The 71,937-nt window shown below is 43.6% G+C and overlaps 14 non-coding genes across 14 annotated transcripts; 1 reads left to right on the top strand and 13 right to left on the bottom strand.

Moving 5' to 3' along the window:
* Window positions 1–35,291: 35,291 nt before the first annotated feature.
* On the top strand, window positions 35,292–35,364 carry TRNAN-AUU (transfer RNA asparagine (anticodon AUU)). Its single transcript has one exon. It is a non-coding gene; the product is annotated as a tRNA-Asn (tRNA).
* A 3,606-nt stretch (window positions 35,365–38,970) lies between these two features.
* On the bottom strand, window positions 38,971–39,043 carry TRNAN-AUU (transfer RNA asparagine (anticodon AUU)). The gene has a single exon. It is a non-coding gene; the product is annotated as a tRNA-Asn (tRNA).
* Window positions 39,044–40,122: 1,079 nt separating this feature from the next.
* Window positions 40,123–40,195, bottom strand: TRNAN-AUU (transfer RNA asparagine (anticodon AUU)). The gene has a single exon. It is a non-coding gene; the product is annotated as a tRNA-Asn (tRNA).
* A 513-nt stretch (window positions 40,196–40,708) lies between these two features.
* On the bottom strand, window positions 40,709–40,781 carry TRNAN-AUU (transfer RNA asparagine (anticodon AUU)). Its single transcript has one exon. It is a non-coding gene; the product is annotated as a tRNA-Asn (tRNA).
* A 1,079-nt stretch (window positions 40,782–41,860) lies between these two features.
* Window positions 41,861–41,933, bottom strand: TRNAN-AUU (transfer RNA asparagine (anticodon AUU)). The gene has a single exon. It is a non-coding gene; the product is annotated as a tRNA-Asn (tRNA).
* Window positions 41,934–43,402: 1,469 nt separating this feature from the next.
* On the bottom strand, window positions 43,403–43,475 carry TRNAD-AUC (transfer RNA aspartic acid (anticodon AUC)). The gene has a single exon. It is a non-coding gene; the product is annotated as a tRNA-Asp (tRNA).
* Window positions 43,476–44,849: 1,374 nt separating this feature from the next.
* On the bottom strand, window positions 44,850–44,922 carry TRNAN-AUU (transfer RNA asparagine (anticodon AUU)). The gene has a single exon. It is a non-coding gene; the product is annotated as a tRNA-Asn (tRNA).
* Window positions 44,923–46,295: 1,373 nt separating this feature from the next.
* On the bottom strand, window positions 46,296–46,368 carry TRNAN-AUU (transfer RNA asparagine (anticodon AUU)). Its single transcript has one exon. It is a non-coding gene; the product is annotated as a tRNA-Asn (tRNA).
* A 4,303-nt stretch (window positions 46,369–50,671) lies between these two features.
* TRNAN-AUU (transfer RNA asparagine (anticodon AUU)) lies at window positions 50,672–50,744 on the bottom strand. The gene has a single exon. It is a non-coding gene; the product is annotated as a tRNA-Asn (tRNA).
* A 218-nt stretch (window positions 50,745–50,962) lies between these two features.
* On the bottom strand, window positions 50,963–51,035 carry TRNAN-AUU (transfer RNA asparagine (anticodon AUU)). The gene has a single exon. It is a non-coding gene; the product is annotated as a tRNA-Asn (tRNA).
* A 365-nt stretch (window positions 51,036–51,400) lies between these two features.
* TRNAN-AUU (transfer RNA asparagine (anticodon AUU)) lies at window positions 51,401–51,473 on the bottom strand. The gene has a single exon. It is a non-coding gene; the product is annotated as a tRNA-Asn (tRNA).
* A 365-nt stretch (window positions 51,474–51,838) lies between these two features.
* Window positions 51,839–51,911, bottom strand: TRNAN-AUU (transfer RNA asparagine (anticodon AUU)). Its single transcript has one exon. It is a non-coding gene; the product is annotated as a tRNA-Asn (tRNA).
* A 1,653-nt stretch (window positions 51,912–53,564) lies between these two features.
* On the bottom strand, window positions 53,565–53,637 carry TRNAN-AUU (transfer RNA asparagine (anticodon AUU)). Its single transcript has one exon. It is a non-coding gene; the product is annotated as a tRNA-Asn (tRNA).
* A 1,653-nt stretch (window positions 53,638–55,290) lies between these two features.
* Window positions 55,291–55,363, bottom strand: TRNAN-AUU (transfer RNA asparagine (anticodon AUU)). Its single transcript has one exon. It is a non-coding gene; the product is annotated as a tRNA-Asn (tRNA).
* Between the last annotated feature and the right edge of the window lie 16,574 nt (window positions 55,364–71,937).

Raw genomic sequence — 71,937 nt, 5'->3', positions numbered from 1 at the left:
TAGACCTCACAACACCGCTCCCGGATGGGCTCGAACCACCAACCTTTCGATTAACAGCCGAACAAGCTAACCATTGCGCCACGGAAGCCCAAAAATTTAATGGTCGTCAGGTATTGTGGAAAAACTCTGACTTTTTACGTTACATCTGAGACCTCAGAACACCGCTCCCGGGTGTGCTTGAACCACCAACCGTTCGGTTAACAGATGAACGGGCTAACCATTGCGCCACGGAAGCCCAAAAATTAAATGGTTGTTAGGTATTGTGGAAAAACTTACGACTTTTTACGTTTCTTATAAAACTTAACACCAACGTTCCCGGTTGGGCTTGAGCCGCCAACCTATCGGATAACAGCCGAACAAGCTAACCTTTGCGCCACGGAAGCCCAAAAATTAAATGGTCGTCAGGTATTGTGGAAAAACTTTGACTTTTTACGTCGCATCTTAGACCTCACCACACCGCTCCCGGATGGGCCCGAACCATCAACCTTTCGGTTAACAGCTGAACGCGCTAACCATTGCGCCACGGAAGCCCAAAAATTAAATGTTCGTCAGGTATTGTGGAAAAACTCTGACTTTTTACGTTACATCTGAGACCTCAGAACACCCCTCCCGGGTGGGCTTGAACCACCAACCGTTCGGTTAACAGATGATCGGGCTAACCATTGCGCCACGGAAGCCCAAAAATTAAATGGTTGTTAGGTATTGTGGAAAAACTTACGACTTTTTACGTTTCTCATAAAACTTAACACCAACGTTCCCGGTTGGGCTTGAGCCGCCAACCTATTGGATAACAGCCGAACAATCTAACCATTGCGGCACGGAAGCCCAAAAATTAAATGGTCGTCAGGTATTGTGGAAAAACTCTGACTTTTTACGTTACATCTGAGACTTCACAACACCGCTCCCGGGTGGGCTTGAACCACCAACCTTTCGGTTAACAGCTGAAGCGGTGTTGTGAGGTCTCAGATATAAGGTAAAAAGCCAAAGTTTTTACACAATACCAGACGACCATTAAATTTTCGGGCTTCTGTGGCGCATTTTTAGCAAGTTCGGCTGTTATCCGAAAGGTTGGTGGTTCGAGCCCACCCGGGAGCAGTGTTGTGAGGTGTTGGATGTAAGCCAAAATGTAAAAGTTTATCCACAATACCTGACGACCATTTAATTTTTAGGGTTCCTGGCACGATGGTTAGCGCGTTCGGCTGTTAACTGAAAGGTTGGTGGTTAGAGCCCACGCTGGAGCGTTAGTGTGAAGTGTTATAAGTAACAAAGAGCTTGGAACATATAAGCCCCTAGAATTACACATCAAATCTACGCTTCGCGCGCCCGGTTTTTTCAACAAGTATACTTTATCATTCGTCGGTAGCGCCATCTATGTGTGTGGCGCATAACTAGAATTTTCTATATTTGATTTTTTGCGCGAAAATGAAACATTTTCAAAGTGCTTTTAGTTTAATACACTACATGTTTAAATATAGTTTATAAACGTTTAATAACATAATAAAAACGATTTATTATTGAGGAAAACATCTGAAACCTCACAGCACCGCTCCTGGGTGGGCTAGAACCACTAACCTTTCGGTTAACAGCTGAACGAGCTAACCATTGCGCCACGGAAGCCCGAAAATTAGGTGATCGTCAGGCATTGTGGAAAAACACCGACTTTTTACGTTACATCTGAGACCTCACAACACCGCTCCCGGATGGGCTCGAACCACCAACCTTTCGGTTAACAGCCGAACGCGCTAACCATTGCGCCACAGAAGCCCAAAAATTAAATGGTCGTCATGTATTGTTGAAAAACTTTAGCTTTTTACGTTACATTTGAGATCTCGCAACACCGCTCCCGGGTGGGCTCGAACCACCAACCTTTCGGTTAACAGCCGAACGCGCTAACCATTGAGCCACGGAAGCTCAGAAATTAAATGGTTGTCAGGTATTGTGGAAAAACTCTGACTTTTTACGTTACATCTGAGACCTCACAACACCGCTCCCGGGTGGGCTTGAACCACCAACCTTTCGGTTAACAGCTGAACGCGCTAACCATTGCGCCATGGAAGCCCAAAAATTAAATGGTCGTCAGGTATTGTGGAAAACTTATGACTTTTTACGCTACATCTGAGACCCCACCCCACAACACCTCTCCCGGGTGGGCTGGAACCACCAACCTAGCTAACCCACTCTGTCGCACTCGTTTAGCTAACCCACCCTGTCGCACTCGTTTAGCTAACCCACCCTGTCGCACTCGTTTAGCTAACCCACCCTGTCGCACTCGTTTAGCTAACCCACCCTGTCGAACTCGTTTAGCTAACCCACCCTGTCGTACTCGTTTAGCTAACCCACCCTGTCGCACTCGTTTAGCTAACCCACTCTGTCGCACTCGTTTAGCTAACCCACCCTGTCGCACTCGTTTAGCTAACCCACCCTGTCGCACTCGTTTAGCTAACCCACTCTGTCGCACTCGTTTAGCTAACCCACCCTGTCGCACTCGTTTAGCTAACCCACCCTATCGCACTCGTTTAGCTAACCCACTCTGTCGCACTCGTTTAGCTAACCCACCCTGTCGCACTCGTTTAGCTAACCCACCCTGTTGCACTCGTTTAGCTAACCCACCCTGTCGCACTCGTTTAGCTAACCCACCCTGTCGCACTCGTTTAGCTAACCCACCCTGTCGCACTCGTTTAACTAACCCACCCTGTCGCACTCGTTTAGCTAACCCACCCTGTGGCACTCGTTTAGCTAACCAACCCTGTGGCACTCGTTTAGTTAACCCACCCTGTCGCACTCGTTTAGCTAACCCACCCTGTCGCACTCGTTTAGCTAACCCACCCTGTGGCACTCGTTTAGCTAACCAACCCTGTCGAACTCGTTTAGCTAACCCACCCTGTCGCACTCGTTTAGCTAACCCACCCTGTCGCACTCGTTTAGCTAACCCACCCTGTGGCACTCGTTTAGCTAACCAACCCTGTCGCACTCGTTTAGCTAACCCACCCTGTCGCACTCTTTTACCCTCTGGTTCTATAAGAGATACAGGGATGTCCTTTGAGTGTGTTATAATCCAATTTGTCCGCCCATCCAACCATACTATAAACTTAGTGCTACGACAAGCATGGGCCGAGTAATTAAGCGAAATGTTCAAAAAAATGCCATAACTCAGGTTCTTCTAGAGATACAGGGATGTCCTTTGAGTATGTTATAGTCCAATATGTTCCCCATCCAATGATTCTAAAAACTTAGGGAGACGAAAAACTGGACCCAAGTAATTAAGGAAAACGTTCAACTTATGGTATCGTCTCACTTATTGTTATTATTTTACTTATGATTTTTAACACTGCCCTTTGAAGGCCCATAACTCTTGTTCTATTAGAGATACGGGGATCTCCTTTGAATATGTTATAGCCCTTTTCGCTCCCCATACAATGGTACTTTAAACTTGAGGCTACGTCAATGTCTTCGTCAACTTATGTTAGTGTCTCACTTATTGTTATTAGGTTACTTTTCATTTTTAACAATAAATTTGGAGGCTCGTAACTCTAGTTATATTAGAGTTACGGGGATGTCCTTTGAGTATGTTATAGTTCAACTTGTCCCCCATCCAACCATACTAAAAACTTAGGGCTACGACAAACAGGGGCGGAGTAATTTAGCAAAACATAAACAAGCAACTCCCTTCATAGGAATAGCGTTACCCTAAACTCTAAAGGCTCGTAACTCTGGAAAATTCAGGGAAGTATGTGGGGAGAAACCTGGAAATGTCAGGGAAATATGTTTTCCAAAAGTTGTATGAACCCTGTCGAATGTTTTAATTTTAACAAAAACACTAGTGGTTATCTTTAAGGTTTTCGTGCAAAAAAAGAATGATGTCCACTTTATTTGGCTTCAACTGCGTTCTTCTTTTGCTCTAAAATCCTACCCTGTTTGCTGAAACAACGTTCACTGGTTCAACTTGAAGCGGGAATTAACATAATTCGCTTAAACAAGGACTTGAGATTTGGCAAACTTTGGTCTTTCCACCAATCTTCAAGTGAAGTTGACGTTGTAGGTAATGGCACAAGTGACTGATAAGTCGACACTTCATCCTCGTTTACGTTACAACTAGGTTCGTCCAGTAGGTCTGAAAATATGTCATCCTTTTCCTAAATGAATTTAGAGTTGCTTTTGCAATAAATTATTTTTTAAATAAATTTACACATTAAAAAATCAGCTAACCACGTTAGCTATTTTTGAAAGTGGCTGCGAGTCAGAGCAATCATCATCATCATCTTCATTGAGTGCAGTATCCTGCTCCAGTTCACCACGAATATAACTGATCACACTAGGTCGCTGCTCTTCAGGAATTGATTTCATTAGTTTCATTTTAGGGTTTAAGAAAACTGCCATTTTATGGTACTTGTTTATCGTGAACTTTTGAAGCTCTGCAAGGAGTAGCTCTTTGCACTACGAAATACAATAATAACAAGTGTTTCGTTTTACTGTACGTGAAGTTCTTAAAACACCAATTTTTGGAAAAGAACTATACATTTTTAATTTCTGGATGATCATCTTCACAGAAATAACATTGTTTTTTGAGTCTGTCCAGCCATGGAATAACAAGGTGCAAAGTAGGTTTTTTTCCTGACAAAGATCATTACTGCAAGATCTGTAACATTCCAGTATCTTGATGGTGGATTTTAACAGTTCCATGTCTATTTGGAAAAAAAGTCTCTCCTCTCCTCGTTCTGGCAATAGTTTTCTAATTTGGTCTTTCGCCTCGTACACGGACTCAATCATTTCCAACCGCGAATTCCATCGAGTACACAATTCTTGTTTCAGAGTTTTCACCAACTTTCTTTGCAATGCAGACTTTTTGAAGTAGGTTACGTGGTCCAAAATCAGGTTTAATTGGTGTGCGGCGCACCTAAACCATGGATACTTTCTCAAATCTGACACCATATTGGCAGCACTGTCGGTAACAAAATAAATATCCTTGTTCTCTAATTCAAATTCTTTAAATACCTCTAAAACAAGCTCACGGATATTATCGCCTGATTTTTTTTATCAATTTCTCTTGTACCTAAAACTTTGCACTGAAGTCTAAAGCCTTCCTGGTAAAAATGAACCGTTACAGAATTGTACTACACTATTCTGAAGCTGTCTGTCCAGCCGTCTGTTGTGACTGCTATAGATTTATCTGAATCCAAATCCATAATTAGTTTCTTCTTCACTTCACGGTAGAGATCCTCGCAGTTTCTGCTAACTGTAGTTGGCTTTGGAAGTACTAACGACGCGTCGATATTTCTATGCTGAGCACCAACAGATATAAGTGAATTTGCTAATATGCGAAAACCTTCACCTTGGATTGATCTGAAGGGTCGAATGTCCATTGTAACCATTTTGGAGCAATCTGATAGTACTCGTTTTTTGGTTCTTGAGCTTATTGACGATTGTCCATGACTCAGAAAATTTGTAATCTTAAAGCATTTCACATGGTTATTATTATGAAGTAGTCATTATTTTATCACTTAAACATAATTAGAAAGAATTTCTTTCTTACCTTAGATTGTGCTTCTATATTTTGCGAGTTGCACTTATGGTTTTTCAGGCCACTCGTCCCATCTTTGGATTTGAAATTGACAATCGCGTTGTATTTTGTGTCCAAACGCACAACATACTGGGTCAGCACATTATTAACCTTAATTTGATTAAACCGCTTCCAAACATCTGAAGGCGCATTTGGCGGACATAAAAAACTAACCGTTTCATCCCTGTTTTGAAGTAAATGTTTCAATTTTTCTTTTGTAATAATTGGAGAACTTTCTTCGTTTGAGCTCATTGTAATTTTGGTATCCAAATTCCAAAGCACCGCACTAAGCGCACACGCCTTAAACGCCGGTAGCCGGACTCGAGACCGTAAAATAAAGAAAAATCTAGAAAGGGGTCGGGAATCTGTCAGTTTCTGGAAACTGGAGGGCAATAAAGTCGAGGAGTAGTGTTCGAAAGAATATAACCCTTGAGCGTCTTGGTTTGGCCTAGAGGGCTGCAAACTGAAAAAAGTCATTCGCAAAGCCTGCCAACTCCAATGGTAAAATTTTCACAAACGCCACTGCCATCCTAACGCCATTGTTATATTTTCAACTCCTCCCAAACGCCACACTAAAATTCATTTCATTATTGAATCCCTGCCAAAGCCAATTTTGAAGTTTCACACGAATTCCAATCCCTGCCAAAGCCGATTGACAGATTTAAACATCTTTCCAATCCCTACCAAAGCCAATTGATAAATGCAATAATATTTCCAATCCCTGCCGAAGCCAAAGTGAAATTTGACAATTTTTCCAATCCCTGCCAAGCCAATGAGAAATCCGACAAGTTTTCTAATAATCCCTGCCAAAGCCAATGAGATATGCGACAAGTTTTCTAATCCTTGACAAAACTAATGAGATATCCGACAAGTTTTCCCATCTCTGCCAAAGCCAATGAGAGCTTCAACAAACTTTCTTACTCCAAACACAAAAGCATTTAACCTAACCAATTTTCATTTATATTTACCCCAACGTTTCCCAGCCGGCCGTGTGGTATATTATGAACTTATATTTTATGAAGGTTTTCCAACGTTATCCCACTGCATTTTTTAAATTATTTTTCTATAAACTCGAACATTGTTTAGAATTGTAGTTTTCCTTTTTACGTTTAATCTAAGTCGACCGAAAAATTTATGACTCTCTAACTTAAAAAGAACAAATAGTTTCAGTTTCGTTTTCTCTCGCACAGCAATGAATTTGATTTTTATTGCGGAGGGACGGCTGTACCAGCCCCGACCGTCATGTGCCGTCTGTGTGGGGTTGAACTTCATGCATCTCGCTTGCGACAACACAATCGCGTGGGAAATTCAAAGAGGAAAAATTGACTAATATCACTAATGCCACCCAACTCCGGTTGAATAAAATAAGGCTGGCTCTCAATGCCACCAACTCCATTTGGATACTATAAATGCCAACGCCAGCCAAAGCCACCTAAATCCAACAATAATCCAGTCCCGACCGACTCCCGTATAAGTTTTCGAAATATTTCCACTCCCTTCCGACTCCGTTCTATTTCAGGGATAATATTCCCAAAGCCACCCAAAGCCAAATTATTTATTTTACCCAATTCCAACTCCGACCAAAAATGAGGGAGTCCCGTGGCTTTCTATGGAGTTGGAGTTTTCCCAAAGCCTTTGCAGTCCTCTATTTGACTTTTTACGTTACATCTGAGACTTCACAACACCGCTCCCGGGTGGGCTTGAACCACCAACCTTTCGGTTAACAGCTGAACGCGCTAACCATTGCGCCACGGAAGCCCAAAAATTAAATGTTCGTCAGGAATTGTGGAAAAACACTGACTTTCTACGTTACATCTGAGACCTCACAACACCGCTCACGGGTAAGCTTGAACCACCAACCTTTCGGTTAACAGATGAACGCGCTAACCATTGCGCCACGCAAGCCCAAAAATTAAATGGTCGTCAGGTATTGTGGAAAAACTTTGACTTTTTACGTCACATCTTAGACCTCACAACACCGCTCCCGGATGGGCTCGAACCACCAACCTTTCGATTAACAGCCGAACAAGCTAACCATTGCGCCACGGAAGCCCAAAAATTTAATGGTCGTCAGGTATTGTGGAAAAACTCTGACTTTTTACGTTACATCTGAGACCTCAGAACACCGCTCCCGGGTGTGCTTGAACCACCAACCGTTCGGTTAACAGATGAACGGGCTAACCATTGCGCCACGGAAGCCCAAAAATTAAATGGTTGTTAGGTATTGTGGAAAAACTTACGACTTTTTACGTTTCTTATAAAACTTAACACCAACGTTCCCGGTTGGGCTTGAGCCGCCAACCTATCGGATAACAGCCGAACAAGCTAACCTTTGCGCCACGGAAGCCCAAAAATTAAATGGTCGTCAGGTATTGTGGAAAAACTTTGACTTTTTACGTCACATCTTAGACCTCACCACACCGCTCCCGGATGGGCCCGAACCATCAACCTTTCGGTTAACAGCTGAACGCGCTAACCATTGCGCCACGGAAGCCCAAAAATTAAATGTTCGTCAGGTATTGTGGAAAAACTCTGACTTTTTACGTTACATCTGAGACCTCAGAACACCGCTCCCGGGTGGGCTTGAACCACCAACCGTTCGGTTAACAGATGAACGCGCTAACCATTGCGCCACGGAAGCCCAAAAATTAAATGTTCGTCAGGAATTGTGGAAAAACACTGACTTTCTACGTTACATCTGAGACCTCACAACACCGCTCACGGGTAAGCTTGAACCACCAACCTTTCGGTTAACAGATGAACGCGCTAACCATTGCGCCACGCAAGCCCAAAAATTAAATGGTCGTCAGGTATTGTGGAAAAACTTTGACTTTTTACGTCACATCTTAGACCTCACAACACCGCTCCCGGATGGGCTCGAACCACCAACCTTTCGATTAACAGCCGAACAAGCTAACCATTGCGCCACGGAAGCCCAAAAATTAAATGTTCGTCAGGTATTGTGGAAAAACTCTGACTTTTTACGTTACATCTGAGACCTCAGAACACCGCTCCCGGGTGGGCTTGAACCACCAACCGTTCGGTTAACAGATGATCGGGCTAACCATTGCGCCACGGAAGCCCAAAAATTAAATGGTTGTTAGGTATTGTGGAAAAACTTACGACTTTTTACGTTTCTCATAAAACTTAACACCAACGTTCCCGGTTGGGCTTGAGCCGCCAACCTATCGGATAACAGCCGAACAATCTAACCATTGCGGCACGGAAGCCCAAAAATTAAATGGTCGTCAGGTATTGTGGAAAAACTCTGACTTTATACGTTACATCTGAGACTTCACAACACCGCTCCCGGGTGGGCTTGAACCACCAACCTTTCGGTTAACAGCTGAAGCGGTGTTGTGAGGTCTCAGATATAAGGTAAAAAGCCAAAGTTTTTACACAATACCAGACGACCATTAAATTTTCGGGCTTCTGTGGCGCATTTTTAGCAAGTTCGGCTGTTATCCGAAAGGTTGGTGGTTCGAGCCCACCCGGGAGCAGTGTTGTGAGGTGTTGGATGTAACCCAAAATGTAAAAGTTTATCCACAATACCTGACGACCATTTAATTTTTAGGGTTCCTGGCACGATGGTTAGCGCGTTCGGCTGTTAACTGAAAGGTTGGTGGTTAGAGCCCACGCTGGAGCGTTAGTGTGAAGTGTTATAAGTAACAAAGAGCTTGGAACATATAAGCCCCTAGAATTACACATCAAATCTACGCTTCGCGCGCCCGGTTTTTTCAACAAGTATACTTTATCATTCGTCGGTAGCGCCATCTATGTGTGTGGCGCATAACTAGAATTTTCTATATTTGATTTTTTGCGCGAAAATGAAACATTTTCAAAGTGCTTTTAGTTTAATACACTACATGTTTAAATATAGTTTTTAAACGTTTAATAACATAATAAAAACGATTTATTATTGAGGAAAACATCTGAAACCTCACAGCACCGCTCCTGGGTGGGCTAGAACCACTAACCTTTCGGTTAACAGCTGAACGAGCTAACCATTGCGCCACGGAAGCCCGAAAATTAGGTGATCGTCAGGCATTGTGGAAAAACACCGACTTTTTACGTTACATCTGAGACCTCACAACACCGCTCCCGGATGGGCTCGAACCACCAACCTTTCGGTTAACAGCCGAACGCGCTAACCATTGCGCCACGGAAGCCCAAAAATTAAATGGTCGTCATGTATTGTTGAAAAACTTTAGCTTTTTACGTCACATCTTAGACCTCACAACACCGCTCCCGGATGGGCTCGAACCACCAACCTTTCGATTAACAGCCGAACAAGCTAACCATTGCGCCACGGAAGCCCAAAAATTTAATGGTCGTCAGGTATTGTGGAAAAACTCTGACTTTTTACGTTACATCTGAGACCTCAGAACACCGCTCCCGGGTGTGCTTGAACCACCAACCGTTCGGTTAACAGATGAACGGGCTAACCATTGCGCCACGGAAGCCCAAAAATTAAATGGTTGTTAGGTATTGTGGAAAAACTTACGACTTTTTACGTTTCTTATAAAACTTAACACCAACGTTCCCGGTTGGGCTTGAGCCGCCAACCTATCGGATAACAGCCGAACAAGCTAACCTTTGCGCCACGGAAGCCCAAAAATTAAATGGTCGTCAGGTATTGTGGAAAAACTTTGACTTTTTACGTCACATCTTAGACCTCACCACACCGCTCCCGGATGGGCCCGAACCATCAACCTTTCGGTTAACAGCTGAACGCGCTAACCATTGCGCCACGGAAGCCCAAAAATTAAATGTTCGTCAGGTATTGTGGAAAAACTCTGACTTTTTACGTTACATCTGAGACCTCAGAACACCGCTCCCGGGTGGGCTTGAACCACCAACCGTTCGGTTAACAGATGATCGGGCTAACCATTGCGCCACGGAAGCCCAAAAATTAAATGGTTGTTAGGTATTGTGGAAAAACTTACGACTTTTTACGTTTCTCATAAAACTTAACACCAACGTTCCCGGTTGGGCTTGAGCCGCCAACCTATCGGATAACAGCCGAACAATCTAACCATTGCGGCACGGAAGCCCAAAAATTAAATGGTCGTCAGGTATTGTGGAAAAACTCTGACTTTTTACGTTACATCTGAGACTTCACAACACCGCTCCCGGGTGGGCTTGAACCACCAACCTTTCGGTTAACAGCTGAAGCGGTGTTGTGAGGTCTCAGATATAAGGTAAAAAGCCAAAGTTTTTACACAATACCAGACGACCATTAAATTTTCGGGCTTCTGTGGCGCATTTTTAGCAAGTTCGGCTGTTATCCGAAAGGTTGGTGGTTCGAGCCCACCCGGGAGCAGTGTTGTGAGGTGTTGGATGTAACCCAAAATGTAAAAGTTTATCCACAATACCTGACGACCATTTAATTTTTAGGGTTCCTGGCACGATGGTTAGCGCGTTCGGCTGTTAACTGAAAGGTTGGTGGTTAGAGCCCACGCTGGAGCGTTAGTGTGAAGTGTTATAAGTAACAAAGAGCTTGGAACATATAAGCCCCTAGAATTACACATCAAATCTACGCTTCGCGCGCCCGGTTTTTTCAACAAGTATACTTTATCATTCGTCGGTAGCGCCATCTATGTGTGTGGCGCATAACTAGAATTTTCTATATTTGATTTTTTGCGCGAAAATGAAACATTTTCAAAGTGCTTTTAGTTTAATACACTACATGTTTAAATATAGTTTTTAAACGTTTAATAACATAATAAAAACGATTTATTATTGAGGAAAACATCTGAAACCTCACAGCACCGCTCCTGGGTGGGCTAGAACCACTAACCTTTCGGTTAACAGCTGAACGAGCTAACCATTGCGCCACGGAAGCCCGAAAATTAGGTGATCGTCAGGCATTGTGGAAAAACACCGACTTTTTACGTTACATCTGAGACCTCACAACACCGCTCCCGGATGGGCTCGAACCACCAACCTTTCGGTTAACAGCCGAACGCGCTAACCATTGCGCCACGGAAGCCCAAAAATTAAATGGTCGTCATGTATTGTTGAAAAACTTTAGCATTTTACGTTACATTTGAGATCTCGCAACACCGCTCCCGGGTGGGCTCGAACCACCAACCTTTCGGTTAACAGCCGAACGCGCTAACCATTGAGCCACGGAAGCTCAGAAATTAAATGGTTGTCAGGTATTGTGGAAAAACTCTGACTTTTTACGTTACATCTGAGACCTCACAACACCGCTCCCGGGTGGGCTTGAACCACCAACCTTTCGGTTAACAGCTGAACGCGCTAACCATTGCGCCATGGAAGCCCAAAAATTAAATGGTCGTCAGGTATTGTGGAAAACTTATGACTTTTTACGCTACATCTGAGACCCCACCCCACAACACCTCTCCCGGGTGGGCTGGAACCACCAACCTAGCTAACCCACTCTGTCGCACTCGTTTAGCTAACCCACCCTGTCGCACTCGTTTAGCTAACCTACCCTGTCGAACTCGTTTAGCTAACCCACCCTGTCGTACTCGTTTAGCTAACCCACCCTGTCGCACTCGTTTAGCTAACCCACTCTGTCGCACTCGTTTAGCTAACCCACCCTGTCGCACTCGTTTAGCTAACCCACCCTGTCGCACTCGTTTAGCTAACCCACCCTGTGGCACTCGTTTAGCTAACCAACCCTGTCGCACTCGTTTAGCTAACCCAACCTGTCGCACTCTTTTACCCTCTGGTTCTATAAGAGATACAGGGATGTCCTTTGAGTGTGTTATAATCCAATTTGTCCGCCCATCCAACCATACTATAAACTTAGTGCTACGACAAGCATGGGCCGAGTAATTAAGCGAAATGTTCAAAAAAATGCCATAACTCAGGTTCTTCTAGAGATACAGGGATGTCCTTTGAGTATGTTATAGTCCAATATGTTCCCCATCCAATGATTCTAAAAACTTAGGGAGACGAAAAACTGGACCCAAGTAATTAAGGAAAACGTTCAACTTATGGTATCGTCTCACTTATTGTTATTATTTTACTTATGATTTTTAACACTCCCCTTTGAAGGCCCATAACTCTTGTTCTATTAGAGATACGGGGATCTCCTTTGAATATGTTATAGCCCTTTTCGCTCCCCATACAATGGTACTTTAAACTTGAGGCTACGTCAATGTCTTCGTCAACTTATGTTAGTGTCTCACTTATTGTTATTAGGTTACTTTTCATTTTTAACAATAAATTTGGAGGCTCGTAACTCTAGTTATATTAGAGTTACGGGGATGTCCTTTGAGTATGTTATAGTTCAACTTGTCCCCCATCCAACCATACTAAAAACTTAGGGCTACGACAAACAGGGGCGGAGTAATTTAGCAAAACATAAACAAGCAACTCCCTTCATAGGAATAGCGTTACCCTAAACTCTAAAGGCTCGTAACTCTGGAAAATTCAGGGAAGTATGTGGGGAGAAACCTGGAAATGTCAGGGAAATATGTTTTCCAAAAGTTGTATGAACCCTGTCGAATGTTTTAATTTTAACAAAAACACTAGTGGTTATCTTTAAGGTTTTCGTGCAAAAAAAGAATGATGTCCACTTTATTTGGCTTCAACTGCGTTCTTCTTTTGCTCTAAAATCCTACCCTGTTTGCTGAAACAACGTTCACTGGTTCAACTTGAAGCGGGAATTAACATAATTCGCTTAAACAAGGACTTGAGATTTGGCAAACTTTGGTCTTTCCACCAATCTTCAAGTGAAGTTGACGTTGTAGGTAATAGCACAAGTGACTGATAAGTCGACACTTCATCCTCGTTTACGTTACAACTAGGTTCGTCCAGTAGGTCTGAAAATATGTCATCCTTTTCCTAAATGAATTTAGAGTTGCTTTTGCAATAAATTATTTTTTAAATAAATTTACACATTAAAAAATCAGCTAACCACGTTAGCTATTTTTGAAAGTGGCTGCGAGTCAGAGCAATCATCATCATCATCTTCATTGAGTGCAGTATCCTGCTCCAGTTCACCACGAATATAACTGATCACACTAGGTCGCTGCTCTTCAGGAATTGATTTCATTAGTTTCATTTTAGGGTTTAAGAAAACTGCCATTTTATGGTACTTGTTTATCGTGAACTTTTGAAGCTCTGCAAGGAGTAGCTCTTTGCACTACGAAATACAATAATAACAAGTGTTTCGTTTTACTGTACGTGAAGTTCTTAAAACACCAATTTTTGGAAAAGAACTATACATTTTTAATTTCTGGATGATCATCTTCACAGAAATAACATTGTTTTTTGAGTCTGTCCAGCCATGGAATAACAAGGTGCAAAGTAGGTTTTTTTCCTGACAAAGATCATTACTGCAAGATCTGTAACATTCCAGTATCTTGATGGTGGATTTTAACAGTTCCATGTCTATTTGGAAAAAAAGTCTCTCCTCTCCTCGTTCTGGCAATAGTTTTCTAATTTGGTCTTTCGCCTCGTACACGGACTCAATCATTTCCAACCGCGAATTCCATCGAGTACACAATTCTTGTTTCAGAGTTTTCACCAACTTTCTTTGCAATGCAGACTTTTTGAAGTAGGTTACGTGGTCCAAAATCAGGTTTAATTGGTGTGCGGCGCACCTAAACCATGGATACTTTCTCAAATCTGACACCATATTGGCAGCACTGTCGGTAACAAAATAAATATCCTTGTTCTCTAATTCAAATTCTTTAAATACCTCTAAAACAAGCTCACGGATATTATCGCCTGATTTTTTTTATCAATTTCTCTTGTACCTAAAACTTTGCACTGAAGTCTAAAGCCTTCCTGGTAAAAATGAACCGTTACAGAATTGTACTACACTATTCTGAAGCTGTCTGTCCAGCCGTCTGTTGTGACTGCTATAGATTTATCTGAATCCAAATCCATAATTAGTTTCTTCTTCACTTCACGGTAGAGATCCTCGCAGTTTCTGCTAACTGTAGTTGGCTTTGGAAGTACTAACGACGCGTCGATATTTCTATGCTGAGCACCAACAGATATAAGTGAATTTGCTAATATGCGAAAACCTTCACCTTGGATTGATCTGAAGGGTCGAATGTCCATTGTAACCATTTTGGAGCAATCTGATAGTACTCGTTTTTTGGTTCTTGAGCTTATTGACGATTGTCCATGACTCAGAAAATTTGTAATCTTAAAGCATTTCACATGGTTATTATTATGAAGTAGTCATTATTTTATCACTTAAACATAATTAGAAAGAATTTCTTTCTTACCTTAGATTGTGCTTCTATATTTTGCGAGTTGCACTTATGGTTTTTCAGGCCACTCGTCCCATCTTTGGATTTGAAATTGACAATCGCGTTGTATTTTGTGTCCAAACGCACAACATACTGGGTCAGCACATTATTAACCTTAATTTGATTAAACCGCTTCCAAACATCTGAAGGCGCATTTGGCGGACATAAAAAACTAACCGTTTCATCCCTGTTTTGAAGTAAATGTTTCAATTTTTCTTTTGTAATAATTGGAGAACTTTCTTCGTTTGAGCTCATTGTAATTTTGGTATCCAAATTCCAAAGCACCGCACTAAGCGCACACGCCTTAAACGCCGGTAGCCGGACTCGAGACCGTAAAATAAAGAAAAATCTAGAAAGGGGTCGGGAATCTGTCAGTTTCTGGAAACTGGAGGGCAATAAAGTCGAGGAGTAGTGTTCGAAAGAATATAACCCTTGAGCGTCTTGGTTTGGCCTAGAGGGCTGCAAACTGAAAAAAGTCATTCGCAAAGCCTGCCAACTCCAATGGTAAAATTTTCACAAACGCCACTGCCATCCTAACGCCATTGTTATATTTTCAACTCCTCCCAAACGCCACACTAAAATTCATTTCATTATTGAATCCCTGCCAAAGCCAATTTTGAAGTTTCACACGAATTCCAATCCCTGCCAAAGCCGATTGACAGATTTAAACATCTTTCCAATCCCTACCAAAGCCAATTGATAAATGCAATAATATTTCCAATCCCTGCCGAAGCCAAAGTGAAATTTGACAATTTTTCCAATCCCTGCCAAGCCAATGAGAAATCCGACAAGTTTTCTAATAATCCCTGCCAAAGCCAATGAGATATGCGACAAGTTTTCTAATCCTTGACAAAACTAATGAGATATCCGACAAGTTTTCCCATCTCTGCCAAAGCCAATGAGAGCTTCAACAAACTTTCTTACTCCAAACACAAAAGCATTTAACCTAACCAATTTTCATTTATATTTACCCCAACGTTTCCCAGCCGGCCGTGTGGTATATTATGAACTTATATTTTATGAAGGTTTTCCAACGTTATCCCACTGCATTTTTTAAATTATTTTTCTATAAACTCGAACATTGTTTAGAATTGTAGTTTTCCTTTTTACGTTTAATCTAAGTCGACCGAAAAATTTATGACTCTCTAACTTAAAAAGAACAAATAGTTTCAGTTTCGTTTTCTCTCGCACAGCAATGAATTTGATTTTTATTGCGGAGGGACGGCTGTACCAGCCCCGACCGTCATGTGCCGTCTGTGTGGGGTTGAACTTCATGCATCTCGCTTGCGACAAAACAATCGCGTGGGAAATTCAAAGAGGAAAAATTGACTAATATCACTAATGCCACCCAACTCCGGTTGAATAAAATAAGGCTGGCTCTCAATGCCACCAACTCCATTTGGATACTATAAATGCCAACGCCAGCCAAAGCCACCTAAATCCAACAATAATCCAGTCCCGACCGACTCCCGTATAAGTTTTCGAAATATTTCCACTCCCTTCCGACTCCGTTCTATTTCAGGGATAATATTCCCAAAGCCACCCAAAGCCAAATTATTTATTTTACCCAATTCCAACTCCGACCAAAAATGAGGGAGTCCCGTGGCTTTCTATGGAGTTGGAGTTTTCCCAAAGCCTTTGCAGTCCTCTATTTGACTTTTTACGTTACATCTGAGACTTCACAACACCGCTCCCGGGTGGGCTTGAACCACCAACCTTTCGGTTAACAGCTGAACGCGCTAACCATTGCGCCACGGAAGCCCAAAAATTAAATTTTCGTCAGGAATTGTGGAAAAACACTGACTTTCTACGTTACATCTGAGACCTCACAACACCGCTCACGGGTAAGCTTGAACCACCAACCTTTCGGTTAACAGATGAACGCGCTAACCATTGCGCCACGCAAGCCCAAAAATTAAATGGTCGTCAGGTTTTGTGGAAAAACTTTGACTTTTTACGTCACATCTTAGACCTCACAACACCGCTCCCGGATGGGCTCGAACCACCAACCTTTCGATTAACAGCCGAACAAGCTAACCATTGCGCCACGGAAGCCCAAAAATTTAATGGTCGTCAGGTATTGTGGAAAAACTCTGACTTTTTACGTTACATCTGAGACCTCAGAACACCGCTCCCGGGTGTGCTTGAACCACCAACCGTTCGGTTAACAGATGAACGGGCTAACCATTGCGCCACGGAAGCCCAAAAATTAAATGGTTGTTAGGTATTGTGGAAAAACTTACGACTTTTTACGTTTCTTATAAAACTTAACACCAACGTTCCCGGTTGGGCTTGAGCCGCCAACCTATCGGATAACAGCCGAACAAGCTAACCTTTGCGCCACGGAAGCCCAAAAATTAAATGGTCGTCAGGTATTGTGGAAAAACTTTGACTTTTTACGTCACATCTTAGACCTCACCACACCGCTCCCGGATGGGCCCGAACCATCAACCTTTCGGTTAACAGCTGAACGCGCTAACCATTGCGCCACGGAAGCCCAAAAATTAAATGTTCGTCAGGTATTGTGGAAAAACTCTGACTTTTTACGTTACATCTGAGACCTCAGAACACCGCTCCCGGGTGGGCTTGAACCACCAACCGTTCGGTTAACAGATGATCGGGCTAGCCATTGCGCCACGGAAGCCCAAAAATTAAATGGTTGTTAGGTATTGTGGAAAAACTTACGACTTTTTACGTTTCTCATAAAACTTAACACCAACGTTCCCGGTTGGGCTTGAGCCGCCAACCTATCGGATAACAGCCGAACAATCTAACCATTGCGGCACGGAAGCCCAAAAATTAAATGGTCGTCAGGTATTGTGGAAAAACTCTGACTTTTTACGTTACATCTGAGACTTCACAACACCGCTCCCGGGTGGGCTTGAACCACCAACCTTTCGGTTAACAGCTGAAGCGGTGTTGTGAGTTCTCAGATATAAGGTAAAAAGCCAAAGTTTTTACACAATACCAGACGACCATTAAATTTTCGGGCTTCTGTGGCGCATTTTTAGCAAGTTCGGCTGTTATCCGAAAGGTTGGTGGTTCGAGCCCACCCGGGAGCAGTGTTGTGAGGTGTTGGATGTAACCCAAAATGTAAAAGTTTATCCACAATACCTGACGACCATTTAATTTTTAGGGTTCCTGGCACGATGGTTAGCGCGTTCGGCTGTTAACTGAAAGGTTGGTGGTTAGAGCCCACGCTGGAGCGTTAGTGTGAAGTGTTATAAGTAACAAAGAGCTTGGAACATATAAGCCCCTAGAATTACACATCAAATCTACGCTTCGCGCGCCCGGTTTTTTCAACAAGTATACTTTATCATTCGTCGGTAGCGCCATCTATGTGTGTGGCGCATAACTAGAATTTTCTATATTTGATTTTTTGCGCGAAAATGAAACATTTTCAAAGTGCTTTTAGTTTAATACACTACATGTTTAAATATAGTTTTTAAACGTTTAATAACATAATAAAAACGATTTATTATTGAGGAAAACATCTGAAACCTCACAGCACCGCTCCTGGGTGGGATAGAACCACTAACCTTTCGGTTAACAGCTGAACGAGCTAACCATTGCGCCACGGAAGCCCGAAAATTAGGTGATCGTCAGGCATTGTGGAAAAACACCGACTTTTTACGTTACATCTGAGACCTCACAACACCGCTCCCGGATGGGCTCGAACCACCAACCTTTCGGTTAACAGCCGAACGCGCTAACCATTGCGCCACGGAAGCCCAAAAATTAAATGGTCGTCATGTATTGTGGAAAAACTTTAGCTTTTTACGTTACATTTGAGATCTCGCAACACCGCTCCCGGGTGGGCTTGAACCACCAACCTTTCGGTTAACAGATGAACGCGCTAACCATTGCGCCACGCAAGCCCAAAAATTAAATGGTCGTCAGGTATTGTGGAAAAACTTTGACTTTTTACGTCACATCTTAGACCTCACAACACCGCTCCCGGATGGGCTCAAACCACCAACCTTTCGATTAACAGCCGAACAAGCTAACCATTGCGCCACGGAAGCCCAAAAATTAAATGGTCGTCAGGTATTGTGGAAAAACTTTGACTTTTTACGTCACATCTTAGACCTCACAACACCGCTCCCGGGTGTGCTTGAACCACCAACCGTTCGGTTAACAGATGAACGGGCTAACCATTGCGCCACGGAAGCCCAAAAATTAAATGGTTGTTAGGTATTGTGGAAAAACTTACGACTTTTTACGTTTCTTATAAAACTTAACACCAACGTTCCCGGTTGGGCTTGAGCCGCCAACCTATCGGATAACAGCCGAACAAGCTAACCTTTGCGCCACGGAAGCCCAAAAATTAAATGGTCGTCAGGTATTGTGGAAAAACTTTGACTTTTTACGTCACATCTTAGACCTCACCACACCGCTCCCGGATGGGCCCGAACCATCAACCTTTCGGTTAACAGCTGAACGCGCTAACCATTGCGCCACGGAAGCCCAAAAATTAAATGTTCGTCAGGTATTGTGGAAAAACTCTGACTTTTTACGTTACATCTGAGACCTCAGAACACCGCTCCCGGGTGGGCTTGAACCACCAACCGTTCGGTTAACAGATGATCGGGCTAACCATTGCGCCACGGAAGCCCAAAAATTAAATGGTTGTTAGGTATTGTGGAAAAACTTACGACTTTTTACGTTTCTCATAAAACTTAACACCAACGTTCCCGGTTGGGCTTGAGCCGCCAACCTATCGGATAACAGCCGAACAATCTAACCATTGCGGCACGGAAGCCCAAAAATTAAATGGTCGTCTGGTATTGTGGAAAAACTCTGACTTTTTACGTTACATCTGAGACTTCACAACACCGCTCCCGGGTGGGCTTGAACCACCAACCTTTCGGTTAACAGCTGAAGCGGTGTTGTGAGGTCTCAGATATAAGGTAAAAAGCCAAAGTTTTTACACAATACCAGACGACCATTAAATTTTCGGGCTTCTGTGGCGCATTTTTAGCAAGTTCGGCTGTTATCCGAAAGGTTGGTGGTTCGAGCCCACCCAGGAGCAGTGTTGTGAGGTGTTGGATGTAACCCAAAATGTAAAAGTTTATCCACAATACCTGACGACCATTTAATTTTTAGGGTTCCTGGCACGATGGTTAGCGCGTTCGGCTGTTAACTGAAAGGTTGGTGGTTAGAGCCCACGCTGGAGCGTTAGTGTGAAGTGTTATAAGTAACAAAGAGCTTGGAACATATAAGCCCCTAGAATTACACATCAAATCTACGCTTCGCGCGCCCGGTTTTTTCAACAAGTATACTTTATCATTCGTCGGTAGCGCCATCTATGTGTGTGGCGCATAACTAGAATTTTCTATATTTGATTTTTTGCGCGAAAATGAAACATTTTCAAAGTGCTTTTAGTTTAATACACTACATGTTTAAATATAGTTTTTAAACGTTTAATAACATAATAAAAACGATTTATTATTGAGGAAAACATCTGAAACCTCACAGCACCGCTCCTGGGTGGGCTAGAACCACTAACCTTTCGGTTAACAGCTGAACGAGCTAACCATTGTGCCACGGAAGCCCGAAAATTAGGTGATCGTCAGGCATTGTGGAAAAACACCGACTTTTTACGTTACATCTGAGACCTCACAACACCGCTCCCGGATGGGCTCGAACCACCAACCTTTCGGTTAACAGCCGAACGCGCTAACCATTGCGCCACGGAAGCCCAAAAATTAAATGGTCGTCATGTATTGTTGAAAAACTTTAGCTTTTTACGTTACATTTGAGATCTCGCAACACCGCTCCCGGGTGGGCTCGAACCACCAACCTTTCGGTTAACAGCCGAACGCGCTAACCATTGAGCCACGGAAGCTCAGAAATTAAATGGTTGTCAGGTATTGTGGAAAAACTCTGACTTTTTACGTTACATCTGAGACCTCACAACACCGCTCCCGGGTGGGCTTGAACCACCAACCTTTCGGTTAACAGCTGAACGCGCTAACCATTGCGCCATGGAAGCCCAAAAATTAAATGGTCGTCAGGTATTGTGGAAAACTTATGACTTTTTACGCTACATCTGAGACCCCACCCCACAACACCTCTCCCGGGTGGGCTGGAACCACCAACCTTTCGGTTAACAGATGAACGCGCTAACCATTGCGCCACGGAAGGCCAAAAATTTAATGGTCGTCAGGTATTGTTGAAAAACACTGACTTTTTACGTAACATCTGAGACCTGGGTAAGAGCCCACCCGGGAGCGGTGTTGTGAGTCCTCAGATGTGACGTAAAAAGCCAAAGTTTTTATACATTACTTGACGACCATTTAATTTTTGGGCTTCTGTGGTGCAATGGTTAGCGCGTTCAGCTGTTATTCGAAAGGTTGGTGGTTCGAGCCCAACTTGGAGAGGTGTGGGGGTCTCAGATGTAACGTAAAAAGTCATAAGTTTTCTACTATACCTGACAACCATTTAATTTCTGAGCTTCCGTGGCTCGATGGCTAGCGCGTTGGGCTGTTAACCGAAAGGTTGGTGGTTCGAGACCACCCGGGTGCGGCATTGTGAGATCTCAGATGTGACGTAAAAAGCCAAAGTTTTTCCACAGTACCTGACGACCATTTAATTTTTAGGCTTCCGTGGCGCAATGGCTAGCGCGTTCGGCTGTTAACCGAAAGATTGGTGGTTCGAGCCCATCCGGGAGCGGTGATGTAAGGTCCCAGATGTGACGTAAAAAGTCAAAGTTTTTCCACAATACCTGACGACCATTAAATTTTCGGGCTTCTGTGGCGCATTTTTAGCAAGTTCGGCTGTTATCCGAAAGGTTGGTGGTTCGAGCCCACCCGGGAGCAGTGTTGTGAGGTGTCGGATGTAACCCAAAATGTAAAAGTTTTTCCAAAATACCTGACGACCATTTAATTTTTAGGGTTCCTGGCGCGATGGTTAGCGCGTTCGGCTGTTAACTGAAAGGTTGGTGGTTAGAGCCCACGCTGGAGCGTTAGTGTGAAGTGTTATAAGTAACAAAGAGCTTGGAACATATAAGCCCCTAGAATTACACATCAAATCTACGCTTCGCGCGCCCGGTTTTTTCAACAAGTATACTTTATCATTCGTCGGTAGCGCCATCTATGTGTGTGGCGCATAACTAGAATTTTCTATATTTGATTTTTTGCGCGAAAATGAAACATTTTCAAAGTGCTTTTAGTTTAATACACTACAGGTTTAAATATAGCTTTTAAACGTTTAATAACATAATAAAAACGATTTATTATTGAGGAAAACATCTGAAACCTCACAGCACCGCTCCTGGGTGGGCTAGAACCACCAACCTTTCGGTTAACAGCTGAACGAGCTAACCATTGCGCCACGGAAGCCCGAAAATTAGGTGATCGTCAGGCATTGTGGAAAAACACCGACTTTTTACGTTACATCTGAGACCTCACAACACCGCTCCCGGATGGGCTCGAACCACCAACCTTTCGGTTAACAGCCGAACGCGCTAACCATTGCGCCACGGAAGCCCAAAAATTAAATGGTCGTCATGTATTGTTGTAAAACTTTGGCTTTTTACGTTACATTTGAGATCTCGCAACACCGCTCCCGGGTGGGCTCGAACCACCAACCTTTCGGTTAACAGCCGAACGCGCTAACCATTGAGCCACGGAAGCTCAGAAATTAAATGGTTGTCAGGTATTGTGGAAAAACTCTGACTTTTAACGTTACATCTGAGACCTCACAACACCGCTCCCGGGTGGGCTTGAACCACCAACCTTTCGGTTAACAGCTGAACGCGCTAACCATTGCGCCACGGAAGCCCAAAAATTAAATGTTCGTCAGGTATTGTGGAAAAACTCTGACTTTTTACGTTACATCTGAGAACTCAAAACACCGCTCCCGGGTGGGCTTGAACCACCAACCTTTCGGTTAACAGATGAACGCCCTAACAATTGCGCCACGGAAGCCTAAAAATTAAATGTCGTCAGGTATTGTTCAAAAACTTTGTCTTTTGACGTTACATTTGAGACCTCACAACACCGCTCCCAGGTGGGCTCGAACCACCAACCTTTCGAATAACAGCGTAACGCGCTAACCCTTGCGCCACGGAAGCCCAAAAATTAAATGTTCGTCAGGTATTGTAGAAAAACTCTGACTTTTTACGTTACATCTGAGACCTCACAACACCGCTCCCGGGTGGGCTTGAACCACCAACCTTTTGAATAACAGCTGAACGCGCTATCCATTGCACCACGGAAGCCCAAAAATTAAATGGTCGTCAGGTATTGTGGAAAAACACCGACTTTTTACGTTACATCTGAGACCTCACAACACCGCTCCCGGATGGGCTCGAACCACCAACCTTTCGGTTAACAGCCGAACGCGCTAACCATTGCGCCACGGAAGCCCAAAAATTAAATGGTCGTCATGTATTGTTGTAAAACTTTGGCTTTTTACGTTACATTTGAGATCTCGCAACACCGCTCCCGGGTGGGCTCGAACCACCAACCTTTCGGTTAACAGCCGAACGCGCTAACCATTGAGCCACGGAAGCTCAGAAATTAAATGGTTGTCAGGTATTGTGGAAAAACTCTGACTTTTAACGTTACATCTGAGACCTCACAACACCGCTCCCGGGTGGGCTTGAACCACCAACCTTTCGGTTAACAGCTGAACGCGCTAACCATTGCGCCACGGAAGCCCAAAAATTAAATGTTCGTCAGGTATTGTGGAAAAACTCTGACTTTTTACGTTACATCTGAGAACTCAAAACACCGCTCCCGGGTGGGCTTGAACCACCAACCTTTCGGTTAACAGATGAACGCCCTAACAATTGCGCCACGGAAGCCTAAAAATTAAATGTCGTCAGGTATTGTTCAAAAACTTTGTCTTTTGACGTTACATTTGAGACCTCACAACACCGCTCCCAGGTGGGCTCGAACCACCAACCTTTCGAATAACAGCGTAACGCGCTAACCCTTGCGCCACGGAAGCCCAAAAATTAAATGTTCGTCAGGTATTGTAGAAAAACTCTGACTTTTTACGTTACATCTGAGACCTCACAACACCGCTCCCGGGTGGGCTTGAACCACCAACCTTTTGAATAACAGCTGAACGCGCTAACCATTGCACCACGGAAGCCCAAAAATTAAATGGTCGTCAGGTATTGTGGAACACTTATGACTTTTTACGCTACATCTGAGACCCCACCCCACAACACCTCTCCCGGGTGGGCTGGAACCACCAACCTTTCGGTTAACAGATGAACGCGCTAACCATTGCGCCACGGAAGGCCAAAAATTAAATGGTCGTCAGGTATTGTTGAAAAACACTGACTTTTTACGTAAAATCTGAGACCTGGGTTCGAGCCCACCCGGGAGCGGTGTTGTGAGGTCTCAGATGTGACGTAAAAAGCCAAAGTTTTCCCACAATACCTGACGACCATTTAATTTTTAGGCTTCCGTGGCGCAATGTTTAGCGCGTTCAGCTGTTATTCGAAAGGTTGGTGGTTCGAGCCCAACTTGGAGAGGTGTGGGGGTCTCAGATGTAACGTAAAAAGTCATAAGTTTTCTACTATACCTGACAACCATTTAATTTCAGAGCTTCCGTGGCTCGATTTTTAGCGCGTTGGGCTGTTAACCGAAAGGTTGGTGGTTCGAGCCCATCCGGGAGCGGTGATGTAAGGTCCCAGATGTGACGTAAAAAGTTAAAGTTTTTCCACAATACCTGACGACCGTTTAATTTTTGGGCTTCCGTGGTGCAATGGTTAGCGCGCTCAGCTGTTATTTAAAAGGTTGGTGGTTCGAGCCCACCCGGGAGCGGTGTTGTGAGGTTTCAGATGTAAGGTAAAAAGCCAAAGTTTTTACACAATACCAGACGACCATTAAATTTTCGGGCTTCTGTGGCGCATTTTTAGCAAGTTCGGCTGTTATCCGAAAGGTTGGTGGTTCGAGCCCACCCGGGAGCAGTGTTGTGAGGTGTCGGATGTAACCCAAAATATAAAAGTTTTTCCACAATACCTGACGACCATTTAATTTTTAGGCTTCCTAGCGCGATGGTTAGCGCGTTCGGCTGTTAACTGAAAGGTTGGTGGTTAGAGCCCACGCTGGAGCGTTAGTGTGAAGTGTTATAAGTAACAAAGAGCTTGGAACATATAAGCCCCTAGAATTACACATCAAATCTACGCTTCGCGCGCCCGGTTTTTTCAACAAGTATACTTTATCATTCGTCGGTAGCGCCATCTATGTGTGTGGCGCATAACTAGAATTTTCTATATTTGATTTTTTGCGCGAAAATGAAACATTTTCAAAGTGCTTTTAGTTTAGTACACTACATGTTTAAATATAGTTTTTAAACGTTTAATAACATAATAAAAACGATTTATTATTGAGAAAAACATCTGAAACCTCACAGCACCGCTCCTGGGTGGGCTCCAACCACTAACCTTTCGGTTAACAGCCGAACGAGCTAACCATTGCGCCACGGAAGCCCAAAAATTAAATGGTTGTCAGGTATTGTTGAAAAACTTTGGCTTTTTACGTTACATTTGAGATCTCGCAACACCGCTCCCGGGTGGGCTCGAACCACCAACCTTTCGGTTAACAGCCGAACGCGCTAACCATTGCGCCACGTAAGCCCAAAAATTAAATGGTCGTCAGGTATTGTTGAAAAACTTTGGCTTTTTACGTTACATTTGAGATATTGCAACACCGCTCCCGGGTGGGCTCGAACCACCAACCTTTCGGTTAACAGCCGAACGCGCTAACCATTGAGCCACGGAAGCTCAGAAATTAAATGGTTGTCAGGAATTGTGGAAAACTTATGACTTTTTACGCTACATCTGAGACCCCACAACATCTCTCCCGGGTGGGCTCGAACCACCAACCTTTCGGTTAACAGCTGAACGCCCTAAGCATTGCGCCACGGAAGCCCAAAAATTAAACGTTCGTCAGGTATTGTGGAAAAACACTGACTTTTACGTTACATCTGAGACCTCACAACAACGCTCTTGGATGGGCTTGAACGACCAAACTATCGGTTAAAAGCCGAACGCGCTAACCATTGAGCCACGGAAGCTCTAAAAATAAATGGTCGTCAGGCATTGTGGAAAAACTTCGACTTTTTACGTAACATCTGAAACCTCACAGCACCGCTCCTGGGTGGGCTCGAACCACCAACCTTTCGGTTAACAGCTGAACGCGCTAACCATTGCGCCACGGAAGCCCAAAAATTAAATGGTCGTCAGGTATTGTGGAAAACTTATGACTTTTTACGCTACATCTGAGACCCCACAACATCTCACCCGGGTGGGCTCGAACCACCAACCTTTCGGTTAACAGGTTAACGCGAGGTCTCAGATGTAACGTAACAAGTCGGTGTTTTTCCACAATGCCTGACGATCAACTAATTTTTGGGTTTCCGTGGCGCAATGGTTAGCGCGTTCAGCTGTTAACCGAAAGGTTGGTGGTTCGAGCCCACCCAGGAGCGGTGCTGTGAGGTTTCAGATGTTACGTAAAAAGTCGAAGTTTTTCCACAATACCTGACGACCATTCAATTTCCCGGCTTCTGTGGCGCATTTTCAGCTCGTTCGGCTGTTATCGGAAAGGTTGGTGTTAAGTTTGATAAGTGACGTAAAAAGTCATAGTTTTTCCACAATACCTGACGACCATTTAATTTTTAGGCTTCCCTGGCACGATGGTTCGCCCGTTCGGCTGTTAACCGAAAGGCTGGTGGTTAGAGCCCACACTGGAGGGTTAGTGTGAAGTGTTATAAGTAACGTAAAATTCAAAGGTTTTCCACAAGACCTGACAACATTTTAAATTCTAAGCTTCCGTGGCGCAATGCTTAGTGCGTTCGGCTGTTAACCGAAAGGTTGGTGGTTCGAGCCCATCCGGGAGCGGTGATGTGAGGTCTCAGATGTAGCGTAAAATGTCATAAGTTTTCAATAATACCTGACAACCATTTAATTTCTGAGTTTCCGTGGCGCAATGGTTAGCGCGTTCATCTGTTAACCGAAAGGTTGGTGGTTCAACCGCAACCGGGAGCCGTGTTGCGAGGTCTCAGATGTGACGTAAAAGTCAAAATTTTCCCACAATACCTGACGACCATTCAATCTCCGGGCTTCTGTGGCGCATTTTCAGCTCGTTCGGCTGTTATCGGGAAGGTTGTTGTTAAGTTTGATAAGTAACGTAAAAAGTCATAGTTTTTCCACAATACCTGAAGACCATTTAATTTTTGGGCTTCCGTGGCTCAATGGTTAGCGCGTTCGGCTGTTAACCGAAAGGTTGGTATTTCGAGTCAACCCGGGAGTGGTGTTGTGAGATCTCAAATGTAACGTAAAAAGCCAAAATTTTTCCACAATACCTGAAGACCATTTAATTTTTGGGCTTCCGTGGCTTAATGGTTAGCAAGTTCGGCTGTTAATCGAAAGGTTTTTGGTTCGAGCCCATTCGGGAGCGGTGTTCTGAGGTCTCAGTTGTGACGTAAAAATTCAAAGTTTTTTGCACAATACATGACGACCATTTATTTTCAGAGCTTCCGTGGCTCAATGAAATTCGCGTTCGGCTTTTAACCGATAGTTTGGTGGTTCGAGCCCATCCGGGAGCGGTATTGTTAGGTCTCAGATGTAACGCAAAAAGTCAGAATTTTTCCACAATACCTGACGAACATTTAATTTTTGGGCTTCCGTTGCGCAATGGTTAGCGCGTTCGGCTGTTATCCGAGAGGTTGTTGGTTCGAGCCCATTCGGGAGCGGTGTTGTGAGGTCTCAGTTGTGACGTAAAAAGTCAAAGTTTTTCCACAATACCTGACGACCATTCAATTCTTGGGCTTCCGTGGAGCAATGGTTAGCGCGTTCGGCTGTTATCCGAAAGGTTGGTGGTTCGAGCCCACCCAGGAGCGGTGCTGTGAGGTTTCAGATGTTATGTAAAAAGTCAAAGTTTTTCCACAATACCTGAGGACCATTCAATTTCTGGGCTTCAGTTGCGCATTTTTTAGCACGTTCGGCTGTTATTCGAAAGGTTGGTGGTTTGAGCCCACCCGGGAGAGGTGTTGTGGGGTCTCAGATGTAGCGTAAATGTCATACGTTTTCCACAATAACTGACATCCATTTAAATTCTAAGCTTCCGTGGCTTAATGGTTAGCGCGTTCATCTGTTAACCGAAAGGTTGGTGGTTCAACCGCAACCGGGAGCGGTGTTGTGAGGTGTCAGATGTAACCCAAAATATAAAAGTTTTTCCACAATACCTGAAGACAATTTAATTTTTGGGCTTCCGTGGCTCAATGGTTAGCGCGTTCGGCTGTTAACCGAAAGGTTGGTTTTTCGAGTCCACCCGGGAGCGGTGTTGTGAGATCTCAAATGTAACGTAAAAAGCCAAAGTTTTTCCACAATACCTGACGACCATTCAATTTCCCGGCTTCTGTGGCGCATTTTCAGCTCGTTCGGCTGTTATCAGAAAGGTTGGTGTTAAGTTTGATAAGTGACGTAAAAAGTCATAGTTTTTCCACAATACCTGAAAAAAATTTAATTTTTGGGCTTCCGTGGCGCAATGGTTAGCGCGTTCGGCTGTTAACCGAAAGGTTGGTGGTTCGAGCCCACCCAGGAGCGGTGTTGTGAGGTTTCAGATGTTACGTAAAAAGTCAAACATTTTCCACAATACCTGACGACCATTTATTTTCATAGCTTCCGTGGCTCAATGAAATTCGCGTTCGGCTTTTAACCGATAATTTGGTGGTTCGAGCCCATCCGGGAGCGGTATTGTGAGGTCTCAGATGTAACGCAAAAAGTCAGAATTTTTCCACAATACCTGACGAACATTTAATTTTTGGGCTTCCGTTGCGCAATGGTTAGCGCGTTCAGCTGTTAACCGAAAGGTTGGCGGTTCGAGCCCATCCGGGAGCGGTGATGTGAGGTCTCAGATGTAGAGTAAAAAGTCATAAGTTTTCCATAATACCTGACAACCATTTAATTTCTGAGCTTCCGTGGCGCAATGGTTAGTGCGTTCATCTGTTAACCGAAAGGTTGGTGGTTCAACCGCAACCGGGAGCGGTGTTGTGAGGTGTCAGATGTAACCCAAAATATAAAAGTTTTTCCACAATACCTGACGACCATTTAATTTTTAGGCTTCCCTGGCACGATGGTTCGCCCGTTCGGCTGTTAACCGAAAGGCTGGTGGTTAGAGCCCACACTGGAGGGTTAGTGTGAAGTGTTATAAGTAACTTAAAATTCAAAGGTTTTCCACAAGACCTGACAACATTTTAAATTCTAAGCTTCCGTGGCGCAATGCTTAGTGCGTTCGGCTGTTAACCGAAAGGTTGGTGGTTCGAGCCCATCCGGGAGCGGTGATGTGAGGTCTCAGATGTAGCGTAAAATGTCATAAGTTTTCAATAATACCTGACAACCATTTAATTTCTGAGCTTCCGTGGCGCAATGGTTAGCGCGTTCATCTGTTAACCGAAAGGTTGGTGGTTCAACCGCAACCGGGAGCCGTGTTGCGAGGTCTCAGATGTGACGTAAAAGTCAAAATTTTCCCACAATACCTGACGACCATTCAATCTCCGGGCTTCTGTGGCGCATTTTCAGCTCGTTCGGCTGTTATCGGGAAGGTTGTTGTTAAGTTTGATAAGTAACGTAAAAAGTCATAGTTTTTCCACAATACCTGAAGACCATTTAATTTTTGGGCTTCCGTGGCTCAATGGTTAGCGCGTTCGGCTGTTAACCGAAAGGTTGGTATTTCGAGTCAACCCGGGAGTGGTGTTGTGAGATCTCAAATGTAACGTAAAAAGCCAAAGTTTTTCCACAATACCTGAAGACCATTTAATTTTTGGGCTTCCGTGGCTTAATGGTTAGCAAGTTCGGCTGTTAATCGAAAGGTTGTTGGTTCGAGCCCATTCGGGAGCGGTGTTCTGAGGTCTCAGTTGTGACGTAAAAATTCAAAGTTTTTTGCACAATACATGACGACCATTTATTTTCAGAGCTTCCGTGGCTCAATGAAATTCGCGTTCGGCTTTTAACCGATAGTTTGGTGGTTCGAGCCCATCCGGGAGCGGTATTGTTAGGTCTTAGATGTAACGCAAAAAGTCAGAATTTTTCCACAATACCTGACGAACATTTAATTTTTGGGCTTCCGTTGCGCAATGGTTAGCGCGTTCGGCTGTTATCCGAGAGGTTGTTGGTTCGAGCCCATTCGGGAGCCGTGTTGTGAGGTCTCAGTTGTGACGTAAAAAGTCAAAGTTTTTCCACAATACCTGACGACCATTTAATTCTTGGGCTTCCGTGGAGCAATGGTTAGCGCGTTCGGCTGTTATCCGAAAGGTTGGTGGTTCGAGCCCACCCAGGAGCGGTGCTGTGAGGTTTCAGATGTTATGTAAAATGTCAAAGTTTTTCCACAATACCTGAGGACCATTCAATTTCTGGGCTTCAGTTGCGCATTTTTTAGCACGTTCGGCTGTTATTCGAAAGGTTGGTGGTTTGAGCCCACCCGGGAGAGGTGTTGTGGGGTCTCAGATGTAGCGTAAATGTCATAAGTTTTCCACAATAACTGACATCCATTTAAATTCTAAGCTTCCGTGGCTTAATGGTTAGCAAGTTCGGCTGTTAATCGAAAGGTTGTTGGTTCGAGCCCATTCGGGAGCGGTGTTGTGAGGTCTCAGTTGTGACGTAAAAAGTCACAGTTTTTCCACAATACCTGACGACCATTTAGTTTCACAGCTTCCGTGGCTCAATGGTTAGCGCGTTCGGCTTTTAACCGATAGTTTGGTGGTTCAAGCCCATCCAAGAGCGGTGTTGTGAGGTCTCAGATGTAACGTAAAAGTCAGTGTTTCTCCACAATACCTGACGACCATTTAATTCTTGGGCTTCCGTGGAGCAATGGTTAGCGCGTTCGGCTGTTAACCGAAAGGTTGGTGGTTCGAGCCCACCCGGCAGCTGTGTTGTGAGATCTCAAATGTAGCGTAAAAAGCCAAAGTTTTTCAACAATACCTGACGACCGTTTCATTTTCTGGCTTCCGTTGCGCAATGATTATCACGTTCATCTGTTAACCGAAAGGTTGGTGGTTCGAGCCCACCCGGGAGCGGTGTTGTGAGATCTCAAATGTAACGTAAAAAGCCAAAGTTTTTCAACAATACCTGACGACCATTTCATTTTTGGGCTTCCGTTGCGCAATAGTTATCGCGTTCATCTGTTTACGGAAAGGTTGGTGGTTCCAGCCCACCCGGGAACGTTGGTGTTAAGTTTTATAAGTAACGTAAAAAGTCATAGTTTCTCCACAAAACCTGAAGACCATTTAATTTTTGGGCTTCCGTTGCGCTATGGATAGCGCGTTCGGCTGTTAACCGAAAGCTTGGTGGTTCGAGCACACCCGAAAGCGGTGCTGTGAGGTTTCAGATGTTACGTAAAATGTCAAAGTTTTTCCACAATACCTGACGACCAATTAATTTCAGAGCTTCCGTGGCTCAATGAAATTCGCGTTCGGCTTTTAACCGATAATTTGGTGGTTCGAGCCCATCCGGGAGCGGTATTGTGAGGTCTCAGATGTAACGCAAACAGTCAGAATTTTTCCACAATACCTGACGAACATTTAATTTTTGGCTTCCGTGGCGCAATTGTTAGCGCGTTCAGCTGTTAACCGAAAGGTTGGTGGTTTCAGCCCACCCGGGAGAGGTGTTGTGGGGTCTCAGATGTAGCGTAAAAAGTCATAAGTTTTTCCACAATACCTGAAGACCATTTAATTTTTGGGCTTCCGTGGCTCAATGGTTAGCGCGTTCGGCTGTTAACCGAAAGGTTGGTGGTTCGAGTCAACCCGGGAGTGGTGTTGTGAGATCTCAAATGTAACGTAAAAAGCCAAAGTTTTTCCACAATAACTGAAGACCATTCAATTTTTGGGCTTCAGTTGCGCATTTTTTAGCGCGTTCGGCTGTTATTCGAAAGGTTGGTGGTTTGAGCCCACCCGGGAGAGGTGTTGTGGGGTCTCAGATGTAGCGTAAATGTCATAAGTTTTCCACAATACCTGACATCCATTTAATTTCTGAGCTTCCGTGGCTTAATGGTTAGCGCGTTTGGCTGTTAATCGAAAGGTTGTTGGTTCGAGCCCATTCGGGAGCGGTGTTGTGAGGTCTCAGTTGTGACGTAAAAAGTCAAAGTTTTTCCACAATACCTGACGACCATTTAGTTTCACAGCTTCCGTGGCTCAATGGTTAGCGCGTTCGGCTTTTAACCGATAGTTTGGTGGTTCAAGCCCATCCAAGAGCGGTGTTGTGAGGTCTCAGATGTAACGTAAAAAGTCAGTGTTTCTCCACAATACCTGACGACCATTTAATTCTTGGGCTTCCGTGGAGCAATGTTTAGCGCGTTCGGCTGTTAACCGAAAGGTTGGTGGTTCGAGCCCACCCGGGAGCGGTGTTGTGAGATCTCAAATGTAGCGTAAAAAGCCAAAGTTTTTCAACAATACCTGACGACCATTTCATTCTTGGGCTTCCGTTGCGCAATGATTATCACGTTCATCTGTTAACCGAAAGGTTGGTGGTTCGAGCCCACCCGGGAGCGGTGTTGTGAGATCTCAAATGTAACGTAAAAAGCCAAAGTTTTTCAACAATACCTGACGACCATTTCATTTTTGGGCTTCCGTTGCGCAATAGTTATCGCGTTCATCTGTTTACCGATAGGTTGGTGGTTCCAGCCCACCCGGGAACGTTGGTGTTAAGTTTTATAAGTAACGTAAAAAGTCATAGTTTCTCCACAAAACCTGAAGACCATTTAATTTTTGGGCTTCCGTTGCGCTATGGATAGCGCGTTCGGCTGTTAACCGAAAGCTTGGTGGTTCGAGCACACCCGAAAGCGGTGCTGTGAGGTTTCAGATGTTACGTAAAAAGTCAAAGTTTTTCCACAATACCTGACGACCAATTAATTTCAGAGCTTCCGTGGCTCAATGAAATTCGCGTTCGGCTTTTAACCGATAGTTTGGTGGTTCGAGCCCATCCGGGAGCGGTATTGTGAGGTCTCAGATGTAACGCAAACAGTCAGAATTTTTCCACAATACCTGACGAACATTTAATTTTTGGCTTCCGTGGCGCAATTGTTAGCGCGTTCAGCTGTTAACCGAAAGGTTGGTGGTTTCAGCCCACCCGGGAGAGGTGTTGTGGGGTCTCAGATGTAGCGTAAAAAGTCATAAGTTTTTCCACAATACCTGAAGACCATTTAATTTTTGGGCTTCCGTGGCTCAATGGTTAGCGCGTTCGGCTGTTAACCGAAAGGTTGGTGGTTCGAGTCAACCCGGGAGTGGTGTTGTGAGATCTCAAATGTAACGTAAAAAGCCAAAGTTTTTCCACAATAACTGAAGACCATTCAATTTTTGGGCTTCAGTTGCGCATTTTTTAGCGCGTTCGGCTGTTATTCGAAAGGTTGGTGGTTTGAGCCCACCCGGGAGAGGTGTTGTGGGGTCTCAGATGTAGCGTAAATGTCATAAGTTTTCCACAATACCTGACATCCATTTAATTTCTGAGCTTCCGTGGCTTAATGGTTAGCGCGTTCGGCTGTTAATCGAAAGGTTGTTGGTTCGAGCCCATTCGGGAGCGCAGTTGTGAGGTCGCAGTTGTGACGTAAAAATCAAAGTTTTTCCACAATACCTGAAGACCATTTAATTTCAGAGCTTCCGTGGCTCATTGGATAGCGCGTTCGGCTGTTAACCGAAAGGTTGGTGGTTCGAGTCCACCCGGGAGCGGTGTTGTGAGATCTCAAATGTAACGTAAAAAGCCAAAGTTTTTCCACAATACCTGAAGACCATTCAATTTTTGGGCTTCAGTTGCGCAATTGTTAGCGCGTTCGGCAGTTAACCGAAAGGTTAGTGGTTCGCGCCCATTCGGGAGCGGTGTTGTGAGGTCTCAGTTGTGACGTAAAAAGTCATAGTTTTTCCACAATACCTGACGTCCATTTAATTTTTGGGCTTCCGTTGCGCAATGGTTATCGCGTTCAGCTGTTAACCGAAAGGTTGGTGGTTCGAGCCCACCCGGGAGCGGTGTTGTGAGGTCTCAGTTGTGACGTAAAAAGTCATAGTTTTTCCACAATACCTGACGTCCATTTAATTTTTGGGCTTCCGTTGCGCAATGGTTATCGCGTTCAGCTGTTAACCGAAAGGTTGGTGGTTCGAGCCCACCCGGGAGCGGTGTTGTGAGGTGTCAGATGTAACCCAAAATATAAAAGTTTTTCCACAATACCTGAAGACCATTTAATTTTTGGACTTCCGTTGCGCAATGGTTATCTCGTTCATCTGTCATCTGTTAACCGAAAGGTTGGTGGTTCGAGCCCATCCAGGAGCGGTGTTGTGAGATCTCAAATGTAACGTAAAAAGCCAAAGTTTTTCCACAATACCTGAAGACCATTCAATTTTTGGGCTTCTGTGGCGCATTTTCAGCTCGTTCGGCTGTTATCGGAAAGGTTGGTGTTAAGTTTGATAAGTAACGTAAAAAGTCATAGTTTTTCAACAATACCTGAAGACCATTTAATTTTTGGACTTCCGTGGCTCAATGGATAGCGCGTTCTACTGTTAACCGAAAGGTTGGTGGTTCGAGTCCACCCGGGAGCGGTGTTGTGAGATCTCAAATGTAACGTAAAAAGCCAAAGTTTTTCCACAATACCTGAAGACCATTCAATTTTTGGGCTTCCGTGGCTCAATGGATAGCGCGTTCGGCAGTTAACCGAAAGGTTAGTGGTTCGAGCCCACCCGGGAGCGGTATTGTGAGGTCTCAGATGTAACGAAAAAAGCCAAAGTTTTTACACAGTACCTGACGACCATTAAATTTTCGGGCTTCTGTGGCGCATTTTTAGCGCGTTCGGCTGTTATTCGAAAGGTTTGTGGTTTGAGCCCACCCGGGAGAGGTGTTGTGGGGTCTCAGATGTAGCGTAAATGTCATAAGTTTTCCACAATACCTGACATCCATTTACTTTCTAAGCTTCCGTGGCTTAATGGTTAGCGCGTTCGGCTATTAATCGAAAGGTTGGTGGTTCGAGCCCCTTCGGGAGCGGTGTTGTGAGGTCTCAGTTGTGACGTAAAAAGTCATCGTTTTTCCACAATACCTGACGTTCATTTAATTTTTGGGCTTCCATTGCGCATGGGTTATCGCGTTCAGCTGTTAACCGAAAGGTTGGTGGTTCGAGCCCACCCAGGAGCGGTGTTGTGAGGTCTCAGATGTAACGTAAAAAGTCAGTTTTTTTGCACAATACCTGACGACCATTTAATTTTTGGGCTTCCGTGGCCCAAGGTAGCGCGTTCGGCTGTTAACCGAAAGGTTGGTGGTTCGAGCCCATCCGGGAGCGGTGTTGTGAAGTCTCAGATGTAACGTAAAAAGCCAAAGTTTTTACACAGTACCTGACGACCATTAAATTTTCGGGCTTCTGTGGTGCATTTTTAGCGCGTTCGGCTGTTAGTCGAAAGGTTTGTGGTTTGAGCCCACCCGGGAGAGGTGTTTTGGGGTCTCAGATGTAGCGTAAATGTCATAAGTTTTCCACAATACCTGACATCCATTTAATTTCTGAGCTTCCGTGGCTTAATGGTTAGCGCGTTCGGCTATTAATCGAAAGGTTGGTGGTTCGAGCCCATTCGGGAGCGGTGTTGTGAGGTCTCAGTTGTGACGTAAAAAGTCATAGTTATTCCACAATACCTGACGTCCATTTAATTTTTGGGCTTCCGTTGCGCAATGGTTATCGCGTTCAGCTGTTAACCGTAAGGTTGGTGGTTCGAGCCCACCCAGGAGCGGTGCTGTGAGGTGTCAGATGTAACCCAAAATATAAAAGTTTTTCCACAATACCTCAAGACCATTTAATTTTTGGACTTCCGTTGCGCAATGGTTATCGCGTTCAGCTGTTAACCGAAAGGTTGGTGGTTCGAGCCCATCGGGGAGCGGTGTTGTGAGGTCTCAGATGTAACGTAAAAAGCCAAAGTTTTTCCACAATACCTGACGACCATTCAATTTCCGGGCTTCTGTGGCGCATTTTCAGCTCGTTCGGCTGTTATCGGAAAGGTTGGTGTTAAGTTTGATAAGTAACGTAAAAAGTCATAGTTTTTCCACAATACCTGACGACCAATTAATTTTTGGCTTCTGTGGCCTAATGGTTAGCGCGTTCGGCTGTTAACCGAAAGGTTGGTGGTTCGAGCCCATCCGGGAGCGGTGTTGTGAGGTCTCAGATGTGACGTAAAAAGTCATAGTTTTTCCACAAAACCTGACGACCATTTAATTCTTGGGCTTCCGTGGAGCAATGGTTAGCGCGTTCTGCTGTTATCCGAAAGGTTGGTGGTTCGAGTCCATCCGGGAGCGGTGTTGCGAGATCTCAAATGTAACGTAAAAAGCCAAAGTTTTTCAACAATACCTGACGACCATTTAATTTTTGGGCTCCGTGGCGCAATGGTTAGCGCGTTCGGCTGTTATCCGAAAGGTTGGTGGTTCGAGCCCAACCGGGAGCGGTGTTGTGAGGTCTCAGATGTAACGTAAAAAGTCAGTGTTTTTCCACAATACCTGACGAACATTTAATTTTTGGGATTTCGTGGCGCAATGGTTAGCGCGTTCCGCTGTTAACCGAAAGGTTGGTGGTTCAAGCCCACCCGGGAGCGGTGTTGTGAGGTGTCAGATGTAACGTAAAAAGCCAAAGTTTTTACACAGTACCTGACGACCATTAAATTTTCGGGCTTCTGTGGCGCATTTTTAGCGCGTTCGGCTGTTATTCGAAAGGTTTGTGGTTTGAGCCCACCCGGGAGAGGTGGTGTGGGGTCTCAGATGTAGAATAAATGTCATAAGTTTTCCACAATACCTGACATCCATTTAATTTCTGAGCTTCCGTGGCTTAATGGTTAGCGCGTTCGGCTGTTAATCGAAAGGTTGGTGGTTCGAGCCCATTCGGGAGCGGTGTTGTGAGGTCTCAGTTGTGACGTAAAAAGTCATAGTTTTTCCACAATAACTGACGTCCATTTAATTTTTGGGCTTCCGTTGCGCAATGGTTATCGCGTTCAGCTGTTAACCGAAAGGTTGGTGGTTCGAGCCCACCCGGGAGCGGTGTTGTGAGGTCTCAGATGTAACGTAAAAAGTCAGTGTTTTTGCACAATACCTGAAGACCATTCAATTTTTGGGCTTCAGTTGCGCAATGGTTAGCGCGTTCGGCAGTTAACCGAAAGGTTAGTGGTTCGAGCCCACCCAGGAGCGGTGCTGTGAGGTTTCAGATGTTATGTAAAAAGTCAAAGTTTTTCCACAATACCTGACGACCATTCAATTTCCGGGCTTCTGTGGCGCATTTTCAGCTCGTTCGGCTGTTATCGGAAAGGTTGGTGTTAAGTTTGATAAGTAACGTAAAAAGTCATAGTTTTTCCACAATACCTGACGACCATTTAATTTTTGGCTTCCGTGGCGCAATGGCTAGCGCGTTCTGCTGTTATCCGAAAGGTTGGTGGTTCGAGCCCATCCGGAGGCGGTGTTGTGAGGTCTCAGATGTGACGTAAAAAGTCAAAGTTTTTCCACAAAACCTGACGACCATTTAATTATTAGGCTTCCGTGGAGTAATGGTTAGCGCTTTCTGCTGTTATCCGAAAGGTTGGTGGTTCGAGCCCATCCGGGAGCGGTGTTGTGAGGTCTCAGATGTGACGTAAAAAGCCAAAGTTTTTCAACAATACCTGACGACCATTTAATTTTTGGGCTTCCGTGGCGCAATGGTTAGCGCGTTCATCTGTTAACCGAAAGGTTGGTGGTTCAACCGCAACCGGGAGCGGTGTTGTGAGGTGTCAGATGTAACCCAAAATATAAAAGTTTTTCCACAATACCTGAAGACCATTTAATTTTTGGACTTCCGTGGCTCAATGGATATTGCGTTCGGCTGTTAACCGAAAGGTTGGTGGTTCGAGTCCACCCGGGAGCGGTGTTGTGAGATATCGAATGTAACGTAAAAAGCCAAAGTTTTTCCACAATACCTGAAGACCATTCAATTTTTGGGCTTCAGTTGCGCAATGGTTAGCGCCTTCGGCAGTTAACCGAAAGGTTAGTGGTTCGAGCCCACCCGGGAGCGGTGTTGTGAGGTCTCAGATGTAGCGTAAATGTCATAAGTTTTCCACAATACCTGACATCCATTTAATTTCTGAGCTTCCGTGGCTTAATGGTTAGCGCGTTCGGCTGTTAACCGAAAGGTTGGTGGTTCGAGCCCACCTGGGAGCGGTGTTGTGAGGTCTCAGATGTAACGTAAAAAGCCAAAGTTTTTACACAGTACCTGACGACCATTAAATTTTCGGGCTTCTGTGGCGCATTTTTAGCGCGTTCGGCTGTTATTCGAAAGGTTGGTGGTTTGAGCCCACCCGGGAGAGGTGTTGTGGGGTCTCAGATGTAGCGTAAATGTCATAAGTTTGGGCTTCCGGGGCGCAATGGTTATCGCGTTCACCTGTTTACCGAAAGGTTGGTGGTTTCAACCCACCCGGGAGCGTTGGTGTTAAGTTTTATAAGTAACGTAAAAAGTCAAAGCTTTTCCACAATTACTGAAGACCATTTAATTTTTGGGCTTCCGTTGCGCAATGGTTATCGCGTTCAGCTGTTAACCGAAAGTTGGTGGTTCGAGCCCACCCGGGAGCGGTGTTGTGAGGTCTCAGATGTAACGTAAAAAGTCAGTGTTTTTGCACAATACCTGACGACCATTTAATTTTTGGGCTTCCGTGGCCCAAGGTAGCGCGTTCGGCTGTTAACCGAAAGGTTGGTGGTTCAAGTCCACCCAGGAGCGGTGTTATGAGGTGTCAGATGTAACCCAAAATATAAAAGTTTTTCCACAATATAACACCAACGTTCCCGGGTGGGTTGAAACCACCAACCTTTCGGTAAACAGGTGAACGCGATAACCATTACGCCCCGGAAGCCCAAACTTATGACATTTACGCTTCATCTGAGACCCCACAACACCTCTCCCGGGTGGGCTCAAACCACCAACCTTTCGAATAACAGCTGAACGCGCTAAAAATGCGCCACAGAAGCCCGAAAATTTAATGGTCGTCAGGTACTGTGTAAAAACTTTGGCTTTTTACGTTACATCTGAGGCCTCACAACACCGCTCCCGGGTGGGCTAGAACCACCAACCTATCGGTTAACAGCCGAACTCGCTATCCATTGAGCCACGGAAGTCCAAAAATTAAATGGTCTTCAGGTATTGTGGAAAAACTTTTATATTTTGGGTTACATTTGACACCTCACAACACCGCTCCCGGGTAGGCTTGAACCACCAACCTTTCGGTTAATAGATGAACGCGCTAACCATTGCGCCACGGAAGCCTAAAAATTAAATGGACGTCAGGTATTGTGGAAAAACTTTGGCTTTCTACGTTACATTTGAGATCACACAACACCGCTCACGGGTGGGCTCGAACCACCAACCTATTGGTTAACAGCCGAACGCGCTAACCATTGATCCACGGAAGCTCAGAAATTAAATGGTTGTCAGGTATTGTGGAAAAACTTTGGCTTTGTACGTTACATTTGAGACCCCACAACACCTTTCCCGGATGGGCTCGAACCACCAACCTATTGCTTAACAGCCGAACGCGCTAACCATTGCGCCACGGAAGCCCAAAAATTAAATGCTCGTCAGGTATTGTGTAAAAACCTTGACTTTTTACGTCACATCTGAGACCTCACAACACCGCTCCCGGATGGGCTGAAACCACCAACCTTTCGGTTAACAGCGGAACGCGCTAACCATTGCGCCACGGAAGCCCAAAAATTAAATGTTCGTCAGGTATTGTGGAAAAACTTTGACTTTTTACGTAACATCTGAAACCTCACAGCACCGCTCCCGGGTGTGCTCGAACCACCAACCTTTCGGTTTACAGATGAACAGATGAACGCGATAACCATTGCGCAACGGAAGCCCAAAAATTAAATGGTCTTCAGTAATTGTGGAAAAACTTTGACTTTTTACGTTACTTATAAAACATAACACCAACGTTCCCGGGTGGGTTGAAACCACCAACCTTTCGGTAAACAGGTGAACGCGATATCCATTACGCCCCGGAAGCCCAAACTTATGACATTTACGCTACATCTGAGACCCCACAACACCTCTCCCGGGTGGGCTCAAACCACCAACCTTTCGAATAACAGCTGAACGCGCTAAAAATGCGCCACAGAAGCCCGAAAATTTAATGGTCGTCAGGTACTGTGTAAAAACTTTGGCTTTTTACGTTACATCTGAGGCCTCACAACACCGCTCCCGGGTGGGCTCGAACCACCAACCTATCGGTTACCAGCCGAACTCGCTATCCATTGAGCCACGGAAGTCCAAAAATTAAATGGTCTTCAGGTATTGTGGAAAAACTTTTATATTTTGGGTTACATTTGACACCTCACAACACCGCTCCCGGGTAGGCTTGAACCACCAACCTTTCGGTTAATAGACGAACGCGCTAACCATTGCGCCACGGAAGCCTAAAAATTAAATGGACGTCAGGTATTGTGGAAAAACTTTGACTTTTTACGTCACATCTGAGACCTCACAAAACCGCTCCCGGATGGGCTCGAACCACCAACCTTTCGGTTAACAGCCGAACGCGCTACCTTGGGCCACAGAAGCCCAAAAATTAAATGGTCGTCAGGTATTGTGCAAAAACACTGACTTTTTACGTTACATCTGAGACCTCACAACACCGCTCCCGGGTGGGCTCGAACCACCAACCTTTCGGTTAACAGCTGAACGCGATAACCATTGCGCAACGGAAGCCCAAAAATTAAATGGACGTCAGGTATTGTGGAAAAACTTTGGCTATTTATGTTACGTTTGAGATCTCACAACACCGCTCCCGGGTGGACTAGAACCACCAACCTTTCGGTTAACAGCCGAACTCGCTATCCATTGAGCCACGGAAATCCAAAAATTAAATGGTCTTCAGGTATTGTGGAAAAACTTTTATATTTTGGGTTACATTTGACACCTCACAACACCGCTCCCGGGTAGGCTTGAACCACCAACCTTTCGGTTAATAGATGAACGCGCTAACCATTGCGCCACGGAAGCCTAAAAATTAAATGGACGTCAGGTATTGTGGAAAAACTTTGGCTTTCTACGTTACATTTGAGATCACACAACACCGCTCACGGGTGGGCTCGAACCACCAACCTATTGGTTAACAGCCGAACGCGCTAACCATTGATCCACGGAAGCTCAGAAATTAAATGGTTGTCAGGTATTGTGGAAAAACTTTGGCTTTGTACGTTACATTTGAGACCCCACAACACCTTTCCCGGATGGGCTCGAACCACCAACCTATTGCTTAACAGCCGAACGCGCTAACCATTGCGCCACGGAAGCCCAAAAATTAAATGCTCGTCAGGTATTGTGTAAAAACCTTGACTTTTTACGTCACATCTGAGACCTCACAACACCGCTCCCGGATGGGCTGAAACCACCAACCTTTCGGTTAACAGCGGAACGCGCTAACCATTGCGCCACGGAAGCCCAAAAATTAAATGTTCGTCAGGTATTGTGGAAAAACTTTGACTTTTTACGTAACATCTGAAACCTCACAGCACCGCTCCCGGGTGTGCTCGAACCACCAACCTTTCGGTTTACAGATGAACAGATGAACGCGATAACCATTGCGCAACGGAAGCCCAAAAATTAAATGGTCTTCAGTAATTGTGGAAAAACTTTGACTTTTTACGTTACTTATAAAACATAACACCAACGTTCCCGGGTGGGTTGAAACCACCAACCTTTCGGTAAACAGGTGAACGCGATATCCATTACGCCCCGGAAGCCCAAACTTATGACATTTACGCTACATCTGAGACCCCACAACACCTCTCCCGGGTGGGCTCAAACCACCAACCTTTCGAATAACAGCTGAACGCGCTAAAAATGCGCCACAGAAGCCCGAAAATTTAATGGTCGTCAGGTACTGTGTAAAAACTTTGGCTTTTTACGTTACATCTGAGGCCTCACAACGTCGCTCCCGGGTGGGCTCGAACCACCAACCTATCGGTTACCAGCCGAACTCGCTATCCATTGAGCCACGGAAGTCCAAAAATTAAATGGTCTTCAGGTATTGTGGAAAAACTTTTATATTTTGGGTTACATTTGACACCTCACAACACCGCTCCCGGGTAGGCTTGAACCACCAACCTTTCGGTTAATAGACGAACGCGCTAACCATTGCGCCACGGAAGCCTAAAAATTAAATGGACGTCAGGTATTGTGGAAAAACTTTGACTTTTTACGTCACATCTGAGACCTCACAAAACCGCTCCCGGATGGGCTCGAACCACCAACCTTTCGGTTAACAGCCGAACGCGCTACCTTGGGCCACAGAAGCCCAAAAATTAAATGGTCGTCAGGTATTGTGCAAAAACACTGACTTTTTACGTTACATCTGAGACCTCACAACACCGCTCCCGGGTGGGCTCGAACCACCAACCTTTCGGTTAACAGCTGAACGCGATAACCATTGCGCAACGGAAGCCCAAAAATTAAATGGACGTCAGGTATTGTGGAAAAACTTTGGCTATTTATGTTACGTTTGAGATCTCACAACACCGCTCCCGGGTGGACTAGAACCACCAACCTTTCGGTTAACAGCCGAACGCGCTATAGAGTAGTGGCACTACATGTTAATTTCTCATAGAACATAACGTTGCCAAAGGTAGGGAGGTGCCATTACTCTATCCATTGAGCCACGGAAGTCCAAAAATTAAATGGTCTTCAGGTATTGTGGAAAAACTTTTATATTTTGGGTTACATCTGACACCTCACAACACCGCTCCTGGGTGGACTTGAACCACCAACCTTTCGGTTAACAGCGGAACGCGCTAAACATTGCGCCACGGAAGCCCAAAAATTAAATGTTCGTCAGGTATTGTGGAAAAACACTGACTTTTTACGTTACATTTGAGATCTCACAACACCGCTCCCGGATGGGCTCGAACCACCAACCTTTCGGATAACAGCCGAACGCGCTAACCATTGCGCCACGGAAGCCCAAAAATTAAATGGTCGTCAGGTATTGTTGAAAAACTTTGGCTTTTTACGTTACATTTGAGATCTCGCAACACCGCTCCCGGATGGACTCGAACCACCAACCTTTCGGATAACAGCAGAACGCGCTAACCATTGCTCCACGGAAGCCCAAGAATTAAATGGTCGTCAGGTTTTGTGGAAAAACTTTGACTTTTTACGTCACATCTGAGACCTCACAACACCGCTCCCGGATGGGCTCGAACCACCAACCTTTCGGTTAACAGCCGAACGCGCTAACCATTGCGCCACGGAAGCCCAAAAATTGAATGGTCTTCAGGTATTGTGGAAAAACTTTGGCTTTTTACGTTACATTTGAGATCTCAAAACACCGCTCCCGGGTGGACTCGAACCACCAACCTTTCGGTTAACAGCCGAACGCGCTATCCATTGAGCCACGGAAGTCCAAAAATTAAATGGTCTTCAGGTATTGTGGAAAAACTTTTATATTTTGGGTTACAACTGACACCTCACAACACCGCTCCCGGGTGGGCTCGAACCACCAACCTTTCGGTTAACAGCTGAACGCGATAACCATTGCGCAACGGAAGCCCAAAAATTAAATGGACGTCAGGTATTGTGGAAAAACTATGACTTTTTACGTCACAACTGAGACCTCACAACACCGCTCCCGAATGGGCTCGAACCACCAACCTTTCGATTGATAGCCGAACGCGCTAACCATTAAGCCACGGAAGCTCAGAAATTAAATGGATGTCAGGTATTGTGGAAAACTTATGACATTTACGCTACATCTGAGACCCCACAACACCTCTCCCGGGTGGGCTCAAACCACAAACCTTTCGAATAACAGCCGAACGCGCTAAAAATGCGCCACAGAAGCCCGAAAATTTAATGGTCGTCAGGTACTGTGTAAAAACTTTGGCTTTTTACGTTACATCTGAGACCTTACAACACCGCTCCCGGGTGAACTCGAACCACTAACCTTTCGGTTAACTGCCGAACGCGCTAACCATTGCGCAACTGAAGCCCAAAAATTAAATGGTCGTCAGGTATTGTTGAAAAACTTCGGCTTTTTACGTTACATTTGAGATCTCGCAACACCGCTCCCGGATGGACTCGAACCACCAACCTTTCGGATAACAGCAGAACGCGCTAACCATTGCTCCACGGAAGCCCAAGAATTAAATGGTCGTCAGGTATTGTTGAAAAACTATGACTTATTACGTTACTTATCAAACTTACCACAACCTTTCCGATAACAGCCGAACGAGCTGAAAATGCGCCACAGAAGCCCGGAAATTGAATGGTCGTCAGGTATTGTGGAAAAACTTTGACTTTTTACATAACATCTGAAACCTCACAGCACCGCTCCTGGGTGGGCTCGAACCACCAACCTTTCAGTTAACAGATGAACAGATGAACGCGATAACCATTGCGCAACGGAAGCCCAAAAATTAAATGGTCTTCAGTAATTGTGGAAAAACTTTGACTTTTTACGTTACTTATAAAACTTAACACCAACGTTCCCGGGTGGGCTGGAACCACCAACCTTTCGGTAAACAGGTGAACGCGATAAACATTGCGCCCCGGAAGCCTAAAAATTAAATGGACGTCAGGTATTGTGGAAAAACTTTGGCTTTTTACGTTACATCTGAGACCTCACAACACCGCTCCCGGGTGGGCTCGAACCACGAACCTTTCGGTTAACTGCCGAACGCGCTAACCATTGCGCAACTGAAGCCCAAAAATTGAATGGTCTTCAGGTATTGTGGAAAAACTTTGGCTTTTTACGTTACATTTGAGATCTCACAACACCGCTCCCGGGTGGACTCGAACCACCAACCTTTCGGTTAACAGTAGAACGCGCTATCCATTGAGCCACGGAAGTCCAAAAATTAAATGGTCTTCAGGTATTGTGGAAAATGTTTTATATTTTGGGTTACAACTGACACCTCACAACACCGCTCCCGGGTGGGCTCGAGCCACCAACCTTTCGGTTAACAGCTGAACGCGATAACCATTGCGCAACGGAAGCCCAAAAATTAAATGAACGTCGGGTATTGTGGAAAAACTATGACTTTTTACGTCACAACTGAGACCTCACAACACCGCTCCCGAATGGGCTCGAACCACCAACCTTTCGATTAATAGCCGAACGCGCTAACCATTAAGCCACGGAAGCTCAGATATTAAATGGATGTCAGGTATTGTGGAAAACTTATGACATTTACGCTACATCTGAGACCCCACAACACCTCTCCCGGGTGGGCTCAAACCACAACCCTTTCGAATAACAGCCGAACGCGCTAAAAATGCGCCACAGAAGCCCGAAAATTTAATGGTCGTCAGGTACTGTGTAAAAACTTTGGCTTTTTACGTTACATTTGAGATCTCGCAACACCGCTCCCGGATGGACTCGAACCACCAACCTTTCGGATAACAGCAGAACGCGCTAACCATTGCTCCACGGAAGCCCAAGAATTAAATGGTCGTCAGGTTTTGTGGAAAAACTTTGACTTTTTACGTCACATCTGAGACCTCACAACACCGCTCCCGGATGGGCTCGAACCACCAACCTTTCGGTTAACAGCCGAACGCGCTAACCATTGCGCCACGGAAGACAAAAAGTAAATGGTCGTCAGGTATTGTGGAAAAACTATGACTTTTTACGTTACTTATCAAACTTACCACAACCTTTCCGATAACAGCCGAACGAGCTGAAAATGCGCCACAGAAGCCCGGAAATTGAATGGTCGTCAGGTATTGTGGAAAAACTTTGACTTTTTACATAACATCTGAAACCTCACAGCACCGCTCCTGGGTGGGCTCGAACCACCAACCTTTCAGTTAACAGATGAACAGATGAACGCGATAACCATTGCGCAACGGAAGCCCAAAAATTAAATGGTCTTCAGTAATTGTGGAAAAACTTTGACTTTTTACGTTACTTATAAAACTTAACACCAACGTTCCCGGGTGGGCTGGAACCACCAACCTTTCGGTAAACAGGTGAACGCGATAACCATTGCGCCCCGGAAGCCTAAAAATTAAATGGACGTCAGGTATTGTGGAAAACCTTTGGCTTTTTACGTTACATCTGAGACCTCACAACACCGCTCCCGGGTGGGCTCGAACCACTAACCTTTCGGTTAACTGCCGAACGCGCTAACCATTGCGCAACTGAAGCCCAAAAATTGAATGGTCTTCAGGTATTGTGGAAAAACTTTGGCTTTTTACGTTACATTTGAGATCTCACAACACCGCTCCCGGGTGGACTCGAACCACCAACCTTTCGGTTAACAGTAGAACGCGCTATCCATTGAGCCACGGAAGTCCAAAAATTAAATGGTCTTCAGGTATTGTGGAAAATTTTTTATATTTTGGGTTACAACTGACACCTCACAACACCGCTCCCGGGTGGGCTCGAACCACCAACCTTTCGGTTAACAGCTGAACGCGATAACCATTGCGCAACGGAAGCCCAAAAATTAAATGAACGTCAGGTATTGTGGAAAAACTATGACTTTTTACGTCACAACTGAGACCTCACAACACCGCTCCCGAATGGGCTCGAACCACCAACCTTTCGATTAATAGCCGAACGCGCTAACCATTAAGCCACGGAAGCTCAGATATTAAATGGATGTCAGGTATTGTGGAAAACTTATGACATTTACGCTACATCTGAGACCCCACAACACCTCTCCCGGGTGGGCTCAAACCACAAACCTATCGAATAACAGCCGAACGCGCTAAAAATGCGCCACAGAAGCCCGAAAATTCAATGGTCGTCAGGTACTGTGTAAAAACTTTGGCTTTTTACGTTACATTTGAGATCTCGCAACACCGCTCCCGGATGGACTCGAACCACCAACCTTTCGGATAACAGCAGAACGCGCTAACCATTGCTCCACGGAAGCCCGAGAATTAAATGGTCGTCAGGTTTTGTGGAAAAACTTTGACTTTTTACGTCACATCTGAGACCTCACAACACCGCTCCCGGATGGGCTCGAACCACCAACCTTTCGGTTAACAGCCGAACGCGCTAACCATTGCGCCACGGAAGACAAAAATTAAATGGTCGTCAGGTATTGTGGAAAAACTATGACTTTTTACGTTACTTATCAAACTTACCACAACCTTTCCGATAACAGCCGAACGAGCTGAAAATGCGCCACAGAAGCCCGGAAATTGAATGGTCGTCAGGTATTGTGGAAAAACTTTGACTTTTTACATAACATCTGAAACCTCACAGCACCGCTCCTGGGTGGGCTCGAACCACCAACCTTTCGGTTAACAGATGAACAGATGAACGTGATAACCATTGCGCAACGGAAGCCCAAAAATTAAATGGTCTTCAGTAATTGTGGAAAAATTTGACTTTTTACGTTACTTATTACCTCTCCGAGTGACGTATGTCACGGAGAGGTATTACACCGGCCGTGTCTGTCTGTGTGTCTGTGTGTCTGTATGTCTGTCTGTCAGACCCCACGTGACCGCGTTCGCAGTTTACAAATCGGAGCAAACAAATACCCGATTTCCGGAACGCGTTCGCGGTTCACGGAAATTTGGTCATTCATCTACCAACACCAGTCTTTACTAACTGGCTTCTAAGGACCACAATCTGCTAGTCTTTGTCCATCCCACATGGACACTAGTCTGTACGTGCTTGCTTCCAAGCACCACCAACTTCTGTTCTTCGTCAATTTCACTTTGACTCCAGCTTCTATGCACCACCATCTTCTGTTCTTCGTCAATTCCACATTGACACCAGCTTCTAAACACTACCATCTTCTGTTCTTCGTCAATTCCACATTGACACCAGCTTCTATGCACCACCATCTTCTGTTCTTCGTCAATTCCACATTGACACCAGCTTCTATGCACCACCATCTTCAGGTCTTTTGTCCATTCCACATGGACGCCGGTCAGTACATTCTGGCTTCTTTTCCACCGTCATCGTTTGGTTTCAAGATATACGCGGCGAGCGGCTAGGGTTACGAGAAACGTCTAGCCTCCCAATGGCAGGGCTTCCACCATCGGTTCACGCGAATGCGTTTTTATCTATTATTTGGTTTTAAGATATACGCGGCGATCAGCTAGGGTTACGAGAAACGTCTAGCCTCCCAATGGCAGGGCTTCCACCAAAGGTTCACGCGAATGCGTTTTTATCTATTATTATAATGGAATCGAAACATATATATACCCCAAAATTTGAAGAAAGCGGGCAAGAAGGGTACCCTTCACTTTAAACGTCAATATTAGCAAAGTTTCGAAAGATATTATGAACAACTTTATTTGAAACGATTTAACTATTTTTAAAGTTATTTACTGGCGATTAAAATAATTAAAAATAATTATATTTATTTAAATATTAAAGATAAACCCAAGTACCGAAGTCGTTAAATCATTGCCTCCTATATCTATCAAGGCCCGTGCATTGCGTTATATTTCCTACATTGCCTCCTGTATCTATCAAGGCCCAGGCATTGTGATATATTTCCTTCATTGCCTCCTATATCCAACAAGGCCCGTGCGTTGTGATATATTTCCTTCATTGCCTCCTATATCTATCGAGGCCCGTGCATTGCGATATATTTTTGAGAACAACAACCAAAATGGGAAGCTCCTCTCAGAACCATAATAATTTGCTTTCTCTGTTATATGAAATGAAAATATGGATAATATTTTCGGCAATTCGATTTGAATGGCTCTTTCTGATGTATCATTCTCTCAGCACTGTTCATAATGGACAGGAACGTAGAGATTCGAGACACTAGGAATTACGATAGTGTTTCAAATCCTCTGTAATGAGGGCTTAAAGGCTTGGAGTGAGTCGAAAGATAAATACACATCCAATTTTTTAGTTGTACCATGCGTACCACAATGTTGGCAGGCGTTTATTGAAGGATGCTTGGGTACTAGTACAGACTGTTACGTGTACCAAGTTTCCTAGCATCCAACAATAAATAGGATTCATAAAAGCCAGTGTTACGCGCATGTCATGGGTCAAGTCGTTAAATATATCGACGCAGTTAAATATCTGATGGCATTATTTTATCCACTTTCTCATTGCGTTTCGAGAGGAAGTTCAACTTTGGCACGGACGACAGATGGCGCTCTTAACCTTCTACCCCCAAAAATCGCTGTTGTCTGCTCGTTTTCCCCTTCCCCGTTTTTTCGTTATAAACTTAACTGTTAAGATAAAATTTCATATTTCCTAAGACAGATAAGCTTCTACTCCTTTCATCTTACTCCCAGTTAGATTTAACCTTGTTAAAACATAATCAGATGAATTTGAGTTACAATGTCGTAAAATCCTGTGCATACAGTTACCTAGGAGTGATAGAGACATTTTTAACGATGCCTAGAGATGATTAACTTAAGCGAAATTGTTTCACGTTTGAATAAAAATACCGCTTCCAGTAGTGGGTTTATAGTACTCCTTGTTTGTGTAAGATTAGTGAAGCTTTAGAGCGTAATCATGGTAAACGCTTAAAAATATATATTTTCAATAAAAACACCGCTTCCACTAGTGGATTTCTACTCCTTGTGTTTGTGTAAGATTAGTGTAGGTGTAGAGAGTAATCATTATAAACGCTTAAAAATATATTTTCAAAAATGAAGAATATAGAACATTGCTTTAGAAAAATCCAAACGGCTAGGTATTGGTAAAAAAGACATGTGTAAGCTATTTGTAGATGAGATATTGTTTTACATGTTTTAAATGAGGCTAAAACGTCCACTATTGTGTCTAAAAAAGTGTTGGCAATGTATATTTTTTAAATATGACGGAATTGCGGTTGATATGATAGCGCCCTATTTGCGAAAAAAACCTTTTTTAAACAGTTGAATCACTCTTTGATAGAATTTCAAGAGAAGAAGTTAAGCGTTAAATTTGCTCGATTAATTTTGTTAGCGCTACGTATTACTGAAGGAGATTGATTTTGCCAATCTTTGTGAGTATTTAACTGCTTAATAATTATTTTGGTTAAGTGGGAGCCTAGCTTATGTGTGATTGGGTTGTGGCTTCCATGTTTTGGGGACATTTGCTTTTTGTGTGGCGAGGTATGATTCAGCTTTGATATGGACAAATGTTAAAAATCATACTGGTAGACTAAGAATACGGTTGAGGTATAGCGAGAGAGTAGAGTTTCCACAGCAATTGAGAGATATTGAAAAGGCTTGAACAATTGACTATTTTAAAATTGAATTCCTGCACTTGCAAAGAATTAAAAAAAGCGATAGATGCATATATTTAGGTTGTTTAAAGGGTAGTGATAGTCATCTCCACTCGGAGAGGTAATATTTTGGCTTTCCCGACTTGTAAAACTTAACACCAACGTTCCCGGGTGGGCTGGAACCACCAACCTTTCGGTAAACAGGTGAACGCGATAACCATTGCGCCCCGGAAGCCTAAAAATTAAATGGACGTCAGGTATTGTGGAAAAACTTTGGCTTTTTACGTTACATCTGAGACCTCACAACACCGCTCCCGGGTGGGCTCGAACCACTAACCTTTCGGTTAACTGCCGAACGCGCTAACCATTGCGCAACTGAAGCCCAAAAATTGAATGGTCTTCAGGTATTATGGAAAAACTTTGGCTTTTTACGTTACATTTGAGATCTCACAACACCGCTCCCGGGTGGACTCGAACCACCAACCTTTCGGTTAACAGCCGAACGCGCTATCCATTAAGCCACGGAAGTCCAAAAATTAAATGGTCTTCAGGTATTGTGGAAAAACTTTTATATTTTGGGTTACAACTGACACCTCACAACACCGCTCCCTTGTGGGCTCGAACCACCAACCTTTCGGTTAACAGCTGAACGCGATAACCATTGCGCAACGGAAGCCCAAAAATTAAATGGACGTCAGGTTTTGTGGAAAAACTTTGACTTTTTACGTCACATCTGAGACCTCACAACACCGCTCCCGGATGGGCTCGAACCACCAACCTTTCGATTAATAGCCGAGCGCGCTAACCATTAAGCCACGGAAGCTCAGAAATTAAATGGATGTCAGGTATTCTGGAAAACTTATGACATTTACGCTACATCTGAGACCCACAACACCTCTCCCGGGTGGGCTCAAACCACAAACCTTTCGAATAACAGCCGAACGCGCTAAAAATGCGCCACAGAAGCCCGAAAATTTAATGGTCGTCAGGTACTGTGTAAAAACTTTGGCTTTTTACGTCACATCTGAGACCTCACAACACCGCTCCCGGATGGGCTCGAACCACCAACCTTTCGATTAATAGCCGAGCGCGCTAACCATTAAGCCACGGAAGCTCAGAAATTAAATGGATGTCAGGTATTGTGGAAAACTTATGACATTTACGCTACATCTGAGACCCACAACACCTCTCCCGGGTGGTCTCAAACCACAAACCTTTCGAATAACAGCCGAACGCGCTAAAAATGCGCCACAGAAGCCCGAAAATTTAATGGTCGTCAGGTACTGTGTAAAAACTTTGGCTTTTTACGTTACATTTGAGATCTCGCAACACCGCTCCCGGATGGACTCGAACCACCAACCTTTCGGATAACAGCAGAACGCGCTAACCATTGCTCCACGGAAGCCCAAGAATTAAATGGTCGTCAGGTTTTGTGGAAAAACTTTGACTTTTTACGTCACATCTGAGACCTCACAACACCGCTCCCGGATGGGCTCGAACCACCAACCTTTCGATTAATAGCCGAGCGCGCTAACCATTAAGCCACGGAAGCACAGAAATTAAATGGATGTCAGGTATTGTGGAAAACTTATGACATTTACGCTACATCTGAGACCCACAACACCTCTCCCGGGTGGGCTCAAACCACAAACCTTTCGAATAACAGCCGAACGCGCTAAAAATGCGCCACAGAAGCCCGAAAATTTAATGGTCGTCAGGTACTGTGTAAAAACTTTGGCTTTTTACGTTACATTTGAGATCTCGCAACACCGCTCCCGGATGGACTCGAACCACCAACCTTTCGGATAACAGCAGAACGCGCTAACCATTGCTCCACGGAAGCCCAAGAATTAAATGGTCGTCAGGTTTTGTGGAAAAACTTTGACTTTTTACGTCACATATGAGACCTCACAACACCGCTCCCGGATGGGCTCGAACCACCAACCTTTCGATTAATAGCCGAGCGCGCTAACCATTAAGCCACGGAAGCTCAGAAATTAAATGGATGTCAGGTATTGTGGAAAACTTATGACATTTACGCTACATCTGAGACCCACAACACCTCTCCCGGGTGGGCTCAAACCACAAACCTTTCGAATAACAGCCGAACGCGCTAAAAATGCGCCACAGAAGCCCGAAAATTTAATGGTCGTCAGGTACTGTGTAAAAACTTTGGCTTTTTACGTTACATTTGAGATCTCGCAACACCGCTCCCGGATGGACTCGAACCACCAACCTTTCGGATAACAGCAGAACGCGCTAACCATTGCTCCACGGAAGCCCAAGAATTAAATGGTCGTCAGGTTTTGTGGAAAAACTTTGACTTTTTACGTCACATATGAGACCTCACAACACCGCTCCCGGATGGGCTCGAACCACCAACCTTTCGGTTAACAGCCGAACGCGCTAACCATTGCGCCACGGAAGACAAAAATTAAATGGTCGTCAGGTATTGTGGAAAAACTATGACTTTTTACGTTACTTATCAAACTTACCACAACCTTTCCGATAACAGCCGAACGAGCTGAAAATGCGCCACAGAAGCCCGGAAATTGAATGGTCGTCAGGTATTGTGGAAAAACTTTGACTTTTTACATAACATCTGAAACCTCACAGCACCGCTCCTGGGTGGGCTCGAACCACCAACCTTTCAGTTAACAGATGAACGCGATAACCATTGCGCAACGGAAGCCCAAAAATTGAATGGTCTTCAGTAATTGTGGAAAAATTTGACTTTTTACGTTACTTATAAAACTTAACACCAACGTTCCCGGGTGGGCTGGATCCACCAACCTTTCGGTAAACAGGTGAACGCGATAACCATTGCGCCCCGGAAGCCTAAAAATTAAATGGACGTCAGGTATTGTGGAAAAACTTTGGCTTTTTACGTTACATCTGAGACCCCACAACACCTCTTCCGGGTGGGCTCAAACCACAAACCTTTCGAATAACAGCCGAACGCGCCAAAAATGCGCCACAGAAGCCCGAAAATTTAATGGTCGTCAGGTACTGTGTAAAAACTTTGGCTTTTTACGTTACATCTGAGACCTCACAACACCGCTTCCGGGTGGGCTCGAACCACTAACCTTTCGGTTAACTGCGGAACGTGCTAACCATTGCGCAACTGAAGCCCAAAAATTGAATGGTCTTCAGGTATTGTGCAAAAACACTGACTTTTTACGTTACATCTGAGACCTCACAACACCGCTCCCGGGTGGGCTCGAACCACCAACCTTTCGGTTAACAGCTGAACGCGATAACCATTGCGCAACGGAAGCCCAAAAATTAAATGGACGTCAGGTATTGTGGAAAAACTATGACTTTTTACGTCACAACTGAGACCTCACAACACCGCTCCGAATGGGCTCGAAATACCAACCTTTCGATTAATAGCCGAACGCGCTAACCATTAAGCCACGAAAGCTCAGAAATTAAATGGATGTCAGGTATTGTGGAAATCTTATGACATTTACGCTACATCTGAGACCCCTCAACGCCTCTCCCGGGTGGCCTTAAACCACAAACCTTTCGAATAACAGCAGAACGCGCTATAAATGCGCCACAGAAGCCCGAAAATTTAAGGGTCGTCAGGTACTGTGTAAAAACTTTGGCTTTTTACGTTACATCTGAGACCTCACAACACCGCTCCCGGGTGGGCTCGAACCACCAACCTTTCGATTAATAGCCGAGCGCGCTAACCATTAAGCCACGGAAGCTCAGAAATTAAATGGATGTCAGGTATTGTGGAAAACTTATGACATTTACGCTACATCTGAGACCCACAACACCTCTCCCGGGTGGGCTCAAACCACAAACCTTTCGAATAACAGCCGAACGCGCTAAAAATGCGCCACAGAAGCCCGAAAATTTAATGGTCGTCAGGTACTGTGTAAAAACTTTGGCTTTTTACGTTACATTTGAGATCTCGCAACACCGCTCCCGGATGGACTCGAACCACCAACCTTTCGGATAACAGCAGAACGCGCTAACCATTGCTCCACGGAAGCCCAAGAATTAAATGGTCGTCAGGTTTTGTGGAAAAACTTTGACTTTTTACGTCACATATGAGACCTCACAACACCGCTCCCGGATGGGCTCGAACCACCAACCTTTCGGTTAACAGCCGAACGCGCTAACCATTGCGCCACGGAAGACAAAAATTAAATGGTCGTCAGGTATTGTGGAAAAACTATGACTTTTTACGTTACTTATCAAACTTACCACAACCTTTCCGATAACAGCCGAACGAGCTGAAAATGCGCCACAGAAGCCCGGAAATTGAATGGTCGTCAGGTATTGTGGAAAAACTTTGACTTTTTACATAACATCTGAAACCTCACAGCACCGCTCCTGGGTGGGCTCGAACCACCAACCTTTCAGTTAACAGATGAACGCGATAATAATTGCGCAACGGAAGCCCAAAAATTGAATGGTCTTCAGTAATTGTGGAAAAATTTGACTTTTTACGTTACTTATAAAACTTAACACCAACGTTCCCGGGTGGGCTGGATCCACCAACCTTTCGGTAAACAGGTGAACGCGATAACCATTGCGCCCCGGAAGCCTAAAAATTAAATGGACGTCAGGTATTGTGGAAAAACTTTGGCTTTTTACGTTACATCTGAGACCCCACAACACCTCTTCCGGGTGGGCTCAAACCACAAACCTTTCGAATAACAGCCGAACGCGCCAAAAATGCGCCACAGAAGCCCGAAAATTTAATGGTCGTCAGGTACTGTGTAAAAACTTTGGCTTTTTACGTTACATCTGAGACCTCACAACACCGCTTCCGGGTGGGCTCGAACCACTAACCTTTCGGTTAACTGCGGAACGTGCTAACCATTGCGCAACTGAAGCCCAAAAATTGAATGGTCTTCAGGTATTGTGCAAAAACACTGACTTTTTACGTTACATCTGAGACCTCACAACACCGCTCCCGGGTGGGCTCGAACCACCAACCTTTCGGTTAACAGCTGAACGCGATAACCATTGCGCAACGGAAGCCCAAAAATTAAATGGACGTCAGGTATTGTGGAAAAACTATGACTTTTTACGTCACAACTGAGACCTCACAACACCGCTCCGAATGTTCTCGAAATACCAACCTTTCGATTAATAGCCGAACGCGCTAACCATTAAGCCACGAAAGCTCAGAAATTAAATGGATGTCAGGTATTGTGGAAATCTTATGACATTTACGCTACATCTGAGACCCCTCAACGCCTCTCCCGGGTGGCCTTAAACCACAAACCTTTCGAATAACAGCAGAACGCGCTATAAATGCGCCACAGAAGCCCGAAAATTTAAGGGTCGTCAGGTACTGTGTAAAAACTTTGGCTTTTTACGTTACATCTGAGACCTCACAACACCGCTCCCGGGTGGGCTCGAACCACCAACCTTTCGATTAATAGCCGAGCGCGCTAACCATTAAGCCACGGAAGCTCAGAAATTAAATGGATGTCAGGTATTGTGGAAAACTTATGACATTTACGCTACATCTGAGACCCACAACACCTCTCCCGGGTGGGCTCAAACCACAAACCTTTCGAATAACAGCCGAACGCGCTAAAAATGCGCCACAGAAGCCCGAAAATTTAATGGTCGTCAGGTACTGTGTAAAAACTTTGGCTTTTTACGTTACATTTGAGATCTCGCAACACCGCTCCCGGATGGACTCGAACCACCAACCTTTCGGATAACAGCAGAACGCGCTAACCATTGCTCCACGGAAGCCCAAGAATTAAATGGTCGTCAGGTTTTGTGGAAAAACTTTGACTTTTTACGTCACATATGAGACCTCACAACACCGCTCCCGGATGGGCTCGAACCACCAACCTTTCGGTTAACAGCCGAACGCGCTAACCATTGCGCCACGGAAGACAAAAATTAAATGGTCGTCAGGTATTGTGGAAAAACTATGACTTTTTACGTTACTTATCAAACTTACCACAACCTTTCCGATAACAGCCGAACGAGCTGAAAATGCGCCACAGAAGCCCGGAAATTGAATGGTCGTCAGGTATTGTGGAAAAACTTTGACTTTTTACATAACATCTGAAACCTCACAGCACCGCTCCTGGGTGGGCTCGAACCACCAACCTTTCAGTTAACAGATGAACGCGATAACCATTGCGCAACGGAAGCCCAAAAATTGAATGGTCTTCAGTAATTGTGGAAAAATTTGACTTTTTACGTTACTTATAAAACTTAACACCAACGTTCCCGGGTGGGCTGGATCCACCAACCTTTCGGTAAACAGGTGAACGCGATAACCATTGCGCCCCGGAAGCCTAAAAATTAAATGGACGTCAGGTATTGTGGAAAAACTTTGGCTTTTTACGTTACATCTGAGACCCCACAACACCTCTTCCGGGTGGGCTCAAACCACAAACCTTTCGAATAACAGCCGAACGCGCCAAAAATGCGCCACAGAAGCCCGAAAATTTAATGGTCGTCAGGTACTGTGTAAAAACTTTGGCTTTTTACGTTACATCTGAGACCTCACAACACCGCTTCCGGGTGGGCTCGAACCACTAACCTTTCGGTTAACTGCGGAACGTGCTAACCATTGCGCAACTGAAGCCCAAAAATTGAATGGTCTTCAGGTATTGTGCAAAAACACTGACTTTTTACGTTACATCTGAGACCTCACAACACCGCTCCCGGGTGGGCTCGAACCACCAACCTTTCGGTTAACAGCTGAACGCGATAACCATTGCGCAACGGAAGCCCAAAAATTAAATGGACGTCAGGTATTGTGGAAAAACTATGACTTTTTACGTCACAACTGAGACCTCACAACACCGCTCCGAATGGGCTCGAAATACCAACCTTTCGATTAATAGCCGAACGCGCTAACCATTAAGCCACGAAAGCTCAGAAATTAAATGGATGTCAGGTATTGTGGAAATCTTATGACATTTACGCTACATCTGAGACCCCTCAACGCCTCTCCCGGGTGGCCTTAAACCACAAACCTTTCGAATAACAGCAGAACGCGCTATAAATGCGCCACAGAAGCCCGAAAATTTAAGGGTCGTCAGGTACTGTGTAAAAACTTTGGCTTTTTACGTTACATCTGAGACCTCACAACACCGCTCCCGGGTGGGCTCGAACCACTAACCTTTCGGTTAACTGCCGAACGCGCTAACCATTGCGCAACTGAAGCCCAAAAATTGAATGGTTTTCAGGTATTGTGGAAAAACTTTGGCTTTTTACGTTACATTTGAGATCTCACAACACCGCTCCCGGGTGGACTCGAACCACCAACCTTTCGGTTAACAGCCGAACGCGCTATCCATTGAGCCACGGAAGTCCAAAAATTAAATGGTCTTCAGGTATTGTGGAAAAACTTTTATATTTTGGGTTACATCTGACACCTCACAACACCGCTCCCGGGTGGGCTAGAACCACCAACCTTTGACTAAATTAGACTAAATTCTGGAGGCTCGTAACTCTGGTTCTACCAGAGATACGGGGATGTAAATAATGTGACTTTGACACAAATGTTCGGATAATTATAAAGGTCTTTGCATGTTCCTAGCAAAAAAAAAAAAAAACTTCGCGGTCTCGAACCTGTGGCCTTCCGGGAGTGAGGCGGATGCGATAACCGCTACACTAAAGATATGTTATTATTTTTAATCGAAGGAACAGGGTCAAGTAATTAAGCAATACGTGAACAAACAAACCCCTCCATAGAAAATGCATTAGACTATATTTTGCAGGCTCGTAACTCTGTGTCTACTAGAGATACGGGGATGTCCTTAGGATATGTTATAGTCCAAATTGTCCCCCATCTAACCATACTAAAAACATTGAGCTACGACAAACAAGGGCCGAGATATTAAGCAAAATGTTCGTCAACTTTGGTATCGTCTCACTTATTTTTATTATGTTACTTATGATTTTTGCACTAAACTTTGGAGGCTCATAACTCTTGTTCTACAAGAGATACTGGGATCTCCTTTGGATATGTTATAGTACTCTTTGCTCCCCATACAAGGATACTTTAAACTTGAGGCTACCTCAATATCGTCGTCAACTTATTTTCTGTCTCACTTATTGTTAGAAGGTTACTTTTGATTTTTGAAAAAAAACTTTGCAGGCTCGTAACTCTGTTTCTACTGGAGATACGGGGATGTCCTTTGAGTATGTTATAGACCAATTTGTCCCCCATCTAGCCATACTAAGAATTAGGGCTACGACAAACAGTAGTCGAGTAATTAAGCAAATCGTAAACAAACAAACCCCTCCATAGGAAATACAATAGACTAAATTCTGGAGGCTCGTAACTCTGGTTCTACCAGAGATACGGGGATGTAAATAATGTGACCTTGACACAAATGTTCGGATAATTATAAAAAAAAACTTCGCGGTTTCGAACCTGTGGCCTTCCGGAAGTGGGGCGGATGCGATAACCGCTACACTAAAGATATGTTATTATTTTTAATCGAAAGAACAGGGTCAAGTAATTAAGCAATACATGAACAAACAAACCCCTCCATGGAAAATGCATTAGACTATACTTTGCAGGCTCGTAACTCTGTTTCTACTGTAGATACGGCGATGTCCTTTGAGTATGTTATATTCCAATTTGTCCCCCATCTAACCATACTAAAAACATTGACCTACGACAAACAGGGGCCGAGTAATTAAGCTAAACGTAAACAAACAACCCGTCCAAAGGAAATGCATTAGACTATGCTTTGCAGGCCCATAACTCTGTGTCTACTAGAGATACGGGGATGTCCTTAGGATATGTTATAGTCCAAATTGTCCCCCATCTAACCATACTAAAAACATTGAGCTACGACAAACAGGGGCCGAGATGTTAAGCAAAATGTTCGTCAACTTTGGTATCGTCTCACTTATTTTTATTATGTTACTTATGATTTTTGCACTAAACTTTGGAGGCTCATAACTCTTGTTCTACAAGAGATACTGGGATCTCCTTTGGATATGTTATAGTACTCTTTGCTCCCCATACAAGGATACTTTAAACTTGAGGCTACCTCAATATCGTCGTCAACTTATTTTTTGCCTCACTTATTGTTAGAAGGTTACTTTTGATAATTGAAAATAAAGTTTGCAGGCTCTTAACTCTGGTTCTACCAGAGATACGGGGATGTAAATAATGTGACCTTGACACAAATGTTCGGATAATTATAAAGTTCTTTGCATGTTCCAAGCAAAAAAAAAAACTTCGCGGTTTCGAACCTGTGGCCTTCCGGGAGTGAGGCGGATGCGATAACCGCTACACTAAAGATATGCTATTATTTTTAATCGAAAGAACAGGGTCAAGTAATTAAGCAATACGTGAACAAACAAACCCCTCCATAGAAAATGCATTAGACTATACTTTGCAGGGCCATAACTCTGTGTCTACTAGAGATACCGGGATGTCCTTAGGATATGTTATAGTCCAATTTGTCCTTCATCTAACCATACTAAAAACTTTGGGCTACGACAAACAGGGGCCGAGTACTTAAGCAAAACGTAAAGAAACAAACCTCCTCCATAGGAAATGAGTTAGACTATATTTTGCAGGCTCGTAACTCTGTTTCTACTGGAGATACGGGGATGTCCTTTGAGTATTTTATAGTCCAATTTGTCCCCCATCTAACCATACTAAAAACATTGAGCTACGACAAACAGGGGCCGAGTAATTAAGCTAAACGTAAACAAACAACCCGTCCATAGGAAATGCATTAGACTATACTTTGCAGGCCCATAACTCTGTGTCTACAAGAGATACGGGGATGTCCTTAGGATATGATATAGTCCAAATTGTCCCCCATCTAACCATACTAAAAACATTGAGCTACGACAAACAGGGGCCGAGATATTAAGCAAAATGTTCGTCAACTTTGGTATCGTCTCACTTATTTTTATTATGTTACTTATGATTTTTGCACTAAACTTTGGAGGCTCATAACTCTTGTTCTACAAGAGATACTGGGATCTCCTTTGGATATGTTATAGTACTCTTTGCTCCCCATACAAGGATACTTTAAACTTGAGGCTACCTCAATATCGTCGTCAACTTATTTTTTGTCTCACTTATTGTTAGAAGGTTACTTTTGATTTTTGAAAATAAACTTTGCAGTCTCGTAACTCTGGTTCTACCAGAGATACGGGGATGTAAATAATGTGACCTTGACACAAATGTTCGGATAATTATAAAGGTCTTTGCATGTTCCAAGCAAAAAAAAAAACTTCGCGGTTTCGAACCTGTGGCCTTCCGGGAGTGAGGCGGATGCGATAACCGCCACACTAAAGATATGCTATTATTTTTAATCGAAAGAACAGGGTCAAGTAATTAAGCAATACGTGAACAAACAAACCCCTCCATAGAAAATGCATTAGACTATACTTTGCAGGGCCATAACTCTGTGTCTACTAGAGATACCGGGATGTCCTTAGGATATGTTATAGTCCAATTTGTCCTTCATCTAACCATACTAAAAACTTTGGGCTACGACAAACAGGGGCCGAGTACTTAAGCAAAACGTAAAGAAACAAACCCCCTCCATAGGAAATGAGTTAGACTATACTTTGCAGGCTTGTAACTCTGTTTCTACTGGAGATACGGGGATGTCCTTTGAGTATTTTATAGTCCAATTTGTCCCCCATCTAACCATACTAAAAACATTGAGCTACGACAAACAGGGGCCGAGTAATTAAGCTAAACGTAAACAAACAACCCGTCGATAGGAAATGCATTAGACTATACTTTGGACTATAACATACTCAAAGGACATCCCCGTATCTCCAGTAGAAACAGAGTTAGGAGCCTGCAAAGTATAGTCTAATGCATTTTCTATGGAGGGGTTTGTTTTTTCACGTATTGCTTAATTACTTGACCCTGTTCTTTCGATTAAAAATAATAACATATCTTTAGTGTAGCGGTTATCGCATCCGCCTTACTCCCGGAAGGCCACAGGTTCGAAACCGCGAAGTTTTTTTTTATAATTATCCGAACATTTGTGTCAAGGTCACATTATTTACATCCCCGTATCTCTGTTAGAACCAGAGTTACGAGCCTCCAGAATTTAGTGTAATGTATTTCCTATGGAGGGGGTTTGTTTGTTTACGATTAGCTTAATTACTCGACTACTGTTTGTCGTAGCCCTAATTCTTGGTATGGCTAGATGAAGGACAAATTGGTCTATAACATACTCAAAGGACATCCCCGTATCTCCAGTAGAAACAGAGTTACGAGCCTGCAAAGTATAGTCTAATGCATTTTCTATGGAGGGGTTTGTTTGTTCACGTATTGCTTAATTACTTGACCCTGTTCTTTCGATTAAAAATAATAACATATATTTAGTGTAGCGGTTATCGCATCCGCCTCACTCTCGGAAGGCCACAGGTTCGAAACCGTGAAGTTTTTTTTTTTGCTTGGAACATGCAAAGACCTTTATAATTATCCGAACATTTGTGTCAAGGTCACATTATTTACATCCCCGTATCTCTGGTAGAACCAGAGTTACGAGCCTGCAAAGTTTATTTTCAAAAATCAAAAGTAACCTTCTAACAATAAGTGAGACAAAAAATAAGTTGACGACGATATTGAGGTAGCCTCAAGTTTAAAGTATCCTTGTATGGGGAGCAAAGAGTACTATAACATATCCAAAGGAGATCTCAGTATCTCTTGTAGAACAAGAGTTATGAGCCTCCAAAGTTTAGTGCAAAAATCATAAGTAACATAATAAAAATAAGTGAGACGATACAAAAGTTGACGAACATTTTGCTTAATATCTCGGACCCTGTTTGTCCTAGCTCAATGTTTTTAGTATGGTTAGATGAAGGACAATTTGGACTATAACATATCCTAAGGACATCCCCGTATCTCTAGTAGACACAGAGTTATGGACCTGCAAAGTATAGTCTAATGCATTTGCTATGGACGGGTTGTTTGTTTACGTTTAGCTTAATTACTCGGCCCCTGTTTGTCGTAGCTCAATGTTTGTAGTATGGTTAGATGGGGGACAAATTGGACTATAACATACTCAAAGGACATCCCCGTATCTCCAGTAGAAACAGATTTACGAGCCTGCAAAGTATAGTCTAATGCATTTCCTATGGAGGGGGTTTGTTTCGTTACGTTTTGCTTAAGTACTCGGCCCCTGTTTGTAGTAGCCCAAAGTGTTTAGTATGGTTAGATGGGGGACAATTTGGACTATAACATATCCTAAGGACATCCCCGTATCTCTAGTAGACACAGAGTTATGGGCCTGCAAAATATAGTCTACTGCATTTCCTATGGACGGGTTGTTTGTTTACGTTTAGCTTAATTACTCGGCCCTTGTTTGTCGTAGCTCATTATTTGTAGTATGGTTAGATGGGGGACAAATTGGACTATAACATACTCAAAGGACATCCCCGTATCTCCAGTAGAAACAGATTTACGAGCCTGCAAAGTATAGTCTAATGCATTTCCTATGGAGGGGGTTTGTTTCGTTACGTTTTGCTTAAGTACTCGGCCCCTGTTTGTAGTAGCCCAAAGTTTTTAGTATGGTTAGATGGGGGACAATTTGGACTATAACATATCCTAAGGACATCCCCGTATCTCTAGTAGACACAGAGTTATGGGCCTGCAAAATATAGTCTACTGCATTTCCTATGGACGGGTTGTTTGTTTACGTTTAGCTTAATTACTCGGCCCTTGTTTGTCGTAGCTCATTATTTGTAGTATGGTTAGATGGGGGACAAATTGGACTATAACATACTCAAAGGACATCCCCGTATCTCCAGTAGAAACAGATTTACGAGCCTGCAAAGTATAGTCTAATGCATTTCCTATGGAGTGGGTTTGTTTCGTTACGTTTTGCTTAAGTACTCGGCCCCTATTTGTCGTAGCCCAAAGTTTTTAGTATGGTTAGATGGGGGACAATTAGGACTATAACATATCCTAAGGACATCCCCGTATCTCTAGTAGACACAGAGTTATGGGCCTGCAAAATATAGTCTAATGCATTTCCTATGGACGGGTTGTTTGTTTACGATTAGCTTAATTACTCGACTGCTGTTTGTCGTAGCTCAATGTTTTTAGTATGGTTAGATGGGGGACAAATTGGACTATAACATACTCAAAGGACATCCCCGTATCTCCAGTAGAAACAGAGTTACGAGCCTGCAAAGTATAGTCTAATGCATTTTCTATGGAGGGGGTTTGTTTGTTCACGTATTGCTTAATTACTTGACCCTGTTCTTTCGATTAAAAATAATAACATATCTTTAGTGTAGCGGTTATCGCATCCGCCTCACTCTCGGAAGGCCACAGGTTCGAAACCGCGAAGTTTTTTTTTTGCTTGGAACATGCAAAGACCTTTATAATTATCCGAACATTTGTGTCAAGGTCACATTATTTACATCCCCGTATCTCTGGTAGAACCAGAGTTACGAGCCTGCAAAGTTTATTTTCAAAAATCAAAAGTAACCTTCTAACAATAAGTGAGACAAAAAATAAGTTGACGACGATATTGAGGTAGCCTCAAGTTTAAAGTATCCTTGTATGGGGAGCAAAGAGTACTATAACATATCCAAAGGAGATCCCAGTATCTCTTGTAGAACAAGAGTTATGAGCCTCCAAAGTTTAGTGCAAAAATCATAAGTAACATAATAAAAATAAGTGAGACGATACAAAAGTTGACGAACATTTTGCTTAATATCTCGGACCCTGTTTGTCCTAGCTCAATGTTTTTAGTATGGTTAGATGAAGGACAATGTGGACTATAACATATCCTAAGGACATCCCCGTATCTCTAGTAGACACAGAGTTATGCACCTGCAAAGTATAGTCTAATGCATTTGCTATGGACGGGTTGTTTGTTTACGTTTAGCTTAATTACTCGGCCCCTGTTTGTCGTAGCTCAATGTTTTTAGTATGGTTAGATGGGGGACAAATTGGACTATAACATACTCAAAGGACATCCCCGTATCTCCAATAGAAACAGAGTTACGAGCCTGCAAACTATAGTCTAATGCATTTCCTATGGAGGGGGTTTGTTTCGTTACGTTTTGCTTAAGTACTCGGCCCCTGTTTGTCGTAGCCCAAAGTTTTTAGTATGGTTAGATGGGGGACAAATTGGACTATAACATAGTCAAAGGACATCCCCGTATCTCCAGTAGAAACAGATTTACGAGCCTGCAAAGTATAGTCTAATGCATTTCCTATGGAGGGGGTTTGTTTCGTTACGTTTTGCTTAAGTACTCGGCCCCTGTTTGTCGTAGCCCAAAGTTTTTAGTATGGTTAGATGGGGGACAATTTGGACTATAACATATCCTAAGGACATCCCCGTATCTCTAGTAGACACAGAGTTATGGGCCTGCAAAATATAGTCTAATGCATTTCCTATGGACGGGTTGTTTGTTTACGTTTAGCTTAATTACTCGGCCCTTGTTTGTCGTAGCTCATTATTTGTAGTATGGTTAGATGGGGGACAAATTGGACTATAACATACTCAAAGGACATCCCCGTATCTCCAGTAGAAACAGATTTACGAGCCTGCAAAGTATAGTCTAATGCATTTCCTATGGAGTGGGTTTGTTTCGTTACGTTTTGCTTAAGTACTCGGCCCCTGTTTGTCGTAGCCCAAAGTTTTTAGTATGGTTAGATGGGGGACAATTTGGACTATAACATATCCTAAGGACATCCCCGTATCTCTAGTAGACACAGAGTTATGGGCCTGCAAAATATAGTCTAATGCATTTCCTATGGACGGGTTGTTTGTTTACGATTAGCTTAATTACTCGACTGCTGTTTGTCGTAGCTCAATGTTTTTAGTATAGTTAGATGGGGGACAAATTGGACTATAACATACTCAAAGGACATCCCCGTATCTCCAGTAGAAACAGAGTTACGAGCCTGCAAAGTATAGTCTAATGCATTTTCTATGGAGGGGGTTTGTTTCGTTACGTTTTGCTTGAGTACTCGGCCCCTGTTTGTCGTAGCCCAAAGTTTTTAGTATGGTTAGATGGGGGACAATTTGGACTATAACATATCCTAAGGACATCCCCGTATCTCTAGTAGACACAGAGTTATGGGCCTGCAAAGTATAGTCTAATGCATTTCCTATGGAGGGGTTTGTTTGTTTACGATTAGCTTAATTACTCGACTACTGTTTGTCGTAGCTCATTGTTTTTAGTATGGTTAGATGGGGGACAAATTGTACTATAACATACTCAAAGGACATCCCCGTATCTCCAGTAGAAACAGAGTTACGAGCCTGCAAAGTATAGTCTAATGCATTTTCTATGGAGGGGTTTGTTTGTTCACGTATTGCTTAATTACTTGACCCTGTTCTTTCGATTAAAAATAATAACATATCTTTAGTGTAGCGGTTATCGCATCCGCCTCACTCTCGGAAGGCCACAGGTTCGAAACCGCGAAGTTTTTTTTTTGCTTGGAACATGCAAAGACCTTTATAATTATCCGAACATTTGTGTCAAGGTCACATTATTTACATCCCCGTATCTCTGGTAGAACCAGAGTTACGAGCCTGCAAAGTTTATTTTCAAAAATCAAAAGTAACCTTCTAACAATAAGTGAGACAAAAAATAAGTTGACGACGATATTGAGGTAGCCTCAAGTTTAAAGTATCCTTGTATGGGGAGCAAAGAGTACTATAACATATCCAAAGGAGATCCCAGTATCTCTTGTAGAACAAGAGTTATGAGCCTCCAAAGTTTAGTGCAAAAATCATAAGTAACATAATAAAAATAAGTGAGACGATACAAAAGTTGACGAACATTTTGCTTAATATCTCGGACCCTGTTTGTCCTAGCTCAATGTTTTTAGTATGGTTAGATGGGGGACAATTTGGACTATAACATATCCTAAGGACATCCCCGTATCTCTAGTAGACACAGAGTTATGGGCCTGCAAAATATAGTCTACTGCATTTCCTATGGACGGGTTGTTTGTTTACGTTTAGCTTAATTACTCGGCCCTTGTTTGTCGTAGCTCATTATTTGTAGTATGGTTAGATGGGGGACAAATTGGACTATAACATACTCAAAGGACATCCCCGTATCTCCAGTAGAAACAGATTTACGAGCCTGCAAAGTATAGTCTAATGCATTTCCTATGGAGGGGGTTTGTTTCGTTACGTTTTGCTTAAGTACTCGGCCCCTGTTTGTCGTAGCCCAAAGTTTTTAGTATGGTTAGATGGGGGACAATTTGGACTATAACATATCCTAAGGACATCCCCGTATCTCTAGTAGACACAGAGTTATGGGCCTGCAAAATATAGTCTACTGCATTTCCTATGGACGGGTTGTTTGTTTACGTTTAGCTTAATTACTCGGCCCTTGTTTGTCGTAGCTCATTATTTGTAGTATGGTTAGATGGGGGACAAATTGGACTATAACATACTCAAAGGACATCCCCGTATCTCCAGTAGAAACAGATTTACGAGCCTGCAAAGTATAGTCTAATGCATTTCCTATGGAGGGGGTTTGTTTCGTTACGTTTTGCTTAAGTACTCGGCCCCTGTTTGTCGTAGCCCAAAGTTTTTAGTATGGTTAGATGGGGGACAATTTGGACTATAACATATCCTAAGGACATCCCCGTATCTCTAGTAGACACAGAGTTATGGGCCTGCAAAGTATAGTCTAATGCATTTCCTATGGAGGGGTTTGTTTGTTTACGATTAGCTTAATTACTCGACTGCTGTTTGTCGTAGCTCAATGTTTTTAGTATGGTTAGATGGGGGACAAATTGGACTATAACATACTCAAAGGACATCCCCGTATCTCCAGTAGAAACAGAGTTACGAGCCTGCAAAGTATAGTCTAATGCATTTTCTATGGAGGGGGTTTGTTTCGTTACGTTTTGTTTAAGTACTCGGCCCCTGTTTGTCGTAGCCCAAAGTTTTTAGTATGGTTAGATGGGGGACAATTTGGACTATAACATATCCTAAGGACATCCCCGTATCTCTAGTAGACACAGAGTTATGGGCCTGCAAAGTATAGTCTAATGCATTTCCTATGGAGGGGTTTGTTTGTTTACGATTAGCTTAATTACTCGACTACTGTTTGTCGTAGCTCATTGTTTTTAGTATGGTTAGATGGGGGACAAATTGTACTATAACATACTCAAAGGACATCCCCGTATCTCCAGTAGAAACAGAGTTACGAGCCTGCAAAGTATAGTCTAATGCATTTTCTATGGAGGGGTTTGTTTGTTCACGTATTGCTTAATTACTTGACCCTGTTCTTTCGATTAAAAATAATAACATATCTTTAGTGTAGCGGTTATCGCATCCGCCTCACTCTCGGAAGGCCACAGGTTCGAAACCGCGAAGTTTTTTTTTGCTTGGAACATGCAAAGACCTTTATAATTATCCGAACATTTGTGTCAAGGTCACATTATTTACATCCCCGTATCTCTGGTAGAACCAGAGTTACGAGCCTGCAAAGTTTATTTTCAAAAATCAAAAGTAACCTTCTAACAATAAGTGAGACAAAAAATAAGTTGACGACGATATTGAGGTAGCCTCAAGTTTAAAGTATCCTTGTATGGGGAGCAAAGAGTACTATAACATATCCAAAGGAGATCCCAGTATCTCTTGTAGAACAAGAGTTATGAGCCTCCAAAGTTTAGTGCAAAAATCATAAGTAACATAATAAAAATAAGTGAGACGATACAAAAGTTGACGAACATTTTGCTTAATATCTCGGACCCTGTTTGTCCTAGCTCAATGTTTTTAGTATGGTTAGATGAAGGACAATTTGGACTATAACATATCCTAAGGACATCCCCGTATCTCTAGTAGACACAGAGTTATGGACCTGCAAAGTATAGTCTAATGCATTTGCTATGGACGGGTTGTTTGTTTACGTTTAGCTTAATTACTCGGCCCCTGTTTGTCGTAGCTCAATGTTTTTAGTATGGTTAGATGGGGGACAAATTGGACTATAACATACTCAAAGGACATCCCCGTATCTCCAGTAGAAACAGAGTTACGAGCCTGCAAAGTATAGTCTAATGCATTTTCTATGGAGGGGGTTTGTTTCGTTACGTTTTGTTTAAGTACTCGGCCCCTGTTTGTCGTAGCCCAAAGTTTTTAGTATGGTTAGATGGGGGACAATTTGGACTATAACATATCCTAAGGACATCCCCGTATCTCTAGTAGACACAGAGTTATGGGCCTGCAAAGTATAGTCTAATGCATTTCCTATGGAGGGGTTTGTTTGTTTACGATTAGCTTAATTACTCGACTACTGTTTGTCGTAGCTCATTGTTTTTAGTATGGTTAGATGGGGGACAAATTGTACTATAACATACTCAAAGGACATCCCCGTATCTCCAGTAGAAACAGAGTTACGAGCCTGCAAAGTATAGTCTAATGCATTTTCTATGGAGGGGTTTGTTTGTTCACGTATTGCTTAATTACTTGACCCTGTTCTTTCGATTAAAAATAATAACATATCTTTAGTGTAGCGGTTATCGCATCCGCCTCACTCTCGGAAGGCCACAGGTTCGAAACCGCGAAGTTTTTTTTTGCTTGGAACATGCAAAGACCTTTATAATTATCCGAACATTTGTGTCAAGGTCACATTATTTACATCCCCGTATCTCTGGTAGAACCAGAGTTACGAGCCTGCAAAGTTTATTTTCAAAAATCAAAAGTAACCTTCTAACAATAAGTGAGACAAAAAATAAGTTGACGACGATATTGAGGTAGCCTCAAGTTTAAAGTATCCTTGTATGGGGAGCAAAGAGTACTATAACATATCCAAAGGAGATCCCAGTATCTCTTGTAGAACAAGAGTTATGAGCCTCCAAAGTTTAGTGCAAAAATCATAAGTAACATAATAAAAATAAGTGAGACGATACAAAAGTTGACGAACATTTTGCTTAATATCTCGGCCCTTGTTTGTCGTAGCTCAATGTTTTTAGTATGGTTAGATGGGGGACAATATGGACTATAACATTTCCTAAGGACATCCCCGTATCTCTAGTAGACACAGAGTTATGGGCCTGCAAAATATAGTCTACTGCATTTCCTATGGACGGGTTGTTTGTTTACGTTTAGCTTAATTACTCGGCCCTTGTTTGTCGTAGCTCATTATTTGTAGTATGGTTAGATGGGGGACAAATTGGACTATAACACACTCAAAGGACATCCCCGTATCTCCAGTAGAAACAGATTTACGAGCCTGCAAAGTATAGTCTAATGCATTTCCTATGGAGGGGGTTTGTTTCGTTACGTTTTGCTTAAGTACTCGGCCCCTGTTTGTCGTAGCTCAATGTTTTTAGTATCGTTAGATGGGGAACAATTTGGACTATAACATATCCTAAGGACATCCCCGTATCTCTAGTAGACACAGAGTTATGGACCTGCAAAGTATAGTCTAATGCATTTGCTATGGACGGGTTGTTTGTTTACGTTTAGCTTAATTACTCGGCCCCTGTTTGTCGTAGCTCAATGTTTTTAGTATGGTTAGATGGGGGACAAATTGGACTATAACATACTCAAAGGACATCCCCGTATCTCCAATAGAAACAGAGTTACGAGCCTGCAAACTATAGTCTAATGCATTTCCTATGGAGGGGGTTTGTTTCGTTACGTTTTGCTTAAGTACTCGGCCCCTGTTTGTCGTAGCCCAAAGTTTTTAGTATGGTTAGATGGGGGACAATTTGGACTATAACATATCCTAAGGACATCCCCGTATCTCTAGTAGACACAGAGTTATGGGCCTGCAAAATATAGTCTACTGCATTTCCTATGGACGGGTTGTTTGTTTACGTTTAGCTTAATTACTCGGCCCTTGTTTGTCGTAGCTCATTATTTGTAGTATGGTTAGATGGGGGACAAATTGGACTATAACACACTCAAAGGACATCCCCGTATCTCCAGTAGAAACAGATTTACGAGCCTGCAAAGTATAGTCTAATGCATTTCCTATGGAGGGGGTTTGTTTTGTTACGTTTTGCTTAAGTACTCGGCCCCTGTTTGTCGTAGCTCAATGTTTTTAGTATGGTTAGATGGGGAACAATTTGGACTATAACATATCCTAAGGACATCCCCGTATCTCTAGTAGACACAGAGTTATGGACCTGCAAAGTATAGTCTAATGCATTTGCTATGGACGGGTTGTTTGTTTACGTTTAGCTTAATTACTCGGCCCCTGTTTGTCGTAGCTCAATGTTTTTAGTATGGTTAGATGGGGGACAAATTGGACTATAACATTTCCTAAGGACATCCCCGTATCTCTAGTAGACACAGAGTTATGGGCCTGCAAAATATAGTCTACTGCATTTCCTATGGACGGGTTGTTTGTTTACGTTTAGCTTAATTACTCGGCCCTTGTTTGTCGTAGCTCATTATTTGTAGTATGGTTAGATGGGGGACAAATTGGACTATAACACACTCAAAGGACATCCCCGTATCTCCAGTAGAAACAGATTTACGAGCCTGCAAAGTATAGTCTAATGCATTTCCTATGGAGGGGGTTTGTTTCGTTACGTTTTGCTTAAGTACTCGGCCCCTGTTTGTCGTAGCTCAATGTTTTTAGTATCGTTAGATGGGGAACAATTTGGACTATAACATATCCTAAGGACATCCCCGTATCTCTAGTAGACACAGAGTTATGGACCTGCAAAGTATAGTCTAATGCATTTGCTATGGACGGGTTGTTTGTTTACGTTTAGCTTAATTACTCGGCCCCTGTTTGTCGTAGCTCAATGTTTTTAGTATGGTTAGATGGGGGACAAATTGGACTATAACATACTCAAAGGACATCCCCGTATCTCCAATAGAAACAGAGTTACGAGCCTGCAAACTATAGTCTAATGCATTTCCTATGGAGGGGGTTTGTTTCGTTACGTTTTGCTTAAGTACTCGGCCCCTGTTTGTCGTAGCCCAAAGTTTTTAGTATGGTTAGATGGGGGACAATTTGGACTATAACATATCCTAAGGACATCCCCGTATCTCTAGTAGACACAGAGTTATGGGCCTGCAAAATATAGTCTACTGCATTTCCTATGGACGGGTTGTTTGTTTACGTTTAGCTTAATTACTCGGCCCTTGTTTGTCGTAGCTCATTATTTGTAGTATGGTTAGATGGGGGACAAATTGGACTATAACACACTCAAAGGACATCCCCGTATCTCCAGTAGAAACAGATTTACGAGCCTGCAAAGTATAGTCTAATGCATTTCCTATGGAGGGGGTTTGTTTTGTTACGTTTTGCTTAAGTACTCGGCCCCTGTTTGTCGTAGCTCAATGTTTTTAGTATGGTTAGATGGGGAACAATTTGGACTATAACATATCCTAAGGACATCCCCGTATCTCTAGTAGACACAGAGTTATGGACCTGCAAAGTATAGTCTAATGCATTTGCTATGGACGGGTTGTTTGTTTACGTTTAGCTTAATTACTCGGCCCCTGTTTGTCGTAGCTCAATGTTTTTAGTATGGTTAGATGGGGGACAAATTGGACTATAACATACTCAAAGGACATCCCCGTATCTCCAATAGAAACAGAGTTACGAGCCTGCAAACTATAGTCTAATGCATTTCCTATGGAGGGGGTTTGTTTCGTTACGTTTTGCTTAAGTACTCGGCCCCTGTTTGTCGTAGCCCAAAGTTTTTAGTATGGTTAGATGGGGGACAATTTGGACTATAACATATCCTAAGGACATCCCCGTATCTCTAGTAGACACAGAGTTATGGGCCTGCAAAGTATAGTCTAATGCATTTCCTATGGAGGGGTTTGTTTGTTTACGATTAGCTTAATTACTCGACTGCTGTTTGTCGTAGCTCAATGTTTTTAGTATGGTTAGATGGGGGACAAATTGGACTATAACATACTCAAAGGACATCCCCGTATCTCCAGTAGAAACAGAGTTACGAGCCTGCAAAGTATAGTCTAATGCATTTTCTATGGAGGAGGTTTGTTTCGTTACGTTTTGCTTAAGTACTCGGCCCCTGTTTGTCGTAGCCCAAAGTTTTTAGTATGGTTAGATGGGGGACAATTTGGACTATAACATATCCTAAGGACATC

This window comes from Phalangium opilio, unplaced genomic scaffold, assembly GCF_054372755.1.
Source record: "Phalangium opilio isolate 3A_F unplaced genomic scaffold, DU_Popi_V2 ptg001170l_1, whole genome shotgun sequence".
NCBI classification, from domain to species: Eukaryota; Metazoa; Arthropoda; class Arachnida; order Opiliones; family Phalangiidae; genus Phalangium; species Phalangium opilio.
Note: the sequence above shows the minus strand (reverse complement) of the source record. Positions and strands in the feature narration are given on the sequence as shown.